The following is a 72,089-nucleotide window of genomic DNA, read 5'->3' as shown; positions in this document are numbered from 1 at the left end:
TTCCGGATGGGGATTGGACATTTTAGTTAGGGTCCTCTTTCTTGCTTAGTTTCTTTAGATGCACAGGTTTTAGTGGGTTTGTCCTATGTTGTATGTCTATATGAGTGAGTATATACCATGTGTGTCTTTTTGTTTCTGGGACAACGTACTCAGGATGATCCTTTCCAGATCCCACCATTTACCTGCAAATTTCATGATTGCATTATTTTTCATTGCTGAGTAATATTCCATTGTGTAGATGTACCACAATTTCTGCATCCATTCTTCAGTTGAGGGGCATCTGGGTTGTTTCCAGCTTCTGGCTATTACAAACAAAGCTGCTACCAACATGGTTGAGCAAATGTCCTTTTTGTGTACTTGAGCCTCTTTTGGATATATGCCTAGGAGTGGTATGGCTGGATCTTGGGGAAGCACTATTCCTAGTTGTCTGAGAAAATGCCAGATTGATTTCCAGAGTGGTTGTACAAGTTTACATTCCCACCAGCAGTGGAGAAGGGTTCCCCTTTCTACACAACCTCTCCAGCATGTGTTGTCACTTGAGTTTTTGATCTTGGTCATTCTCATGGGTGTAAGGTGAAATCTCAGGGTTGTTTTGATTTGCATTTCCCTAATGGCTAGGGAGGTTGAACATTTCTTTAAGTGCTTCTCTGCCGTTTGGTATTCCTCTACCAAATACCAAATTAAAATCAATTTAGTAAAACTGATTTTTTAAAAATAATTTTGTTTCTGCTCACCAAACGCTTTTATGATATCAATCCACTATGACTTCTGAGTCATTGGAGGTTGGCAATTTTTTCCTGTTTCCTTGTATTGCTTTTTTTTTCAACTCTGCTTTATTTGGGGGCGTTTAGTCCTCAGCCTCCCTATTGGGGAAATAGGAGGAGCAGACTGCTTTACTTCTCTGGGCTGTTGGGGTTTGAGGGGCCTTTTAGGGGTCTCTACACCAATCCCCATCAACTGCAGACACAGCCACCTTCTCTCTTCCCTAGGATGCACTCAGAGGCCTAGGTCACACCACTCTTGGTACATGAGGCAGGCCTGTTATCAGCTGGCAAGAAGCCACGCCCCTTGAGACGTGTGTGGCTGAACAGGTGTGGATGAACTATGTGCAAACCAAAATCCGACACGCGGGATTAAGACGGAAACAAATTTACACAACATCCCCACGAATTCCCTTCTGTCTCCTCACTGTGGCCTCCAGCTGTCGGGAACCCATTTGACTCCAATTAGGCTTGTTACCCCGAATAAAAGGAGGAGGCCCCTGCCCAGGTTCTAGTTATGCAAAAGCCAAAATAGACAGAGACACTGGACACATATAGAAGAAGGACCAACTTCCAGTGGCAACTCACCCAAAACCACCGTTATTCCCAAAGGAATTAAATCAGTGTGTCCTTAAAGGACTGGAGAGACATCTCAGGTATGTCTACGTGCTGCCAAGCTGGCTCTTGTATAGTTTTACTGGATGAATGGATTGTTAAATCGGGTCACTGGGAAACATTTTTGTTTCCATTCAAGAGAGTCCTTGCACAACCAAGCTTTCACCGAGTGACTTAATATCTTTCCTGCAAAAATCAGACTGGTATGCACACCCCGTTTCCTTCCCATATAGTCAGTCCTGCATCTTCCCCAAACAAATGTCCATTTCCAAGGGAAACTGTCTCTTTAAGGGCCTCCTCTGAGGCCAGAATACGCATTGTTCCCTTTTGGGTACATTGCAGTTAGAACTGTTTTTCAGATTACAGGCCTCGACTTCCCCTCCAGAGTTCAATATAATCTTGTTCTTTCTAAGCGGGGACTGTGTTTTCAGAACAGCCCCTGGTAAGGACTTCTGGAAGGTTTGTACTTTGGGAGCCAAGGTGGCCCTGGCCTGGCTGTGGATAGGCCTGTCTTTTAAGTGGTTCACAAGCATACTGACTCCCTTCAAATTCTTTGGATCTGCACCAAACAGAGCATATGTTTTGAGCTTTAAGATACAATCTTAGACAGATCCAATTTTAGACAGTTGTGGGTCACCATGTGGGGTTCTGGGAATTTAACTCATGACTATCTGGAAGGGCAGCCAATGCTCCTCACCACTGAGCCATCTATCCAGCACCCACCCATGGGTTTTTAAATCAGATAAGGCCATTCAGGTCTTCGGCCATTAAGCTCTGGTTTCTCACAGCTCCCCATCAAAGCACCCTCACCAAATAAAGAAAAGTGTCTGGCTTTTTCCGTGCATAATTTTTATCTGCAGGGAAAACCTCCCCAAGACCCGCACATGCACACACACACACACACACACACAAAACCTCTCTCATTGGTCCTTGTGTGCACACGGTTTTTCACAGGTACCAGGTGAAACTTAGGTGTAGTTATCTGAGCCCAGCATGAAGCCACAAAACAAAAATCTTGTTTCTTGAAATTTCTCTGATAGGGGAGGTCCTCCTCCCCTTTCATCTGACCCTAGCCTATCAGGTCTCATCAGGACTGGCTGCATTGTATTCCTCTGTGGCCTGGTCAGGCTGCTCCTCCCCCCCCCCCCGTAGGAGGAGGTGATTAAAGAGCCAACTACTGATTTCATGTCAGAAACAGTCCCTGTTCCCCTTACTAGAGTTCCCACATGGATACTGAGCTGCCATGGGCTAAATCTGAGCAGGAGTTCTAGGTTATCTCCATGCATGGTCCTTGGTTGGAGAATCAGTCTCAGAAAAGATGGAGTGGGGCATGGATAGAAATGAGGGAGCAAGGGTGAGATCAGGAGAGATTGAAGGAGGGGGCTATAGATGGGATAGAGAGTGAATAAACTTTGAGTATTATAAAAATAAAATTTAAAAAAAATCATTTATATTCAGAAATGAAATGTATAAGGAACTCAGTCTCAACCCAAATTCTGTTAGCAGCTTTTACACTTTTTGCCAAGAGTGCATTTTGCACTTATTACAAAACACAATCCATATTGTTCTCTGAAAAGACTATATGACTCCTGTGGGAGTCATTTATAAAATCTAATAAACTCCTCTGTAGTACTTGTAAATCACTGTAAACTCGACATTTCACCAAAGATGAATATAATGTAGCATAACTTAAGAATCCTGCAATCATTTTTTTTGTCAGCATTGTTTGATTGTACTAAGTATGTTCTCTAGACATATTAATCACCTCACAAGAATGGGCTTCTTGGAGTATGTGATTCCTACATTTTATATTTTATTATATATATATATATATATATATATATGTATGTATATTACTGCAAAAGCATTTAAACACCAAGGTAGTTTAATAAAGAAGTCACCTTAATTTGTATTTTGTTCTTTAATTATAACATGTATAAATAATTAACAAAATTCTCTTGTTAATATTCTAGGACCCCTTCCATTTGTTGGACAGATTGGTAACTCCACTGCAGTTGAGTAATGGGCTATGGAAGCCTGATCCACCAGGAAGAAGAAAGAGAACTGCTTACTGAATGCTGTGGGGGGCCTCCGGCATGCCCTGAGATCTTGAGTTGGGAGCTTAGAGTCCCCTCCCACAGAGGGGAGCAGCAGGTGGCTGAGCAGCCAAGGTGGGAAGGCTGGGTTGTCCCGAGGCTGGGTGTGCAGACAGGCATAGGCTATCAGAGGACAGGCACAAGCGCTGCTGAAATGCGAATCTCTGCAGATCTGGAGAAGGCACGGTCCTGGACTGGAAGCCAGGGTCAGGGACTAAAGGGCTGAGTCCCTTCCGCACACTCTAACCCTAAGGGAGACAACCTAACCCTAAGGGAGGGGATCCTGTCACTCAAGACACTGGCCAATCAGGGCTCTGCCAGGACCCACCAGTCAAGGAAGGGGGCGTGTTCTTCCAGATGCCTTTCTGCTCCTTCAGCTCCCGCTGCTGAGCAGGCTCGCGTGGTTCCGGGTGGTGTGCTCTGAGCGCCAGGGCCGGTGTTTGGGTGCTGCGAGGGGAACTGAGGCAAGCTCCGAAGTTGCAACATGGTGAATGCGGGGAGGAGATGGCGGCTGAGCAGCTGGAGCTGCTGTGCGGGGTCTCTTCCAGGACTGGCTGGTCAGCGGCGGCCACTGGGGAAGGACCTTGTGGTCCTGATGCTCGCGTACCCAGTGATGGTAACTGAGTCACTCCAGTGCGGGAGCTGCATCCACGCAGAGCTTTTGCAGCAGGGGTTTGTGGGCAGAATCATCCTCGTGGCAGGATGCCAAACTCGGAGTACTTTAGTTTGTCTTTGTGTTCCAGTTTCTACCGCGTCTTGTACAAGTTCTGCTGTTAATATTTAACCTTTAGGTGTGAGATCCATTCGGAGGTGGTTTTGCGGGGGTTGTAAACAGCATCTTGTGTGTTGGGTAGCACTCCAATATTAAGCTGTGATGAGGAAGAGAAGAATTGATGATGTAAAGGATAGCCAATACTTGGGAAATAATAGGTGACACTAAATAGCATTTAGCCAGGGGAAGGACTGCCTCTAAATCACCCTACAGGTAAACAGTATGCTAACCAGGCCTATTAGAGATTAGCATGCTAACATACACATGTTCACCGGGCTTCTCCAGAAATTAGGCTCCAACCCTAGCAAAGGAGAGAGACAATTCTGATTTACAACCAGCTTCCAGACCAATCCTCATATCAAATAACAGGCCTCTACCAAGCTGCTCAAGGTGATTTTACAGGGTCACAACGAACATTATAGCCTGCGATGACATAAAGGTGTTAAAGTAACTTATTCTCCTGATGTAATTGTCCTCCAGAAGCTTAGTGCCTTCATCTGCTAACCTAGGCCTACTCCTGCAAGCTTCTAGCCTCCATACCATCCAGTCTAGGCCTAGAATGTTTTCAGCCTCTGAGACTTAATGCTGAAAAAGCTCATCCTTTCTAGTTCTTTCTGAACTCTTGGTGGCCTGTTCAACTCAGCTGTTCTGGCTCAGACTCCCTTCCAAGGTGACTGAATCAATCTGCCTTTTCCTAGTTTATGACTAAATTGCTCCACTTGGCCTCATACTCACTTTGGCAATATGTTATAATCTTCTGGATGGTTCTCATTCTCTGGCTCTGTCTGTGTTCACCTGTGCCTAGTTTCTCTGTTCAACTTGTGTCTGTAAAAGTCTCCCAGTAAAACTTTTGAATTTTGCCAACTCAACTTGACTGCATTGCCTCTCAACTCACTGACTCAGCTGAACAGCCTGAGCAGAAATGGCTAGAACTCAAACATCTGCATACCACTGTTTCCTGAGGGCTAGGGTTAAAGTTTTGTACCACCACACCCAAACCTAAGCTTTCCTTTACCTGAAGCTTTCTCTACTGGCTGGCCTTGACCACAAAGACTGCTTATCTCTTTCTCCTGGGAGTAAAGGTCTGTCTATATTCCAACCAGATCATATAGACCTAGAAAGTCTTTGGATGTGATCTCTTGCCAGAACAGCCATGATTTAAATTAAAATTCATTTACCTAAAGGTCCAGGTTTCTTTTTGAGAAAAGAATAGTTTTGCCACAGGGGCAAGCCTATACTGGTTTACAACTGTTTGAAAAGGAAAAAAAAAAAAAAGACAAAAACAAAACAAAACAAAACAAATGTGTTTGTGTTCACAGCTGTCCTGATTAATGAAGGCATTCCATGAGGCCTTCATATAAGGGGAATGGCATAGTTCTTTCTCAGTCCCATTAACATTTTTGGCATAGCCAGTAACAGACTGGGACCTAGGCCTTGGGAGCTTTCACTAAGTTCTCCATGTATTGAGAATAAAATGGAGTTCCTTCTCAAAAGCCAGGAATATGTTTGAGAGAGCCTGTAATGGTCTGAGTCTCAGGCCTTTGGGGAGGCATTGCTTCAGATCATGAGATCCCAGCTCTTCCCACCACATTGGGCTGTGGATGTCAACTCCAAGGCCACTGTAGGCTTTGTTAGTAATGTTCTTGAGAGACCCTGTGTTCCTCTTAATGCAGCTCTGTTTCATTAGACTCCTTGTGAATTTGTTTCTACTTATGATATTTTCTGCTGACATCACAGAAGTTAACCATTTCCTTCCATTTCCCCTGAAAGTAGTATACCAGATGCTATTCTTGAGAAGCTAACTTGGCCATAGACCTCTCAGAGGCTGAACCACCAACTAAATAGTATTCATGGGCTGGATATAGAACCCCTCCACATATGTAGCAGATGTGCAGCTTGGTCATCAGGTAGCTCCCCTAACAGTGGGAGTCCTGACTGTTTCTGACTCTGTGCTTGGGTTTGGATCACCTTTCCTTCCACCTGGACTGACTTGCCTAGCTTCAGTGGGAAAGGGAACAATTGGTTCCATTTAGGCTTGATGCATCAGGGTATGTTGGTACTTAGGTGGGGAAGGGGATCTGCTTCTATGAGGATAGAGGTAGGGAGGAGTGGGCTGTGGGGGTGAGACAGGGAGGAAAGGAGGGTGGATTTTTCCATCTGGCTGTTCAGTGATTAAATAAATGAACTGAAGGACAAAAATGCTTACTCGGCTTAACACATACCTTGCATAAGACCTCCCCGCCCCAGCTTTTATTTTTCCAATGTTGCCTTTTCCTGTCTTTTCCTCTTCTGGCATACTCACTTCAGGACCCTGTCACTGAATAGTGACCTGCTGTTTGAGGGCACTAGTCTACTTCTGGCAATATTTTTGCTGTGTAAATCTTTCTAAGTGGCTAGACTTACAAGTCCCCAGTCCACATTTTAATTGTTGAAAACCTGGGACTGAACCTGAAAGTGACTTAAGGGTTACAAGATATGTGTAATTCAAAAGGTTGTCCTCCACTGCCTCCTTTAAGCATTGGCCAGAGCTGAATGTATGCTGTCATTAAATGTACTCTGTCTTAATTACTCTTTTAATTGTGTTTGCAGTGATTTCTCCTTGGGAGGGGATATTAGTTCTAGAACAGTTGCATCTTCACCCTTGTAGATAAATGTTTTCAAGGCAAGCTATTTGGACTGAGGTCACCTTCATCCCAGTCTGTTTCTCCCTAGGGCAATGACCTTGCTTTCCTCTTGATTAAAATTTCTAAATTCTTTAGTTAAATGGCTGTGCCACAAAAGAGCTCTATAATTTGAGTTAGTAATAAACTGTCCATTGCAGTTACAGTGAAAGGATTTGCATGTGGAGCATGGTTTGTGCCTTCTGTTCAGAACAGGAAGAACAATCTATTATATACAATTGCTGTGTGAATCAGGGTAGGCAATAGCTAGATCAAAGACTAAGGCAGTCAGCTGCAGGGACAGCTCACAACTGTCTGTAATGCCAATGCCAAGCAATCTGACACCTTCACAGTAATGCACAGAAAAGAAAATTAAATATTTTTTAAAAAGAATTTCATTCCTAATTAAAAATGGATTCCTCATTAGTTTCTGTTTAGAGAAATGTCTCCAAAAACTCAGCGTTTCTTCATGCTATGTAGTTAAGACTAGCTTTGAACTACCTAATCTTGCCTTTGTGGCCCAGTGTCTTGCAACTCATTTCAGGCTGGACCTTAACCTGGTCAGTGAAATAGAAAAGGAACCAGTGAATGAGGTCCTTCAAACATCCCTGGCTTTCATAGAGTGGGTAATTACAAATAAAGAGGGACCTGTGTATGAATTGAGTTCAATGACCTACTTTGAAGCTGGTGTCATCATAGCACAGAAAGGGATGGAGAAAAAGGATGGTGAGAGCTTTCCTGCTTGGACAGAAGTGTCAGTTATTCAGTTTAAATTGTTAGGAAAAGTCCAAACTGGCACTACTTGGAGTTCACAGACCAAGGCAATCAAGATTCTGGAAGAGGAACTAAACTTATTTCTAGAAACCAAATTTCTATAGTTACACTGGTTCAACAAACACAGAAGACCTGGGCAAACTGGTGTGGCCGAGCCTAACAGGAATATTATTACTCTAACAATAATGTGCATCCCAAGAGAAAAGGAGTGCATAATACTTGGTGTGCTCTTCTATGCATGTCTAGTCCCAGAAAAATCTTGGGGCATGAATCCAGTTTCAACTTTTTTTTATACATTTTCTTTTTTTTAATATTTTATTAATTACACTTTATTCATTTTGTATCCCCCCATAAGCCCCTTCCTCCTCCCATCCCAATCCCCCAATCCCTCCCCTTTCTTCATGCATGCCACTCCCCAAGTCCATTGGTAGTGGAAGTTCTCTCCTTTCTGATCTTAGTCTATCAGTTCTCATCAAAAGTGGCTGCATTGTCCTCTACTGTGGCCTGGTAAGGCTGCTCCCCTCTCAGGGGGAGGTGATCAAAGAGCAGGCCAATCAGATTATGTCAGAGGCAGTCCCTCTTCCCATTACTATGTAACCCACTTGGACACTGACCTTCCATGGGCTACATCTGTGCAGGGGTTCTAGGTTATCTCCATGAATAGTCCTTGGTTGGAGTATGAGTCTCTGGGACGTTCCATGTTCAAATTTTCTTGTTCTGTTGCTCTCCAGTTTCAAGTTTTTAAAACAAGTTTTGAGATTATAGTGAAATCATTTCAACCTCCTCATTCTTTCCTACTGTTAAGTCTCAAATCCTGGGACAAATGGCTGAGGTACCTATTTAACAAATAAAAGCAGGCTCAGCTGCTGGTTCTCCAAGCATCCCTGTTTCTACCTGCCATAGGGTAATGGTTGGCATACCCAGCCTTCTAGACCAGGGTCTGAGGTCCCCCTTCCCTGGGTGGTCTTCCTTATGTAATCCAACCATTTTGGTTACCTGGGCTTTTTCATCTATTATTTACTATCCAGGCATCTTGGTCTAGCTTTCCCCTCTCCCCTCCTACTTTTTCTCATAATTCTCACAGTCATGTCCCCTGTGGACTCTCCCAGATGTCCCTGCATCTGGCTATTCTGTCCCTTTTCTCTATAATAAACTTTCTACGCCACCATACCTAGAATCATCCATGACCTTTCCTTTTTATTTCTTTGTTTTTTTTTTTTTTTTTCATTCATTTCCCATTTACCACTCCTTTCAAATTCTTTGTCAATTTTTGTTTTAATTGTTACTGTTTGACTTTGACTTGTTTGGCTTCAGGGTTTCTCAGCTATAAGGTAGAGATAGCGACACTGAAAAATGATTGTGTGTTGGAATGTGCACACAAAGGACCCTGTGAGGTAGAAGAGGAACTGTCTCCTTGTGTCTTGGAAATGAAAAAGTCATACTAAAATACAGATTTCTTAGAGTAGGGCTCTGTGTGTGCCTAAGGTGTGGGCCCAGCTGGGAAGGTCTCAGCTGCCTGAGCTATTTGATCTCATCCCCTAGTAGAGTAGCTGTTAGTGTCCTTAAGCCCAGCTGGGTAGTCAAAGGAAACGAGGGACTCTATGCAGACCTATCAATCAGTAGCACCAGTGGGAGGTAGCTCATAGTTTGTTTCCAGGATTCTTTTCTGATGCAGCTGAAGAGAACTGTGAGGGGGACTTCAAACCATGCAATGGTGAGTGTGTGGGCCACTGTACCAAAACCAGGAGGAACAGATCTGCTAAGCTCTCAGAGTCTGATATTGTGATGCTGAGACTGTGGGTCAACTGTCATTCTGTTGATCTATGTGGTGACTTGGGGATTGGTCCTTGGTCTCTGAATCTTCCTTGAGTGTGGATTCCTTGGGGGCAATGGGTGGGGCTGGGAGAATTCCTCTGCATCCCTAGCAGCTTAAAGCTGTGATACTTAAAATATCACTGTCCAGTGCACACGTGCACACACACACACACACACACACACACACACACACACATTGCTTTTGGTGTGTGGTAAGAAGAGAAATTGGAAAACTTATGGTCTGCTCTCTAGAAGTTCTGAACCTTGCATTCCACATTCAGGTTTGTGTGGCAAATTTTATAAATAGTTTTGAAGCTGGTAGAAAGTGGGCAATGTGCATTCTTCAGCAATTTTTGTTTGGAATATTTTTATCTTTTCGCTACTTTCAACCACAGTAGTGTGATTCAGGAAAATTTAATTTCGGGACACAAAAGGAATTTCTGTGATGCAGAGGTTTCTAAGGTGTGCCTGGTGTTGGGTAGGTAGATAAGGCAGATTCCATATCTTGTGGCACAATCCATGTGGGAGTAAGCAAACATGAAAACACTCACTACATTGGTTTGTGTGTGGCTTTCAGTGGGGTTGGATTTGCCTGAAACCACAAGAAGGCATGAGGGGCTGTAGAATCCCTTTTTTTTCTACAAAGAACTTCAGAGAATAGAGCATGTTGTCTCTCCTTTTGGAAGAGTGATCTACTATAGTTGGTGGGTCAGAAATATAGTACTTTAGAGGTTAGTTTGAGTTGCTTTTGTAAGAGTTTTGAAGTCTGTTTATTTAATTTCTATACACATATAAACAAATGTAACCTTGGTCAAGTACGCATTTTTTCCTGGCCGAGTTTCCTTCAGTCTTTTGAGGAAAAATTGAAAATATTTTTAGGTTTATGATTTTGGCTTTTTCTCTTCCTCTCCTAATTTTGTCACAACTGTTGTACACATTCTTGATAGTTGGAGCTTTGATGATACATTCAGAGGTCACAGTTGCCCATGTGCTTACTCTTACTACATAATCCTATTTGGAATTTGTGTCATTTTATATGGCATATAGCTTTGGAATATGCTTTCCTCTAGGAAATTTATAGAAATTTTCTTTGGATTCTGTTCAATTCATGATGAAATAGAAAATAGCCAACGCCTTTGTTTTTTTAGAATACATCATTCCATTGGTGTATGGAGAATAACTTAACTTCTTCTCACACTCCTCAAATATGCTTGGCAGACCCAGTACAACCTGTTGCCTAGGCTTTGGGAGATTTCCCCAAGATTCTTAGGCATTTAAAATAAAGCAGTGTTCCTTTTCTAAAACCAGCAATAGGGTCATCTGCAGGGTCAGGGCATTTGAGGAGGGCTTCCTTCACATTCTGAGAAACCAACTGTATGCAACACATGGAATTACCCTCATCAGTTCCAAAGTCACTGTGGTCTTGTTAAATAATTTTCTTGATATCCTGTGTTCCCTTTGTGCAATGTTGTAATATTAGTCTCCTCATGGTTTTATACCATTGTATGAGTATTTCTGATCAATTCATAGATGTCTCCTGTTTTCTTCCATTTGTCACCAAGAAGTAGTGTACAATATTATATTATTTTTAAGAAGTTTACTTAGTATAAGACACACCTTGTGCAAAACCTTCCTATCCTAGCTTTTACATTTTCTACCTTCTACTTTTCCTAACATTTGATACCTCTGAGACTTCTCAATTATACCATGTCACTGAATAATGAACTGCTGTATTAGGGCAGTGGAGCATATAAATCATTCTAGGAATATCTTTGCTGTGTAAATTTCCCAAGTTGCTCAGTAGCTAGACTTGAACTCTCTAGTCCATACTGAAATTGTTTAATATATAACCTGGAGCCTAAAATAGACTTAGGGAAGATTGCACATATATGGAGCACAAAATGAGTTTTAGACTGTCTTCTCTTATAGCATTAACTAGAACTAGATACATGCTAGCTACTATTAAAGAGAACTTTTTTCATTAAGCATTTAATTGTGTGTGGCATACTTTCTTCCTGGTGGTTGATATTAATTCTAGAATAGCTGCATCCTCATCCTTTTGGAAAAATATTATTGAGACAAGTGTTGTTGGCTTAGGTTACATTGATCCCAGTCTATTGCCCCCCAGATACATGACTTTGCTTTCTTTTTACATTGATCCCAGTCTATTGCCCCCCAGATACATGACTTTGCTTTCTTTTTTGTTAAAATACCTAAATTCTCAACTTAAAGTCTATACACAGCAGAGTTTTAAAAAGTTACTCATTTGAGACATATAATGAGCTATCTGTTGTGTGTGAAGTAGGAAGACAGCTTGGAAAAAATGAAGGTCATATTTCTGGACATTTTAAACATTGTTTCCTAATTCAGTTGTTTTGTGATAAATGTTACAATTTTACAAATAGGTAAGAAATTGATGTCAAGGAAGAAATGTGGATTAGACTTCAGCAGTATTTAATTAGCATCCTTTTACCTTTCCACTAAGAGCAGTCACAATGATATAACTTAAGGAACTCAATTCCAGGGTTTAAAGGAGTTTCTGAGTTGCAGGGTTGTCTCAAGTGTACATGGTGATACATGCAGTTACATAGGACCGATTTCACATCTTGTGCTGGAATAGATGTGGCAAGAACTAAACATAAAATTGCTATTTAACATTGTTTTGTTTATGGGAATCAGTAGGACTGGGTTTACCTGAAATCTCTAGGATGGCATGAGCTACAGCCCCATAGCCCTCCTTTTTGGTGACCTCCATTTACAGAGAGAGGTCGAGAGCATGGGGAGTTTGTTTGAAAAAAAATCAGTTGTATCTAGAAGGTAATTTGAACAGTGTAAGGGTCACTTTAATTTATTTTCATTGGAATGCTGACATTTGTATTTATTTAATTTCTATATGTATACAATCATATGTAACATTGGTCTTCTTCACATTTTCTTGGTTGAGTTTCCTTAGGTATCTTGAGGAAATCTTGACTATAGTTTTAGGTTTATGTTCTTGGCAATTTTGCTTTATTCTTTCACAAAAATTGTGAACAATTTTCATTGTTGTGGTTGTAAAGTAAGTGCAGAAGTCATATTTGGTCTCTATGTGTAATTCATCTTCATAATCCTGCTGATAATGCTGACTTGTTTTTTTTCACATGGTAAATTCAGTTGTTGGCATTCTATCATAACATGGCTGGTTGCCACATTCCAAAGAACATGCATAGGCTGGACTCACGTACCCTACACATATCCAGCTGATGGGAAGCTTTGTTTTCATGCCAATCACCTAGCATTTGAAAAGGGGGTTGTCTGTGACATGGACACTGTTGCCTGTTTATGAATCACTTTACCCTAGCTTGGCTGCCTTCTCTAGTCTCAGAGGTAGAAAATGCACTTAGTTTGTATGCAACTTGTTCTGCAGAGATTTGGTATGGGGAGGCTCCCTTTGCCTGAGAAGAATGGAAGGAGGAATGGGGAAGATGGTTGGAGGATGATACCAGGAGGAGAGGAAGTATGGAGCTGCAAGCAGGATTTAAAGTGAAAAAAAGAAATAAAATAGTGAGAAAAATGGCTGGTTTCTATGTAAGTGAGAGATTGTTTTGATTGATGATTTCTATGGAAGGCTATTGTATTGAGGGTGGAAATATCCTTAAGCAGGTAGCCCTGGGCTCTATAAGAGAGTTAGATGAATAAAAAATGATGAATAATAGAGCAAGGCAGGAAACAATATTTGCCATGGTTTTTGTCTTAGTTTTCTTGATACTTGAGTTTCTATTCTTGGCCTCCAAAAATATGTACTGTGATTTGTCAGGACCAAACAAGTAAGCCCATGCATGACCTGAGATGTTTTTGGTTACAGGATTCAGTCACAGAAGCACAGTAGCAAGTTGTACAGAAAGGGGCATGCCAAGTGACTTTGCTCCTGGACAGACTTGAAAATGCTCTCTTTTTCTGAGGAATTTGGAAGATATCAGGACTTGAGCTGGCAAAAGTCCAGAGCTGAACTGGCTCTTCTTGTAAGACCTGGAATTTCATGTTGAGTGTAGTGCATACAGGGGACTTGGAGGTCATAAGATTTCAGTGGAAAATAGACTCCATGAAAAATTAAGCTGAAGTCATTTTTGTGGTAATTTGTCCCCAGATTAGTCTGATTCTGCTCATGTCCTAAGAAATTAAGTAAGGTAGAATTAAAAATCAGGGACTGATTTCTTAGTTGTAAATGTGTGTATTCAAACCTGGAGTGGATGTAAGTAATTAGTCAAGGCTACAATTGAATTCTTGATTTGCACGTGTCAGCCTTCTGAGTACATGTCTAAGAATGGAAGATGTACCTCCATGTGTTCTGTTTTGTCAACATATATTACCAAGATTATTATTAAAATTCTTAATAGAATATATGAATGTATGTATATATTGTTTGAAGTTCCATGCTTCTTCATGTTCTCATTAGTTACTATATGGCACATCATGTTGAAGTTCTGCCTTGTCATAGAATTATCTAGAGGTGCTAACAAAAATGAGATTTATTTCAAAAAAGTATGTTTTGTGTGTGTAATGTGACTATATTTAATGACAGATATGTGAAGACTTGACACTTTTGGGATTTATTTTGATCATTCTTATGTGATGGTCAAGGTCATGTTACTTAACTACATCTGGAAAGTGTCTTTAGACATAGATGCTATCAACCACATTTGATAGATGGGCTTTGACACCTGATAACTCTCCACTCCCTTCAAATATAGGATAATTCAGTACTGTGTTCTTGTTCATATGATAAGAGTGTGCTGTTTAAGGCAAATCAAGCAACCTTGAAGTGCCTAGTTTTAAACAATTATGTACACCTATCCTTGGATCATCCCAGGTACTCAGCAATGGCTATATAGCCCTTTTTTTCTGTAATCAGCATTGAATTATCTGTCTGCAGTAGTTCACAGAATGTTTGATTTCTGTCATGCTTTCTAGTCTTCCAAGCTTACACCTCCTCTTCTGCCCCTCCTGTCTTCCCAATCAACCAGTGCCTTGTGGGTGGGACTCTGTTAAATGAGTTACACCTAATGTTTATTTCACAGTGAAGTTTCAGGTAAGCTTCAAAGTATGGAATCTTCTGAGCCAAACACAATGGCCTGTGGAGAAGAAATAAGTGCAAAAATTTGAGTCCAGCCTGGGTAACTGCCCTCCCTCACAGAAAACAAAGAAGGTAGAAAGAAAGAAAAGACAAAGTAGAATCTTCGTCTTTGCCACCTTTCTTCTTTGTGGGCTCATTTAATAATCATTTCCCAATGGAGACCATGCTACTCTCGTGTATTTCCATAGATGTAGGTTTCAAACCTGGGACAAATGGCAGAGGTACCTATTTAGCATATCAAAACACACCTGCCAATTTTTCCAACAGCCCCTCAGTCCTCCCATTATATGGTCCTCCAGGCTGCCATAGCCCACCCCACATCTTGAATTCTATGGCCCAGGGCCTGTGCTAACATTCCTTCTCAGCTATTCTTCCATATATAGTCAAACTATTTTGGTTACCTTGTCTTGTTGAGAGCCATGCAGGAGCAACACCAAAACATCACTAAAAGTTCCTTCCTCTGTATTCTGAGTGATGAGATTGAAGCAATACACTACTAGGACCATCTTCAACAATAAGTTTTATGGTACAAGTTCTCCTCTCTCTTTTTTGAAAACTAGTCATTATTTTACATGTCTGACTGTTTTGACTGTGTGTGTCTTTGTTCTCCTTTCATTTTTCTTGAACACAAGGTCAGAATTTGTCAGAATCCCTGGAATCTGAATTTCAAATAGTAGTGACCTGTCTACTATGAAACCTATGTGCTCTGGAAGGAACTTCACTGCTCCTAGCTTCTGAGGTATTTTCCACCCCGTGTTTTCTGTTCCTGATTATGCTTCCTCTTCAAGGCATTCTAGTTCACTTGGGGTCAAACTTCTGTTGAGGTGGTCCTTTTAGGTGTCAGATAGGAAAACAAACAATGGTGAGAGATGACAATGAAAATCTCATGCAGCTTTATTTGTCAACCTGGATCAGACATAGGGAGTGTGATCCTAAGCTGTTAATTCCGTGCATATTTAAACAGAGTAGAATTTGGGAAAATATTTCCAGGCAACAATCAGTCCAGTTCCATATTCATAACAAAGATATAGGTGTGCCTATATAGAAACTCCTTATGAAGTCCATGTAATCATAAAGGTGGGTTCTATAGCTTAAAGGCTTATAATGTACTGTCTCTGACCAGTAGCATAGAGGTCAGCCTGCAAAAAAATTACATGTGACATCTGCCCTAAGAATGAGTAACAGTCTGGAGAAGAAAATGTCTATAATAATTATCCTGGGAAACTTGGGTAATGTCTGCCTCTATAACAAGTGGTAAGTGAGATCTACTTCCACAGGTAGCAAAGTGGTCATCAGGTCATTATCAAACTTTGCTCCTAGTCTTTTGGATTGAATGTAGTACTTTAGCTCCTTTATTAGGAAAAGACATCTTTGTGATTGCCATTACATTTATCCCTAGTGATCTATGGGTAAAAGAACCTTTGTGTCCCCAGCATCCAGTTGCTGTTTAAAGAGTGGAAGTCTCCTGAAATTGGGAGAATTATCTTTTAGCAAGGATGAGCACCGTAGGTGATTCTCCCATGCAATGTGGTCAGTTCTGAAACCATATACACACAACCAAGAGAAATGGACTCACCAAATTATATCCACTTATTTGAGCATATATATTCATGCTTACTTAGCAACAAAGAAATTGGAAAGAATTTGGGAAGGAAGGGAGAGAGGCCAAGAAGGAGAGAATCATAGTTAATTAAAACATATAAAATAAATTTGAACAAAAGAACAGCAATTATGAGCAATGCTAGTTGTGACAGAGGACACAGGTCTCATCTGCAGAAAACACATCATAGCTAACCATTTGCTGTAACTTCAGTGCTTCCTTCTGGCTTCTTATGGTACTATACACAGACACATGCAAACAAAACACCCAGATGCAAAAATAATAATAAAGTTGAAACTATGGTATTCTCTTTAGTGATGTTACAGCCCTGAGAGAGACCATAGTCATGGTAATTAAAATGAACTTTTATTGGATCATCATGGAAGCAGCTGTGGCCTTTCTCTGAGCTAGTGTTGTAGAAGGAATTTTATTGAGACATTAAAATGGCTCGGCAAAGGTGTTCCTAAAGGATAGTGTCCTTTAGATGCTGATAGGTGTATTTTCCTTGAAGTTTTCTGAATTGGTGCTCACTTTTTTTGTATGAATGAAAAATGTAACATTGAAGCATCCACCTGATAGATCAGACATCATGATTACCAGATGGCAATGCCTCCTGAGCAATCTATTTTCATGGCGTCATTTACTTCATTTTCAGCTAAGAACGTGTGGTCCAAGATAATCATTCCAGAGGCATTTCTGTCTATGATTTTTAAAGATTTACATGTATTTCTGCATGACTTTGAGCTAAGAGTTCCCTTATATCTCCTGTTTTGCAGTGTGACCACATTCAGAATTTTATTTAGTATGCCTTGGGAGAGGTGAAACGACATTTGAACATATCCATATTTTCTAAGTGAAAGCACAATGCTTGCTTTGTTGAAGAAAAAAATGCTTTGGAAAGGATTGTCATGTTCTTCTGGCCTGCCCCAGGAAAAAGCATCTTTTTCAGTTCTTCTGTCTTGGATGTTGTGGTTTCTCTTCTGCATAGTTAGTTTGACCATATCTGGATTTAACTAAAACCAAAAGAGTTGGGTACTGTGGCAAATTTTTCTCAATCATACCTTTTTATGTGGAAAAACCCATCTTTATTCTGAGCGTATTGAGGTGATAAGATTCACCTATAATCTAGGTTGCAGCTTTTGGTTGCATCCTACATGTATAAAAGGCAAGGAAGAGCATAGCTCTTTCTCTCTTTCTGCTTGCCCTACCTCTGACTATCAAGGTTATATTTTCTGACATTAGAACCTACTTCGTTGGAATTTTGGTATATACTGATGATCATCTGAGACATTCAGCCTCATGGACTGAACAACTACTAGCTTTCTATTGTTAGTCAGCCATTGTTTTGAACTTGTTGAGCCACAGCCTGTGAGTCATTCAAATAAATCATTCATTCCTTGAGTTAATTTATCTAGGAAACCTTGAAAAATATAGCTGTGTGTTTCTTTTTCCCTTTCTCACTGAAGAAGATGTGCAGGCTAACAACAGTGCTCCACACTGTCATAACTTTCTTGCTTTTCTGTTAGGACTGTTTCATCATACCTACCAGGTGAAAAGTAGCTGCACTTTACCTGAACCAAACATGAAGACAAAAAAAAAACAAAACAGAAATCATGTTTCCCAAATTCTCTCTCTTTAATTTTGGGACAGATTTATAACTCCACTGCAAGTTGAGTATACAAGTTATCCACCTTGATTCCAGGAAGAAGAAGAAGGGAAAGTGCCTAGTGGGTGCTGTGACTTGCTGAGGTCAGGATCACTGCTCACACAAGGAGCAGTGGAACAGGCAGATATTCAGAGAAAACTCAAGTGGCGGGTCCTCCCTTGGCTGGATGGGAAGACAGGCAGGAAGGCTACTGGAGGAGAGACACACTAGATATTGAAACACTAATCTCTGCATTCCTGGAAAAGTTTTGTCCCTGGATAGGAAATCTGAACCAGGAACCAGCATACTCTGTACCTTCAGCACATTCTAACCCTAACAGGTGTTTATGTCACTCAAGATGGACTGGCCAGTCAGAGCCTCCAGACAGACTTGCCTTTCAGGTGAGAAGGCAGGTTCTTCAGGCACTCATGCTGGATGTTTTGCTCTGTAGCTGATCAAGCTTGAATGATTGGGTCTGAGATAACTGAGAACTGCTCCTAGGTGTCATGAGGGAAGCTAGAGCAAGTTCCAAATTCCTGACATGGTGAGTGAAGGGTCACTACCCATAAATGGGAAGAGCAGGCTGGTGAGCACAGCTAGCTTCCTGAGGCTGCATGGGAAAACAGATGGGTAAGCAACTGAAGGACAGGAACAAGGGCTTCTGAAATGCAAATGTATGTAGATCTGGAAAAGGCATGGCTGTAGACCGAGAGCCTAGGACTGGTAGTGTTATGCTCTTTCCCTTCAGCACACTCTCAGTCTAAGTGAGGTCCTCATATCACTCAAGACTCACTGGCAAATCAGTACCTGCAGGATAAAAGGAGGCACTTTCTTCTAGCAGCCAACCTGTAGGTTCTGCTCTGTTTCTGGGCAGGCTTGTATTCTCTGAGCACCACTGGGTAACAGTTTGAGGGGAAGTCTGGCAAAATCTGAAGTTGCAACATGGTGAGCTCAGGTTCCCTGCCCACAATGGGGAGGAGCAAGAAGCTGAGCTCCAGGAACTGGTGGGATGGATTCTGGCCAAAATTGGGTAGTATGCAGCAGCCATATGCAGCCAACTCTGTGGCCTCTTGTGGTCCTAGTCATTTCCTTGACCCGGATCTGGCCTCTAATAACTTCACTATGGGGACTTCATTTGGGCAAATCTTTTGGAGCATGGCTTGTGTGTAGAAGCATCCTTGGCAAGATGCCAAACCCAGAGAGCATTAAATTCTCTAAAATCTTCTACAAAGTCTTCCCTTAGCATTTAACATTCAAGTGTAAGATCCATTTAAAGTTAATTTTATGGAGGTTGTAAAGGCATCGGCTGTGTTGAGTAGCACTCTAATATTAATTCGTGATGTAGGAAGTAGAATCAATGGTATAAAGAATATGCCAATGCTTACAAAATAGTAAAAGGCACCAAATAGAATTTTGCTGAGGGAAAACTACCTCCAAACACCCTACAGATGAGTATTATGCTAACCAGCTTGTTAGAGGTTAGGATGCTAAAGATACACGTGTGTTCACTAGGATTGTCCAGACATTTGACTGCAAACAATGACAAAGGAGACACACCTTGTTTCACCCAGGCACTAGGCCCATCCTCATATAAAAAAAACAGACCTTTACCAAGGTGCTCAAAGAGGCATTACAGGTTCTTAACCAACATTAAGGCCTGGTGTGCCATAAAGGTGCAGTTTTCTTCTTGAGAAAAGCATGGTTCTGCTACATGTTTTGAGAGCTGGACTGGTCAAGCAAAGGATTCTCTTTGAGGCCCTCCTGTATGGAGAATGGCATAGTTCTTTCTCAAACTATGAACATGCTTGGCAGAACCAGAAACAGCCTGCAGTCTAGCTTTGGCAGCTTTTTCTAATGCCCTGATGCATTGATAATTAAATAGAATCACTGTTCTAAAGCAAGGGATACTGCTTGGGAGAGTGGGTAAAGTCTCAGGTCAGGGCCTTTGGGGGTGGGTTGCTTCAGATCCTGAGATGCAAATTTGTCCTACCACATAGAGCTTTGTTTGCCACTCACAAGGCAACTCTGGACTTGGTCAGTAATGTTCTTGGGATGCCTTGTTTTTCCCTTGTGCAGCAATGTTTCATTAGACTGCTCTTGATTTTTTCTCATTGAATGATAGTTTCTCTTGGCTTCCTAGATGTCTCCCATTTTTTCCCTTGACTCTGTGTCCCTGATATGAGGGCCACTTTTTCTTTGTGGGCCATATTATTGATCTGCTTTTGGATTTGGTTTGTGAGTATTATATTGAGCATTTTTGCATCCCTGTTCATAAGGAAGTTTAGTCTGAAATTTTCTTTTTTTTTGTTGAGTCTTTGTGATTTATTTATCAAGGTGAATGTGGTCTCATGGAAGAAGTTTAGCAATTTTCCTTCTATTTCTATTTAATGGAATAGTTTGAGGAGTATTTGTACTAGCTGTTCTCTGAATGTCTAGTAAAATTCTGTTCCAAAACCATCTGGCTCAGAGCTTTTTTGTTGTTGTTGTTTTAGGAGAGACTTCAAAAGACTGCTTCCATTTTCTTATTTTAAAATTTGGTATTTTTCATTTTGAAGTCAAAATTGCTTTTTGTAGTCCTGGCTGTCCTGTAAGTTGGTATGTAGTCAGAGCAGGCCTCAAACTTAGAGATCCACCTTGAAGTGGCTCTAAAGTGTTGGGATTAAGTGTAGGCTCACATGCCTTTTGTTTTGTTTTTATATTATTACCTGATAGCCCTGATATATAAGTTTTCCACTTGTCAAATATATGATCTTGCATTAATCTTTATCATGATATTAATACTACTTGAACCTTCTGAGTCATATGATTGCAACTGTGTGATAGTCTTCCTATTTTTGTGCTTGTTTTAAAAATTTTTGAATTAATATTACTATTTTGACTCTATATGGGAATAAGTACCTCATATGTGTCTGGTCTTCACAGTAGTTAGAAGATTGGCTCAGAATTCTTGAATTTGGTATAATGGATAGATGTGAGCTTCTATTTGTGGGGTATGTCGAGGTTAATCATTTGTAGGACCATATGGAATGGTAAGTAAAGCTTCAGAGACTCCTATGACTGCTTGAATGGTCCAGATCCATTGCACACAGTGTTAATCTACTAGGGACTCCTAGCATACTAATGAAGTCTCAAAATTGATCAGAGGCTAGGGCAGTGACTGCTTCCCTCTTCTTTCTGGAATTCTCCTAAGGTGACCTTGCCCCCCAGCAACTTCCACATTTCCTCATAGTACCAACCTGATTGCTTGTTACTGGTACTTGACCCTAGCACATGATGGTCTGATTAGGCTTTCAGATATTTAAATGCTGTTACACTGGATAATAAAGTTAGATCTGCACCTGTGAGTCTTGTCTCTGGAGTATGTTTCCCAGGATTCTGTGTAGGCTGTGTCACCATTCATCTCCCTTCCCTATGGTTCCTGATCCAAATATTTATGCAAGTTCTGGCAATCAGGCCCAATGACTTTCAAGACCAGCAAGAAATTTTCACTGCCAAGCCATCTCTCATTCCCTATGTTGCTTATCCATGATTAACATTTACATTGTAGATATTTTAATCTATTTTTTTTGTAACTGTTTAAACATACATCTCATTTTAGCAATATCGTATAAATGTTACAATCTAAAGTAAGGCAGTTTAGGTTTCTAGAAGATGTATACAGCACTGGATGGAACATATAACTCTGTAGAAACTTGCGTCAAGATCTGTCAGTTCTATCTTTTTCATTTGTTTGAGTAATTTTTGCAGAGTATTCAGGTTCTTATTATGTACCCGTGACTATTGCATACACCAAGCTATCATCCATCTCTATGAAAAACACCTGCCTCTGTCTCCTGAGGTTTATTGGAATTAAAGGCATGAGTAAATACACCCAGCTTGCCCATTGTTTTATAGTTTGGAATTGTTCATTCAATTTCTGTATTGTGGGCTTGTGTGAGAGCCTACTGGCAGGGTGGAACAGTACCTGAGTGGGGAGTGAGGATTGAAATAATTAAAACAAATCACACTACAAATGGGATAGCGTGAGAGGGCTGTCAGTAATACTGCAGCATTCCATAACTCATTTTTTTATAGGCGAAGCAAAAACAAGTCACACCAATATAAAAAGAAGTTCCTGAAACTACCAAACGTCTTTCCTAAAACTACTTCCTTAAAGCAGATATGGTCTAATGTCACACAAAAAAGTTTAAAGGGACTTGGAACAAGTGCTAAGGAACTTGGCGAAATTTCCTCTTTTCTCTATCTCCAGGTGAAGGCCAAGGTGAAAACTTTTTTTGATAAATAACAAAACAGCTTGAGCAACAAGCAGCTCTCCACAGGCTCATTACTGTTGATCTGTTTACTTTTCTCTCTCTTGATTTCTGTTAACTGGCATTTCTCTTGCAAGGTTATATCCTCCTGAAAGGATGCAGAAACTAGAGAGGTAAACCTCACTATTCAGTTTCTTTCTAAAAGGAGTTGGTGGTTACATTAGAACTTACGTGTCAGAAAATAAGTAGAACACTGGAATTATGGGAACATATAGTATATACTTCCAGTGTTGCAAGTATCATGCTTTCTGATATACACTTGTGTGGATATTTTAGAATGCATTGACCTACAATGATGTACATGTGAACTTTACTCGAGAAGAGTGGGAGTTGCTGGATTCTTCCCAGAAGAACCTTTACAAAGATGTGATGCTGGAGATTTACAAGAACCTCACTGCTATAGGTACAAGAATGAATCTTCCTTACTTTTTAAAATAAGGGGAAAATTTTTCTTTATTGATGCTCTTCTGTAATATCAGTTGAGGGTGAGAAAGAATGAGGTGAATGATTCTATGTTTGACCATAAATCATGACCTAAATTTTGCCTAATTTCCAATAATAAATCATACATTTTGTGGTACTATGTTTCAGGCTACAATTGGGAAGATCATAATACTGAACAGAATTGTCAAAGTTCTAAAAATCATGGAAGGTAATTTCCACATGCATGCTGATACGAATATTCCGTTGAATTTTTTTTAATATGTCCTGGGAGGTTTAAAGAAAAGTAACAGCGTAAAAGGACTGATTTACATATATTTATTGATGAGTAATAACTTGTTACCAAAACATGTACTTTAATGTCAGGTATTTAATTTGTGTTTTCAAGGAATTCCTCTAAGAAAGAAGGCAAGGAAACAATATTTTACCAAAGATCACATTTAAATCATAACCCCATTAGAGCTGTGCTATAGAACTGCCATCTGTTTACTCTTTTACAACTCAGATTTTACAAAAGGTATTCACATTAACTAGATAATCAAAGTATGCTCCAAACATTAAACTAATCAATTAGTCCATAGTAAAGCTGGCATTACTCATTGACTTGTATTAATGTTGCTAAGTTTCATGAGAGGGGCAGTTTTCTGGAGTCAAGAATATTGTGAGAAAAACATAATCCCTATACCATATATCGATCATGAAAAAAAATCAAACTGTGTGAATGCGACGTGAAACCATGTCAAATATTTTTCTTCTTCTAATAGGTGTATCATATGTCACAATAAATAAAAGCCATGTTAGTATAGGGATATTGAAAGAAGCAATGTACCTCCCAGAACAATGAAAAGATATATAGTAGTTCCCATTTTTAGTAGTTTTTTTAAAAATGTGATACATGTTAATGATTTATATGGGATTTTCAGACATAAGTAATGACACATAGGCTTTTTAATATTTTAAAGCTTAGGCAATTTAGCTGGACAGATTTTGAGCCAACTTTCTACTTTAATACAAATGACCTCGCCTACTGTCCCACTGCATGGCCAGCTGTACCTCGTGATTCCTGTTCATGTCTGTCTGTTAATCTAAGTGTCCTGCTGGTGAATCTCCTGTTTTTTCTTTCTTCTTTCCAGCCATCCTCTCACTCAGAAGTTCTGCCCTCCATTTTGTACATTGCTATCAGTTGTTAGCTCTATATTATTTCTAATAGACAAGAAAGGAAGGACAAATGTTTACAAAATATATGACAGGTGATGGGCTGTAGAACTAACAATACTAAGATCTGGCCAGCACTTAGATCTTTGCTGGTTCAGCACTCAAAACTCACATGTGAGGTCACACTTTCACACAATATACCCCAATAGCAATTAATTGTTTATTCAACTTCATTTATGAATACTCCCAAACCATAGTGCAGAAAATATACATTTTAGGAATGTGGAAATTCTTCTGCATGTCCCAGTTATCTTTGTAAATGTATCATGGCTCGGTATAGAAAAAAAATATTAATCTAATTAGTGTGCTTAAGCTCTGCAGTCTTGCAGTTCTCTACAAATATGTGGGAAAAGATAGAAAAAATAACATGCTATAAATGTAAGCCAGGTTATAAATGTTCTTACCACCACAGGTATTTTATAAAATACAGAAGGAAAACACCATGAATGTAAAGAGTTATGAAAACTCAAGGTTTAATTTCTCTTTACCTTTAAACCAAATTATAAAATAATTCACATGGGTAAAATAGTTATTGGTGTAATTACTGTCATGACTGTGGTAAAGATTTCACATGTGCCAATTATCTTTGCAGGTACGAAAACAGTCATACTGGAAAGAAAACCTATGAATACACTGTATGGGATAAAGCCTTTGTATATCATGGTCTTCCTCAAAGGCATAAAAGAACCCACACTGGAAAGAAACATTATAAATGTAACCAATGTGGTAATACCTTTGCATGCAACAGTCATCTCCTCAGACATAAAAGAGCACACACTGGAGAGAAACCTTTTGAATGTAACCTATGTGGTAAAGCCTTTGCATATAACAGTCATCTCCTAATACATAAAAGAACACACACTGGAGAGAAACCTTATGAATGTAACCAATGTGGTAAAGCCTTTGCACGAAACAGTCATCTGGTAGTACATAAAAGAACACACACTAGAGAGAAACCTTATGAATGTAAACAGTGTGGTAAAGCCTTTTCATATAACAGTGTTCTCCTAAGACATAAAAGAACACATGATGGAGAAAAACCTTATGAATGTAACCAATGCGGTAAAGCTTTTGCATCTAACAGTGATCTCCTAAAACATAAAAGAACACATATTAAAGAGAATTCTTATGAATGTAAGCAATGTGGTAAAGCCTTTGCATATAATAGTCATATGCTAATACATAAAAGAATACACACTGGAGAGAAACCTTATGAATGTAACCAATGCGGTAAAGCTTTTGCACGAAAAGGTCATCTTGTAGTACATAAAAGAACACACACTGGAGAGAAGCCTTATGAATGTAACCAATGTGGCAAAGCCTTTGCATATAACAGTGTTCTCCTAAGACATAAAAGAACACATACTGAAGAGAAATCTTATGCATTCAACCAGTGTGTTAAAGCCTTTGCATGACAGAATAGTCTTCAAACACATGAAAGAACACACACTGGAGAGAAACCTAATGAATATACACAATATGGTAAATCCTATGCATTTCACAATAGTCTCCAAAAACAAAGAAGAACACACTGGAGAGAGACCATATGAATGTAACTAATGTGGTAATGTCTTACCCAATACAATCCTCTAATACACAAAATAACTCATTTGAATAAACCTGTGAATGTAACCCATGTGGCAAAACCTTTGCATACCATAATAATCTACAAATACACAATGGAGTGAAACTCTATGAATGTAACCATTGTGGGAAAGACTTTGTGCTCAACAGTCATCTAATACGTTAAAGAAGACATACTGGAGAGAAGCGCTATGAATGTAACCAGTTTGATGAAATTTTTGCACTTCAGAATCATCTTCAAACTCATGAAATAAATCATACTGGACAGAATGCCTATGAGTGTATTTAACATGATGAAGCCATTCCGCCTTTCTATAATCATCATCATCATGAAAGAATTCATGCTGGAGAGAAACCTTATGAGTGTGTTAAAATGTGTGGCCTTTGCACATATCTGTAGTCTTCATTATCAAGTAAGTTACACACTGGAGAGAAATTGTATTAATATAAGCAATGTTGTAAGGCCTTGTGTTCTTTAGGCCACTGAGATCCAACACAACCCAAACATTCCACCAATGCAAATGACAAAAATTAATGTCATCCAATGTTATGTGTTATGTGTTGAAGGCCACATTACATTCTTGGAGCACTTACCCAATCAGGGAACCAGAAAGTTGCAGAGGTTCTAAGCTTGAAAACTGTAAACATCTGTGCCATCTTACAGCTGTATTTTTCAATCAGTCAGGTTTTAGTGATATGGGATTTCTTTATGTCATTGATATATGTCAACTGATGCAAAATAAAGGTTTTACAGTCCAAACAATGATATCCATTTGTTCTTTTGTCATTAGGAAAAAGCATTATTTTTTATGGAAGGGAAGCTTTGGTTTGGGAGAGTCATGTTTTGGGGAACAGAAGTCATGGTACGGAGCAGTCCTGTTTTGGAATAAAAGATGAATAACGAAAGCTGATCAGCTATTGTGAAGTCTGTGGCTTTCCTATGAACTGTGAATGTAAACTTAGCTTCACCCTACAATTCAATGGAGGATGATATACAAAAGGAAATCTTAGGACAAATTTCTTTTGAATGTTCCCACATTTGCATGACACAGTCATCTTCAAATATATAAAATAACAGATAGTGGAGAGAAACCCTCCACATGTAATCAATGTGATAACACAGTTATCTCCAAATACATAAAAGGGCACTTACTGACATGAAACCCTATGAATAATCAGTGTGGAAAAGCCTTTTCATATAACCGTAGTCTTTGAAATCTTGAGAAAAAGTCATGGTGCAGAGAAACCCCATAAATGTAGTGAGTAAGATAAAGTTTTGCACTTCATGGTACAATTATAAAAGAGTAAAACCTTCAGTGTGTTAACAATCTATTAAAGCTTTTTCAAATCACAGTAGTGTTTGAATATTTGAAAGAACTCATACTAAAGGAAGTCTCTTAGAATAAAGGATTTGGTAAAATTTAAGTAGCAAACTTGCCTTCAGTTACACAAGATTATTCTGGAGGAAAAAAAATCTAGCAAGAGTTAACAATGTATTCAAGCATTATGACATCCACTCTTTTGTTTTCATTTGCTAACTAGTATGGACAAAAGTCCTATGAATTTAAACAATAAGGTAATCCTTTTTTATTTCACAATTCACTTCGATTTCAAGAAATAAATCATCCACTTGTAAAATTTATGTGTTTGTAATAGTGCCTTTTTTGTGACAAAACACAATGTCTAAGGCAACTTATAAATGTGTTTACTTTGCCTTATTGTTCCAGAGGAATATGGGGTCACTATGAAATGGCCATAATAAGTGTCACACGTGGCAGCTAAAGTAGGGAGCTTGGAGCCCACATCCTTAACCTGCAGCATGAAGCAGAGTGGCTACTACAAATTGTATATGCAGTTGTAAACTATCAATCCTACCCCAAGTAACATACTTCCTACAGCAAGTCAGCTTTTCCTAAGCATTCCAAAATGATACCACCAACTGAGAAGGATTTGTTTTTCTGACTTCAAACTTACATGTTTGATTTCTGTTACATGAAGGAATTCATGATTAAGAAAAACTCTGTAGATAACCTTGTAGTTGCCTTAACACCTACCTGAGTTATAGGAATGAATGCTTACACAAGAAAAACATTCATGAGTAAAAATTTATTGGATTAACAATTTCTTTTAATTTCCATTGTGTAATGTCACTGTGTCTTTGTGTGTTTGTGTACTTGTGCATTCTTGTCTCCAAGAAGAACAGATCCTTTGATATTCTCATACCAGGAATTACAGGAAGTTTTCAAAAAGCCTAGCCAAGGTCCTGGGAATGAACATATCTTAACTGCACAACCATGTCTCTAGAACTTTAAATATCTTAAATCCTTTATATATCATATTGATGTCAAGAAACAGAAAAGAATTCTTAGAAGAGAACAATCCTATTAATATAAAGATTTGAGGATTTTAGACATCATAGATGATGTATTCATACATTTTCCAGGAAGAAAAGTTTTTTTAAATCTTTTTTTAACAAAGTCTTGAAGGCAGTAAATTATTGACAATGTTTACTTAAATGTAAAGTTGGAGATCGCCAATTGTGGTTGTGGCCTGTATTTTGAAACACTGGAAAAAGGTATCAAAGTTTGCTATATATGTAACAAATCTATTCACATTACTTCTGTGGCTACTGTTTATCTTCTATTGGATTTCCACTTGGTGATAGTTATTTTTCTGCCACAATGTATAGAATGGGATACTCATCATCTAGGTCACAGTGTGTGATCATACTTTTCAAGGAGGGGTCTCTAAGAAAGCATGGTGCATTTGTTTTTCATATTGTTTACAAATCCCATTGAGATGTTTGTTTAAATCTGGCATGTAAGTTAGTAACTAGTTAAGGCTGCATTTGAAGTCTTGATTCTCATGTGTCACCCTTCTCAGTACAAGTCCAAGGGTGGAAGATATTCTCCCAATGTGTTCTGTTTTGTCAACGTATTTTACCAATGTTAATTTTAAAATGCTTATTAGCATATATGTATGTGTGTACTGTTTGAAGTTCCTTGCTTCCTCATGTTCCTATTAATTACTATGTGGAACATCATCTTAACGCACTGCCTTCTAAGAGAATTATCTAGAGGTGTTAGATAGTGTAACAGCAATGAGATTTATTTAAAAAAAACATTTTGTGTGTGCAAGTGTAATGTGAATATGGGTTCTTAGGCCATGACAAAGATGTGAATAATTGATGACAGCTTTTTGGCATTTATTTTCACGTTGCCAGTTCATATACCACAAACATTCTCCACTGACATCACTGATACTCAAATAAACTTAGTTGAAATATTATATCAGTAAAATACTGTCTTCTATTCAGATTAAAACATATTGTCAGGACAAGTTGGCAGCACCAGGAGAACACTGTGTCTGAGGAGCAGGACAGCATTTTCCATACAGTGACCAAGAGACTCAACTCTGAGCCCTAAAACAACAGTGATTGTGTTTCTCAGGTGAAAGGAAACTCCACAGTCTGGGAAACAGTTGGGTCTACACTCAGGTCACCCAGACATAACCCAGAAGAGATCCCAGGTCACACAGGCACTAGCTGGAAACAACCCAGATGCCCCTCAACTGAAGAATGGATACAGAAATTGTGGTACATCTACACAATGGAATATTACTCAGCAATGAAAAACAAGGAAATCATGAAATTTGCAGATAAATGGTAGGAACTGGAAAGGATCATCCTGAGTGAGCTATCCCAGAAGCAGAAGGACACACACGGTATATACTTACTCATATAGACATATGATATAGGATAAACCTACTAAAATATGTACACCTAAAGAAACTAATCAAGAGGGAGGACTCTGGTTAAAATGCTCAATCCCCATCCAAAAAGGCAAAGAGGATGGACATCGGAAGAAGAAGAAGAAAACAGGAAACAAGTTAGGAACCTGCCACAGAGGGCTCTGAAAGGCTCTGCCCTGCAGACTATCAAAGCAGATGCTGAGACTTATGGCCAAATGTTGGGCAGAGTACATGGAATCTTATGTAAGAAGTGGGAAAAAAGTAAGATCTGGAGAGGACAGGAGCTCCACAAGGAGAGCAACAGAACCAAAAATTCTGAGCACCGGGGTCTTTCCTGAGACTCATACGCCAACCAAGTCCCATGCATGGAGATAACCTAGAACCCCTGCACAGATGTAGCCCATGGCAGTTCATTGTCCAAGTGGGTTACATAGTAATGGGAATAGGGACTATCTCTGACATGAACTGATGACCTGCTCTTTGATCACCTCCCCCTGAGGAAGGAGCAGCCTTACCAAGCCACAGAATATGACAATGAAACCACTTCTGATGTGATCTGATAGATTAGGATCAGAAGGAAGGAGAGGAAGACCTCCCCTATGTAGCAGACTTGGGGAAGGGCATGTGTGGAGAAGGGAGAGGGAAGGTGGGATTAGGAGGGGAGGAGGTTTGTGGGGGGGATACAAAGTAAATAAATTGTAATTAATAAAAATTAAAAAAACATCATCTGAGGTTGGAAGAAAATGAAATTATTTGAATAATAAATGTGATCTGCAATTGAAAATGATATACTGCTGTCAAGTTTTGGAATGTGTTAGCTCATTCGTAGGAGTAAAGTCTTGTTTATAACACTTTCTCATAACTACAAGTTAATGTCAGAAAATTGTCTCATTGTGTAAGGTAGGTGCTAAGCCTGATGATTTGAGTTCAATATTTGAGTAGTCATATTACTCTTACAAATTTTTCTAATATTTCTATACTTGGGCTGTTGTATGTGCAAACTCACACACTAGCACATACATAAATAATTTTTAAACCTAAAAAGGGCCAGTGTGGTCACTGGCCAAAAGACTGTGTTTTATGTTGAGACTCACATAGGGGATGTTGATAATAAACATCAATAAGTGGTCCTCTCACTGGCATGTACACCCTGTGGCATAAGTCTATACAGATAAACGCAATCAAACATTTTAAATGGATGAAGTTAACATAGCAAGGGAAAGAAGCCACGTATTGACAACATCAGAAATTATTTGCAAGTGTAAATATAGAATTTGAAGCATTTTTACTATTCATTAAAAGAATAATGGTTCCTTTGTACATATTATTTTATCATTTCTTTCCTTGATTCAAATATAGGCTATTTTAAAAACATATCCAAGCTTGGTTCAGAAGTGCATTCCTGTCATCTTAGACTTGGGAGTCAGTGGAAAGCTAATTTCTCTGAGGTTGAAGCCCACTTGGTCCACAGAGTGAGTTCTTTGTATGTTTGTTTGTTTGTTTGTTTTTGAGACAGAATTTCCTGGCATAGCCTCGGCTGTTATAGGCTCACTTTGTAGACCTGGATGGCTCCAAATTCAAAGAGAGATCTGCCTGCTTCTTCTTCCCTGAGTGCTGAGATTACAAGTGTGTGCCACCATGCAGTTCTCCAAAGACTGGGTTCTAAAACAGCCCTGGCTATGTTAAAATATCCTATCTCAAAATGATTCAAAAAGGTAGACTATATCTCAAATTATAGATTTTTTCTAATTTAATCTGTCTGATTTGTTATATTTACTTTTGTTATATCTACTCACATCAAGAGAACTGTGGTAATAATGAAAGTAAGAAGCAATGTGGAAAGTCCATTTACAAAGGAGCAGAAAACCATTGAAATATTCACCAGCCATTTATCAGGGATTTTATAACATTCAAGTGCTAGGAGACAGAAGGGTTAATACAGCATCTTCATCCTCTGCATTATAATAACATCACTGGGAGCTAGATAGTGGTACTGCTCCTCTTGTGAACCCAGTTTAATTCCTAGCACTCAAATCGAATGGCTCAGAACTACCTGTATTTCCAGATCCCTGACAGCAGATGTAGTCTTCTGTCCTCCTGGAGGACAAGGCAATGAAAATTCTGAAAAGACTTACACACATGTGATTCACTAATGTAAAACTTATTTTATTCACATGTATATAATCTTTTTCTTTAACAATTCAAATTGATTTAATTTAGGTGCCTAAGTTTTGCCAGTGTATCTACCAAGTAAATGCTCAATATCAGTGGAGGCCAGAAGAGAATGTCTGTTCCCCATGATTGAAGTTACAGAGTTGTGAGCTGTCTCTTGGGTACTGTGTTGTGCAACCTAGGAAGCCCAGGCTTGCCTAACTACTGGGGCTCACCCTAACCCACCTGGTCTGGCCACCACACAAGGTGGTGAACTCCCACCCAGGATACATGCTTTGTGTATCCAGATGGACAACAGAGCTCATGACTGATAAGGCCTTGCACAGAGATGTTGGCTTGCACCCACACTGCAGTTCAGTCTTCCCAAAACAAGAAGCAAACCCCAGCACTCCTAAGCAAACCCAAACCAAGTCCACCCCTTCATAGATTCATGAACTGAGAATGAATCAGCATTGACACAGTTTATTGGTTTGTTTTTTCCCAGATCATATATTTTAAGTAAATAGATTATAAGAGACATAATATATTTTCTTCTTCACAGGTGGTAATCAGGAGCTCTTAACCACACACACACACACACACACACACAGAGAGAGAGAGAGAGAGAGAGAGAGAGAGAGAGAGAGAGAGAGAGCCAAACAACCTTAAACCTCACTGAGACATTCATGTCTTAAAATAAAGGATGGTGACAATATAATTTGCTTTAACATGCCCTTAATACAATATATAATGTACAAAAATGTATGTATGTATTTGAAGTTACAAAAAAAACCCACCAACAGCAACAAACATAAATATGATAGTTACCTTTGGTTGTACAACAAGAATTGCACTTTTCCTCACTGCGTTTTGGGAAGTTCAAGTAGTAATGAAGCTTATTAAGCCCTTTGAGAAACCAGTTTGTGATCGGGCAAGGTAGTGACTCAGACCCCTGTCCAAAAAGTAGTCTGTGCTTCTCAGTCTGTGTAGTGAGCCTGCCTTGATCTTGGGTTCCTCTGCCTCCCCTAGGAGCAGCCAGGCAGATCTCTGCAGGTTTATTTGTGTCAATCTGCCCCTTGTGAAGCAGACACCAATGGGACACTCGCTGGACTGTTCAATGATGCCACCTGTCCCCGGAAGGTGCCGTTGCCTGTGTCTGCTCTTGGGAGGACACCACAGTCTGGGCCTGGAGGACTTCTGTCAGGGAACGCCAGCGCCGACGACCATAGCCTTGAGGGCTGATCTTGTTTTGGGTGGCAACAGCGTCCTTACTTTTGTCTGTCAACTGGTAGATTCGTTGGGCCAATTTCTGCAGTATGCAGGTCCCTAAGCAGCATGGAGAGCTAGGAGAGCTGGGTTCATTATTGGGTGGTAGCGTTTGAATGCAATATGGGCTATGCTGGAAGTGCTGTGGAGAAAAGACTCTTGAAACTTAACCAACCAGGGCTTTGGTCCTAACCACCTGGGACCAAGGTCATACAGAACCTGAGGGATCTGTGACCTGCTCCCTCACTAGAGCTGCAGTTCTGCCTGGACAATCCTCTTGGGGCCAGAGTAGTAGAGGGAGCACATCCTCTGAAGAGGACATAGTTACCTGGCTTGTGGGGATTTAGATGTGCTCTCCTTGACCTGGACCAGAACAAGAGTTGAGGTAGAAACTTTCTCCTCACCAGCGAGTCCCGAGGAATTGGTGCTGGATGCCTGCAGTTCCATCTCTCCATTGCTTAGCGCCCGCTTATCCCACCTAGAAAACACAAGCAGATGCGTTTGCTTGAGTTCAAGGGATGTCCCGGCCAGCTCCCATCTCCACTTCCTTCTAACCCCTCCAGACCATCCCTCATTGTTCCATGACCGCCATGTATTAGGACTGAAGAAAGCACTGCCCCAAACTCACTGCAAGGACACATCCTATGGCTGTGCAGCATCCACGCCTAGAAAGGCGAGTGAACCCAGAAACATCAGGATGATGGAAACCAGCTTCATTCTGTGCAGATGCTCAGATACCCTGGAAAGGAGCAAGAAGCTGAGGGTTTTCAAACGAGCCAGCTGCACAGCCCTGGAGCAGAAGGAAGGGCAGTGACAGGAGGGGGAGCATCTTGGCGGCACTCTGCCTGGTTCTGCTAATTTTCTCTTCTTGGAGCAGAGAGGCACCCAGAGGCTTTTGGGCTGGTCAGGTTGGTGACAAGCAAAGCAAAGGAAGCCGGAGTGCCAGGCTTCCAGAGGTCTCCAACTCAAGTCCTAGGACCCTGGCCCACAGATTTCAGGTGAGATGCAGCAGGGTACATGAGTTAGACCTGGGACATGAGGTATGCTCTACAGTGGATCCCCGTGGGGATCCACTTGTCCAGGTCTCCAAGCTTTGGGGATTTGGCAAAACCACACCCCACTCCCCAACACGCTGGAGACCAGCGGTCCCTATCTGCTGAAAGAGTGAGTTGTCAAGCAATAGAAGAAACCTTGAGATGTCTGGCTGACCCTGGCAAAACCCCCAAGTCCAAGACTTACTGCGATGAGAAGCCAGGAACGTTAACGCTGGAGCTCTCCTGCCTAGTGTCACCAAGAAACCACTGAACAGCAAAAGCCAGCTCCAGCATTTTATACACTCAGAGGATGGCGGGGCTTGCTCTGCCCTGGAGCCTTCTCTTTACTCCAGCGTGCTGGCTTCTAAGATCAGACCTGTCCAGAAGCTTGCTTGTGGGTATAGGGGTAAGGGTAGAGGTCCCTTGTGGCCAGGCATCTCGGAGATCGGTTTTGAGAGATTAGACTGCTGCAGGACTTCCGCTGCCTTATTTCCTGGCTTAGGGTTCAGGCAGTGAGAAGGAAAAGAAAGCCAGAACAACTTGGGTTAGAGGAATCCTTTTCCTTGAAAGACTACACCCCAGGGTGCTGGTCTGAGCTTTCAGGATAGAGCTGCAAGAACATGGGGACAGGCAGGACATGTGGCTAACCTAGACCTTAGACTTGGGGAGCTGTGGCCTCAAATGGGCCTTGCCCCCTGCCAGCTTAACACCTGGCTGAGCCTTCATCCCTACCTCTTCATGCAGAGTACACCTGGAAGGGTTAGGTCCTGGCCAGCAAGATTTCATAATAAGGGCAAAGCTGGAAACAGCTGAATTGAAAATTAGGGTTTGGAGAGGGTAGTTATCTGAAGATTGAGAACTCACATTCCTATTTGGAAATACAGGAATAGCCAAAATTAGGAAGAGAGATAGTTCTGGTTTCCTCATAATACTTTTAGCCTTATAAGGCTGTGACCTAAGAATTGGCCTGACTACCTTTTTTCACCCATTGCAAACGTAAGGACTGACTGACAGGGAGAACACTAGTATTGCAGGTGTGCTACTTGTTGTCTCTTTTGATCTTATACATGCTTCCGAACTGGGCTTCTCATGTATCAAAGTGAAGTTTGAAGATTGGAAGTATACTGCCCAGTCATACTAAAGTTGGGAAGCCCAAACTTGAAAGACAGCGAGCGGTGTGGGTGAGAGGTCTCAAATTTTTCTGGCTGGGATCATCATTCTCATCAAGGGAGAGGAAGAAAATTCTTGCCCCCACCCAGAGGTATGTGCTAATTCATGATGAATCAGTTCAAACACTTTTGCCTCTGATTTGTGATCTTCATGGATCCTTGAGTTCACTTTCTTCCCTTCTAGGGCCAAATAGGGAAACAAGGTATAGCCTTGTCTGGCATAACTCTAGTCAAGTTTCCTAGAAGGTCCCTGAAGTTAAAGATATGATCTACCCAGTTGCTAGCCTCAAGTCCTAGTGATCTGGACACAGATAAGCTCTGTCTGATTCATATCCTGGCCGGCAGATCTCCAGCATTCCTACCAGATCTGAGACCACACACAAAGCCAGCAGGGCACTGTGTCCCATGGACCTTGCTCAAATCAAGGCCTGGGTTGAGCACTGCTGGCTCAGCCCAGTTATCACTCTCCAGAATAAACCATGGACATTGAACCTCGGGGGGGAAATGGCTGCACTGAGGTTACTTATTCAAGGAATCTTCCTAGAAGAGGAGATCTGAGTTCCACCTGGAACAGAGGACAGATTCCAGGTTCTGCTTCTGGTAGAGGCTTGATATATGGATATAGAAAGGGCTGTAGCTTGATGAACTGGCCCTCATTAGGGCCTTCTGGGTTCCATGACAGTCAATGCAGCAGCCCCAATAAGGTGGTGGTTTGTCTGCACCATCTTCACTATAGTTTTTCTGGCTTTTGTCCCTTTCTTCGCCCTTCCTTTCACTTCATCCCTGGATAAACTGTCAATACACCTACTGTCAGTCTCTCTGAGGATGTGACCTACCTGTCATGAACTTCCAGCTGGGCTTGAGCCACATCAGGTCTTACTTTCATTTCCCTGGCCCAGTCTACCCAAATCAAGGACAGCCGGATGTTGGCTCACAGCCAGGGTATGTCTCATAAGCTGAACTCCTCTCTCTATCCTCTACCAATCTTGAGGGTTCTGTGTGCAGAAAATCCTGCTAGGCTGGACCTCGTTGCCTCCTTGCTGCCTCTCTGAGGAAAGTCAGTGACTTGAGGTTAGCTCTGGCTTTAAACAATGATCGCCAAATATGCTCTTAGATGAAATGTATTGTAGTTATCAATATTATTATTATTTGGTTAGGGAACCCTGTATCCTAGTCTGGCCTGAAACTAAACAGCTATAAGATGACCTTGAATTTCTGATCCTTCTGCTCCATCTCTTATCAACTGAGCTACACCTCCAATCCTTCAAACTTTTTTTTGAGCCTTAGGTGGCTTCAATAAGGAAGTGAACCAAACCCAAATGGGGAAGGCTTGACTCCACCGGGCTCCTGGTTCTGTGCCAGTTTCCTGGCAATGTGCCAAGAATACCCATCTGAGTGCTTTGGCACTTACTTGCCTTATTAGCCTGGCTGCACTTAAGAGATTGTCACCTGAGAACCAAGCTGATTATTTTTTAGGCGAGGTCTCAGACTGGCAACTCGAAAAAAAATTGTTAGAAAATCTTAGAAAGCACATGTATGATTGTGGTTTGCATGGTTGAGGAACCTCTGTCAATGTGCTCCCCAAAGTGCTAAAGGACATAAGCATGGGGAAAGGGGAGGGGTAGATGAGGAATTAACCATGTCTGGGTATCTACCCCCCCAGAAAATGAGTTTCATTACTTAATCATCAGTGCAAGAAAAAAAAATAGCTAGAATGCATTTGGGGTTCAAGGTTTAGAAGTGAGGCTTCAGGGGTCCTTTTAGCAATGCTTTCACAGAATCAGAATTGCATCCATTCAAGTGCAATGTTTGTAAATTCACACTGAGCAAGGAAGGCAGGAATGGGAGGGGACAGGAACAAAAAAGAGGAGAGGGGAGAAACATATTTAAACTTTTCCTGGCAAGAAAACAAAAAGGACAACTCACTCAGGATGATCCTTTCCAGATCCCACCATTTACCTGCAAATTTCATGATTTCCTTATTTTTCATTGCTGAGTAATATTCCATTGTGTAGATGTACCACAATTTCTGCATCCATTCGTCAGTTGAGGGGCATCTGGGTTGTTTCCAGCTTCTGGCTATTACAAATAAAGCTGCTACAAACATGGTTGAGCAAATGTCCTTTTTGTGTACTTGAGCCTCTTTTGGATATATGCCCAGGAGTGGTATGGCTGGATCTTGAGGAAGCACTATTCCTAGTTGTCTGAGAAAGTGCCAGATTGATTTCCAGAGTGGTTGTACAAGTTTACATTCCCACCAGCAGTGGAGAAGGGTTCCCCTTTGTCCACAACCTCTCCAGCATGTGTTGTCACTTGAGTTTTTGATCTTGGCCATTCTCATGGGTGTAAGGTGAAATCTCAGGGTTGTTTTGATTTGCATTTCCCTAATGGCTAGTGATATATACTCACTCATATAGACATACAACATAGGACAAACCCACTAAAACCTGTACATCTAAAGAAACTAAGCAAGAGAGAGGACCCTAACTAAAATGTCCAATCCCCATCCGGAAAGGCAAAGAGGAGGGACATCAGAAGAAGAAGAAAACAGGAAACAACCTAGGAACCTACCACAGAGGGCCTCTGAAAGCCTCTGCCCTACAGACTATCAAAGCAGATGCTGAGCCTGATGGGCAACTGTTGGGCAGAGTGATTGGAATTTTATGTAAGAACTGGGAAATAGTAAAAGCTGGAGAGGACAGGGTCTCCACAAGGAGAGCAACAGAACAAGAAAATTTGAACACAGGGAACTTCCCAGAGACTCATACTCCAACCAAAGACTATTCATAGAGATAACCCAGAACCCCTGCACAGATGTAGCCCAGGGCAGTTCAGAGTCCAATTGGGTTACATAGTAATGTGAAGAGGGACTGCCTCTGACATAATGTGATTGGCCTGCTCTTTGATTACCTCCCCCAGTAGGGGAGCAGCCTTACCAGGCCATACTAGAGGACAATGCAGCCACTTTTGATGTGAACTGATAGACTAAGATTAGAAAGGAGAGGAGAACCTGCCCTATCAGTGGACTTGGGAAGTGGCATGCATGCAGAGGGAGGAGGGAGGGTGGGATCGGGAGATGGGTGGGGCTTATGGGGGGATGCAGAATGAATAAAGTGTAATTGATGAAAAATTAAAAAAATAAAAATTAAAGAAAAGAAAACAAAAAGGAAAAATATATCCTGCTTAATGAAATTCCACCTTTTGTGTGTGTGCCCAAGATTTTTTTATTATTTTTTTGTGTTTTAAATATTTTTTATTTTTTTTAACTTTTATTAACTACACTTTATTCATTTTGTATCTTCCCATAAACCCTCTCCCCTCCTAATCCCACCTTCCTTTCTCCTTCTTCACTCATGCTCCTTCCCAAATCCATTGATAGGGGACGTTTCCCTCTCTTTCCTTCTGATCTTAGTCTATCATATCTCATCAGGAGTGGCTGTATTGTCTTCTTCTGTGGCCTGGTAAGGCTGCTCCTCCCTCAGGGGGAGGTGATCAAAGTGCAGGCCAATAAGTTTATGTCAGAGGCAGTCCCTCTTCCCATTACTATGTAACCCACTTGGACTAAACTGTCATGGGCTACATCTGTGCAGGGGTTCTAGGTTATCTCCATGCATGGTACTTGTTTGGAGTATGAGTCTCTGGAAAGAAACCTGTGTTCAAATTTTCTGGTTCTGTTGCTCTCCTTGTGGAGTTCCTGTCCTCTCCAGATCTTACTATTTCCCACTTCTTACATAAGATTCCATGCACTCTGCCCAGCATTTGGCCATAAGTCTCAGCATCTGCTTTGATAGTTTGCAGGGCAGAGCCTTTTAGAGGCCCTCTGTGGCAGGTTCCTAACTTGTTTCCTGTTTTCTTCTTCTTCTAATGTCCATCCTCTTTGCCTTTTGGGATAGGGATTGAGCATTTTAGTCAGGGTCCTCCCTCTTGATTAGTTTCTTTAGATGTACAGCTTTTAGTAGGTTTATCCTATATTATATTCTTAGGTTGTGTTTATGTGTACATCCTTTCATCATATTTACATATATACTCTAAACGCTTGCTGAATAATGGTCTTTCAATGTCTTTCCCACATTTCAACTGAATTATTTTTGGGCACTAAATCTAAACCTAATTCTTATCAATATTTGGAGGTTTTACTTGTTTTGAATGTCTGGTTTTATTTTTTTAGTTAACAGTGTGTACACAGTCTCTTACACCAGAGTCATCATATTTGGGTCTCTAACAAAATAATGAAAAACAGTAAATAGTACTAATAATGTTAATGACTAAAATGAAAGTAACAGAGTGCATTTTACAATATTCTCAGATGTTCTTTTCAGACAGGACATTTTATGATGAAAATTTTTTCATGAGGCACAAATGCCTGTTAAGCTTAAGACTTGTTTATAACATTCTCTTGAAAACAAGGTTCAAGATGCATCCTGAAGTCATAACATCAAATGATGTACAGAGAGGACATAATCACCTTTGCAGATATGGTCTCCTAGGGATAAATATGGTGGGATTAAAAGCTCAGGACACTTTCTGAGGATATGACTTCTCATAAAACCTAATGAAAAAAATGATTCTTACCAGAAAATGAGCATGTACATAAAACCAACTACATATAGAGCAGTTACAGAGTAAATGTCAGGAGAAGGACCAGGTTAAAAACTAACACCAAATAAGTATCACTGTTGCTGTATCTGGAATTTCTACCTTATTTGGAATGCAGAGACAAGAAGACTGTTAACCCCTGTATTGAAGGAAGTGCATCTGCATAAAGAAAAGCAATGTTTCGCTTCTCCTGCTCCTTTTTTTCTCCTTTTTCTCCTCCTTCCTTACCTATTATATGTGAAGCAAATGTTCTGCCTCTGAGTTGTATTCCTGCCTTCTGTACAAAACAGGCAGAAACAGATAGTCTTTAGATATAATAAAGCCAGATGCTAAAGCTCACTAAAGCTTAAAGGAAGTATCTTGTTATGGGATAAATTAAAGAGAACACAGAGAAGGCAACAGGCAGAGAAGAGGCTGTCCTAGTAAAAGCAATAACAGAACAAGATTAAAAGAATTCAGGAAACGTTTTTTATAGGTGGCACAATGGCTGGCATTAACAAATAAAATGCTACATGCTCCCATCCTTTAGGTGGGAATTCTGTATTATTATCAGATTATGAAGATTTTATTAAAGGAATTTACTGTTTAAAAGGTTATTTGTCCTTCCACAGATAGTTATTGTGAATTAGGTACCAAATACTGTGCTAAATCCTGAACACACAGAAAATGATTCATGAAAACACCATTCTTTCTCTATAAGCTTACAGCCTTGTGGGGTAATCCACCATAAACAAACTTATAGACCATGCAAAGAAATGTATACATCACTATAAATTCCACTATGAAACCTAACGGAAAGCAAGAGGTACCTAACACCCCAGAAAAGATAAAGAACTTACATATTCAAAGGCTGAGAGATGAAAGCATTTTAGTTCAGTAGGGGAAATGAAAGAAGGTGAATTTGTTTGCAGTATACTAGGGAAGAAGAAAGGAATGATGATGATGATGATGATGATGATAATAATAATAATAATAATAATAATAATAATAATAATAAAAGATTAAAGAGGGATGGTAGCCATCCCTCTCTGCTGCAGCTGTTCTTTTCATCCTTGCACCCTCTCATGTGCCTCTATGCCCTCTAGTGGTGACGGGAGGCAACTTCTCCATCATTTCTCTCTGAAACTGTTGATGATTTAATCAGCAGAGCTTGCAGGGCTGGTGGCCCCCCCGGGAGAGCCCAGGATGGGGAGGTTCTGTCAGGGTGACTCCAGGAAGTTACCATGCTTCCTCAGCCCGGTTCCGGATGGTACGCGGAACCCCGGTTGCCAGGTAACGGGAGGCCAACAGCATCAACAGCAGCCTGGACAGACAAGCCAGTCCAGAGGAGCTGGAGAGATGAGTCTGTTCTGCTTCCAGACCTCAGGTCTCAGAGAAGACAGCAGTGGTTGCCTGTGCTGCTGCTGGAGACATGTGGTGCGCTCCCTGACACATTTCTGGCCTGTTCCTCACTGGGAGACCAAGGTAACCAGGGCTGTCCTGCAGCAAGGTAGCTTTCTGGTCCACCCCAACCCCCATCCACCGCGGTCGCAGCCTGGAAGAGTGTTCCTGTTGGGGCACTGAGGAACGCTTTTCATGCCTGCTTCCCGCTTAGGTGTAGGGAAAGGGGCCATTGGTGCCCCTCAGGGTTTGCACACTTAAAGCCTCCCTCCTGCCCTGGTCCTTCCTCATAGTGAAAGGTAGTGAGCCTTCCTGCATGGCATCCTCATGCTCAGCAATGTTGGCATGGACTATGTGGAGCAGATGATTCCCTATTTGCCCACCTTCTGGCCCTTTATCCAAAGATTGCCACCATCTGGTTGTTTCTGGACCTGATGCTGAAAAGGCAGGAGAGTGGTTCCACCAGGGATCTAGCCAGCTCTCAGATCTTCTCCTGCTGTTTCCCAGGGCCAGTGCCCTGTGACCTCACAGAACCGGATGTTTGAGTCCCAGCAGCCTGAGTCCCAGTGCTGACCCCTTAAAGTGACATGGCCAAGCATGGGCCATTGGGGCAGGGGTGGGGCTCTAACAGATGCCATTCACCTTCCCTAGGGAATGTCACACACCACCCTTTCTCATGCACTGCGCGACCTTTCCCCGTTTGTGTAAAGGATTCTGGACCCCATTTGCAGTGTTTGTTATGGATGGAGCCCCTAGCACCCCCAAACCCATCCCTGGGAAGATTCTAATAGTTCCTTCTAGATGTCTGGGTGGCTTGGGGACACGGGGCCTTAGGGGTAACACCCCCGTGGACTGTCACAGGTATAGATCCTTCAGGAGGACCAGCAGACAAAGACATGAGTAGGCTTGGGGTGGAGGGGGAGGTGAGGAGGAAGGGACGTTTGGGGCCAGGGTGGAGGGCCAATTTTGGCCAGGAGCCTCACCTTTGGGGTTCTCTCCCTGGGGACTGTCCCCGAGACCTCACCTGCTGGTAGAGGACAGAGGTTTCCCACTGGGCTCCTGGGTTTTGAGCAGCAGAGGGAGGGACAAAAAAGGAAAGGCCCTGGGGGATACCAATGCCCCCCCCCGCAGTTCCAAAGAGAGGCCAGGCTCCCAACACCGTGTCCCTCTGCCCTGCTCTCACCCACAGTACCATCTTCTTGTTCTTGTCCCAGTGGCTGCAGAAATTCCCCCAAGATTTCTCTGGGGCCCCCGGACCTGGCCATCGTGAGGCGGCTGCTGGACTATGCCAGGATCCAGGTGCCTACTGCAGAGTCTGCCAATCTGGGGAGATCCTCCGGGCAATGGATAAGCCCTAGATAAGCTGAAGCCCAAGAAGGAAGAGGATTAGGAGGAGGAGGAGGACCCTGGGGAGGCACCTGGTGAGGCAGCAGATGATTCCAGCCCCTTGTCCCCCAGGGTAAGTGTCCTGAAGCTCTGGCCAAGGAAGCAGAGGAGGAAGACTGTCAAATCGACTGTCCTGCGGGTAAGAAAGGGGACTGTGCCTTCCCTGGCATGGAGAGGCCATCTTGGGTTAGCTCATCCCATTCTGCGTGCCTTCAGGCTGCTCCCTTATCCCAGATGACGGCTAACCCCTTTCTTTGCTCAGATCCGGGGCTACTTGGGGCCTCAACTGCAGAGCTGCCCATGCAAGACACCTTGGTGGCCCAGGAGAAATAGAGCCTGGCTTTGGGGGCAGATGCTAAGCCCCAAGAGGATGCTGAGCTCCTGGATCCCATGGCTGCAGGATCCCCAGTCTTACCAGAAGCTGGACCAGTGCAACCTCTGGCTTCAGCATCAGAGGACACACAGGCCCTTGTAGACTTGGAGGATGAGCTACTGTTTCTCTCCACTGTAGTGCACTTGGGGGCACCCAATCCCCTGTCCTCGCTGCCCGAGGTAGACATATAGTTGGTACAATTGCCGGCTGAGCTGCACCCAGCGCCTGCTCCCCTTAGAGAAAAGATTCCCTTAATTTTGTATATTTTTAAATTGCTGTTTTTCACTCTTGTGTGATTGTTGTTGTTTCATACTATTATTATTGAAAAGGTGTTGCTTACTCAACTTAAGTGATGTATTCAGAGATAGGGCCTCCCCATTGGCCCACAGTGGGTAGTTTAGCCAAGGGTTATGGAGCCTGTTTTTGTCGAGAGTTTCCTGCGAGTTGGGCACGTGCATCCATCTATAGAAGATGCTGCCAGGTGTGTAGTTGGTGCGCAGGGGGTCTACTGGGATAGATTGAGCCCCAGAAAAAAAAAGCCCAACAGGGCCAGTGCTTGACAGCAGAATTTTGGGGCCACAGCTGGGCCAAGAGCTAGGCTCTGAGGACCAGGACCAGGACCAGGACCAGAACCAGGAAAAGTACCAGGACCCAGGTCTGTGGACACTATCCCTGAGGGGAAAAAACCCTATAATTTGAGATACAGAGTACATTTTGGTGGAATCATTTAAATACATGATATTTCTACATAGCCATGCCTGTTTTAGAACTCAGTCTTTGGAGCTGGGCATGGTGGCACACACCTGTAATCCCAGCACTCAGGGAAGAAGAGACTTGTATTTGAGGCAAGCCAGGTCTACAAAGTAAGTCTAGGACAGCCAAGACTACACAAGGAAATTCTGTCTAAACAACAAAAAAATAAATGAATGAACAAACACAAAAGAGAAATCACTCTGTGGACCAAGCTGACCATAATCTCAGAAAGATTAGGTTGCCATGGACTTCCAGGTCTAGGATGACAGAGATGCACCTCTGAGCAAAGCTAAGATATTTTTTAATTACTTATTCTTGAATCAAGGAATGAAAGGATAAAATAAGATGTACAAAGGTAACATTTTTTCTTTTAATGAACAGTAATAAGTCTTCAAATTATATATTTATTTACAATTGCAAAATCATTTCTGATGTTGTCAGTAAGTGGGTTTTCTCCTTTGCTTTAATTTCGTCCATTGAAAAATGTTTGAGTATGTATGTGCCAGTGAGAGGACAACTTATTGCTATTTACTATCTGTTTACATCCCATATATGAGTTTTTGACATGAAACCCAAAGAGTGTTTTTAAACCTAAATAAGGGCCAGTATTTTCACTGGCCAAAAGGTTTAAAAATTATTTCTGTATGTACTGGTGTGTGAATTTGTATATACAAAGGCCCGAGTATAGAAATATTAGAAAACTTCTATAGGAGTAATATTGGCTACTTAGAATTTGAGCTCAAATCATCGGGCTTAGAAACAACCAACTATTCCCACTGAGACAATTCTCTAACATTCACTTGTAGATCTGAGAGTGTTATGAACAAATCTTTACTCCTAAGAATGAACTAACACATTCCAAAAATAAAGACAGCATTATATAATTTTAAATTTGTACATAGTAATTATTATTATTATTATTATTATTTCATGTTCTTCCATCCTTATATGAGAACAGGTTTATAATCTGGATAGAAGACAATATTTTACTGATGTAATATTTCAATTAAGTTTATTTGAGTATCAATGAACTTAGTGGGGAATGTCTGTGGTAAGCAAAACTGGCAACATGACTTTGAACATCATATAACAATGACCAAAATAAACCCCACAAAGCTGTCACCAAGTCTTCACACATCTGTCATGGCCTAAGAACCCATACTAACATTACACACCCACGACATGCTTTTTTGAAATAAATATCATTTCTGTTACATTATTTAGCACCCCTAGATAATTCTCTCAGAAGGCAGTACTTCAACAATAGGTGCCGTATAGTAACTAATGGGAATATAGGAAGAATGGAACTTCAAACAATATATAAATTGTTCAATATATATATATTGAAGTTACATACATACATACACACATATACACTATTAAGCATTTTAACATTAACGTTGGTAAAAACAGAACACATTGGGGGAACATCTTCCACTCTTGGATGTGTACTCAGAAGGCTGACACATGAGAATCAATACTTCAAATGCAGCTTTGCATAATTACTGACATCCAAATCAGGCTTGAAAACAAACATTTTATAGGAATTTGTGAAAATGAAAAAAAAAATTTCACACTTTCTCAGAGACCCTTCATTGAAAATCACATTGAAGATCACACACTGCCTGATATAAATAAACAATGGAACGAACATATTGATGATGGGTATCTCATTCTATACTTTTCAGCAGAAAAATACCTATCACCGAGTGGAAATGCATTAGATCAACAGCAGCCACAGAAAGAATATCAGAATGACCTAATAAACTTCTGTGTTTGGATTTGATACACATACAGCTACAATATTTACTGGAATGTGTACAAATATAGAACACAACCATAACTGCTGATCTCCTCCATTACATTATAAGTGAACATGTAAATAATTTATTTCCTCAAATGTTATGATGAAAAACAGATTAAAAATGTTTCTTTTCATGATTAGCTTTCTGGGTGTACAGATTTTAGTATGTTTATCCTATATTATATGTCTAATACCCACTTATCATTGAGTTTATACTCTGTGTGTCTTTCTGATTCTAGGATACCTCATTCAGGATGATCTTTTCTAGATCCCCCCATTGGCCGGCCAATTTCATGATTTCCTTATTTTTAAATGCTGAGTAGTATTCCTTTGTGCAAATGTACCACAATTTCTGTATTCATTACTCAACTGAGTGGCACCTGGGTTGTTTCCAGCTTCTGGTTATTACAAATAAAGCAGCTACAAACATGGTTGAGCAAATGTCCTTGTTGTATACTTGATCATATTTTGGACATATGCCTAGGAGTGGTATAGCTGGATCTTGAGGTAGCACTATTCCTAATTTTCTGAGAAAGGGCCCTATTGATTTCCAGAGTGGTTGTACAAGTTTACATTACCATCAGCAGTGGAGGAGGGTTCCCCTTTCTCCACATCCTCTCTAGCATGTGTTGTCACTTGAGTTTTTGATCTTAGCCATTTTGGTGGGTGTAAGGTGAAATCTCAGGGTCATTTTGATTTGCATTTCCCTGATGACTAAAGAAGACTTGGAAGGGATAGGAGTTCCACAAGGAGAGCAACAGATAAAAAATACTGGGCACAGAGGTCTTTTCTGAGACTGATACTCCAACCAAGGAACATGCATGGAGATATCCTAGAATTCCTACAACCCCTGCCAGATGTAGTCCACGGCAGTTCAGTCTCCAAGTGAGTTCCCTAGTAATCAGAACAGGAACTGTCTCTGACATTAACTCAATGGCTGACTCTTTGATCACCTCCCCCTGAGGGGGCAGCAGGATACCTAGGAAGATAATGCAGCCAGTCCTGAGGAGACCTGATAGGCTCTGGGAAGATAGAAGTGGAGGAGGACCTCCCTATCAGTGGACTTGCAGAGGGAAATGAGAGGAAGTTTAGAGGGGGGGTAAAGGAGGGGATGAAGGATGGGACTATAGCATGGATACAATGTGAATAAACTGTAATTTATAAAAACATAAATGATTTTTTTAAGTGAAAAAGGGGAAATGATCTTCTGTTATTAGAAGGTTTTTGTTTACATCCCAGGGCGTTATTTTTTGAAAAAGAGATTCTCTGTATGGCCTTGACTGACCTGTTGTGCTTTTAAGGTAAGCCTTGAACTAACACAGATACATCTCCCTCTGCCAGTCATAGTGCTGTTATTAGAGGCATTTGCCAACAGTGCACTTTTTGATTTTTTAATTTAATATTTAACTTAATTTAATGTGTTTGGGTTTTTGAGACATGGTGTCTCAGTGCATCATTGCAGTCCGGGACTCTCTTTGTAACCAGGCTGACCTTGAATTTACAGAGACCCACCTTCATCTGCCTCCCAAGTGCTGGGACTAAGGATGTGTGCCACCGTGCCTGGCAAGACTTTCTTATTGTCTAGTTTAAGTCACACTATGTGATTTCAGACATATCTTGTCATGTGGGTGTGAAGGAGCCTGTTTTTTTAGACGAGGTTTCTCTCTGTTGCCCTGTATGTCCAGGACTTGCTTTGTGCCACCATGTCTGGCTCAGATTTTCTATTTTAATTACATATATATGATCAAAACATATCTATAATATATGTGATTAAAATATATTTCATTTAAATAATATGATATATATGATTATATATTATATGAAGTATAATATATAATTATAATATGTAATATTATATTATAATATATAATTATATTGTATGTAATATTTATGTATAATATATAATATATAATCATATATATCAAAAGATTATATATATCATATAATCATATATTATATATATCTGATTAAAACAAAATCATATGTATATCAAAATGATATATAATATGATTATATATGACTAAAACAAAATGTATATAATATATTAAACATATATTAATATAATGTATATTTATTAATATATGAGTTAATATTACTATATTAATAAGTATATATATATATATATATATATATATATATATATATACAGGGTTTCTCCTTTTAGCCCTGGCTATCTTAGACTAGATGTGTAAACCAACCTGACCTTGAATTCACAGAGAATGGCTATGCTTTTTTCCTGGCAGAGTGCTAGGATTAAAGGCCTGTTCCACCAAACCTGGCTTACATTTTTTTGTTTTAATTATATTTTTTTTAAATCTGGTTTCATTGTGTATACCTGTCTATCCTGGACTCTCTTTGTCAACCAGGCACACACTGAACTCACTGACACTGGCCTGTGCCTGCCTCTTATGTGCCTGGATTAAAGGCTTGTGCAAGCACACCTGGCAGGACCTTAGACTTTTAAGGATTTGTTTAAGGGAGGGATCTTTTTATAAGGTTTCTGAGTAGGTGGATGAGGGGACCTCTGATTATTATCAGTGTGTGTGTGTCTGCGGGTGAATAGATGTTAAATCAGTCATTGCTTCCTTTCTCACAGTCCTTCTCAGAGCAGAGCTTTTATTCTCATGACTAAGAAATTTTATTTTATATCTTTAGAAAAATATCTCTTCGCTTTCCTGTGTGTGTGAGGGTGTGAAATAACCTGGATCTGGATTCACAGATAGTGGTAGGTGTTGGGAATTGCACCTAGGTCCATCTGGAAGAGTAGACACTGCTTTAACCACTGTTCGTTATGTAATTTTAAAAATATAGTATTAATCACTGTCAAACAAAATGGTACAGTTCATCAGATAGTGAAATTTTTGTGGTGAATAAAACTCAAGAGATGCCACTCCCACTGCCTATAGGAATGTTGGGACGACAGGCATGTTTTTGACTCATCCATCTTTTTTTAATATTTGAAAGAGAATTATTATCTGTGTCTGACTGCCAATAATGTAATTAAAGGAGACCCAAGGACTCCTCCATCCACCAGGAACTGGGCCTTTTTTACTGTAGTAGCAGGAGCAGCAGAAGCAAAAACAGCAGCTATGTGTGTTAACTTCCAGGACAGAGGGCAGGGTGGTGACATCACAAAGCTTCTGACCCATCGTGATGCCAAGGTCAGTATGGTTTGGCAGGTAGATTTACATACACCCTGACCAGGGTAAAGGCTGTGTGGGCTCTGAGGACGACGTTGTGCCACAGTGGCCATGAGCACGGTGAAGAGGCTTACTGGGCCTACTGCCAGGCTACTGGCCTAACAACCAGAGAGTTAAGCCCAGGAACGCCAACATGTGCTGGTGGGTACAGCACGCGGGGTGTTCTGGGATTTGTAGGTGGTACCCTGGCAAGGTGTATGCGGGAGAAGAGAGAGGCCAATGCTTGACTGCAAGATATCCCGGTAGGCATCTCGCGGACCAGATGCCATTTTTTTAGTTCTCAGATGCAATCCCAGAAGTCCTTGCTCCGAAGCCATGTATGTAGTTCCCAGGCAGGTGGGCCTCTGACACAGTGCATCTTGGGACTGTTGTTACTTCACTGACCAGCAAGCACTCCCAAGCAGGAAACCAACGATAATGATCGGTCTGTGACTAGAAACTTTGTGTTTACATGTATGGCCTCGGACATACATGTCCGAGGCCAGGGAGATGGTGGGAAGTGGAAAGGGAAGTGGGGGAGGAGAGCCTCAGAGGCTCCAAGTCCTTAAGTCCCTGCTTTCTGCAGGGCAGATTCGGAATCAAAGCCGGAAGGGACAGGACTTCCGCAATAGGAGCACCAGTACCTTTGCGGGTTTTTCCAGGTCAGCATTCTTCCTATTCAAGCTCTTCGCCAGAATTCCGCATTATGATCATCCGAGGGGAGGTTGCGGGCGTTTCCCCGTCCACTGCTCGTCTGCCTGCCCAGCGGCTTGTGCGTGGGGCCGACCACAGGCAGGGGGATGGCAGGAAGAGAGAGGCATAGGCCTCCTCTCCCACTCCGCCTGCGTGCATCCTGGAGAAATGGGTTAACCCTTCCCATGACTGAGGTTGTGCACGACCTTGTACTGGGCGCCCTCTGCTGGCCGACAGATGCACGAGCAGACAGGTCAGTATAAATAACGGTTAGAGGGTAAGGCACTGAACAGGTAAGTTGTACTGTGCTTAGTGGTTAGGGTGCTGGGGACACAGTACTTAAGGATCCTGCCACCTCTACTGACCTCAAGGCATACACACATGGGCAAACAGAAAAAGGAGGAGGTGGAGGAGGAAGGAAGGAACATGAATCAATCTGTCATTTCTTTCAGAAAAAATTTTTGAAACTTGGGTATTATTTGGTGTTGATTTGCTGAACTCGAACCAGACACAGGCAAATGTGCACATACTCTCTAATTGTATAAATAAATGATGTTTTTCAGCGTGGCAAATAAAATATTTTCAACTAGAAGGAAGGTGTGGAACATGGCAATGCAGCACATTATATTTAGAGTCTATCAAATAAGAATGACTTGATGAACTTTTTCAGAGAAAGCTTCTCATATTCAAAGATAAGAACCATCCCTTGCTTAAAGCATTTTTCTCAAGGCACCTACACTCACCCAGTACCCAGGATATTCTTACTTCCATAAATTCTGAATTGACAATTTTAATTCCTTGCATCCTGCTTTGCTGTGTAGAAATTGTAAGCCATACCTAGCACGTATTTCTATGAAGACTAATCCAGAAGAAATTGCTGTAATGACCAATTCTGAGCCCAGCTATTCTATCTGGAATGTAGTGTATGCAGTGGCATATACTATCTGTAAAATGCTGTTGAAGAAACCTGAAATAGGATCTAAACAAGACAAAAATCAAAGGTAGATTTCTACCATGGCAGGTAAGCCTCACTCAGAAGCAAGGGAAGCACTAGGATCTTACATTATTGGTAAGTTATTTACTGTGGTCAAGCCAATAAAACATTTTCATGTTATAATTAAAAGTATAAGTTAAAATGGAAAAGGAAACTATTACAATGTATGCATATATGTCTATAATTATCTTACATGATTTTGAGACTGAAAGCACCAATTTGAAGACATTAAATTTGAATATATTTCAAAAAGTGTTTTCCCAATGTGAGATAAAATTCTGTAAGTTGTAAGTGTAATCATTGCAAAAATATAGCAAGTTCAGTAACATTTTTTTTATAATTCATGGAATATGTCCAACACCATCAGATATAAACAAGAGGATCATATCCAAAGTAGCCATTTCACCAAAAGTACAATCTATATTTATGACACAAGACCATAAGAAGATCCCTTTGTGGACAATAAATACCCTGTCCTAGAGTCAACAGTAACTGAAAAGTAATTTGCTTTCAATTTTTAATTTAGTATTTAGTATTATTTAGTATTAGTAAAGTAAGATGAAGGTAAAACCAAAACTGCTTCCATTATGAAATTTTAGAATACAGAAAATGCTCTTGAGCCTGGGACATATCTCAATGTATTGGTTTTTAAATGTAATGTGAGGGTTTTAAACAAACAATATCTAAACTTAGGACTCATTTACACTTAACAAGCCTTGGAGATCACCTTCAAATAGGGTATCATCAAGAATATTGTTGAGCAAGTCTCTTCAAGATCTCTTCATTCAGTCAATGATAGGTAAATGCAAGATGAACTCTGAATCTTTATTGTACTATGTAAGTTAGTGTTATGGGAATAAGTAATATTTGACAAAGATATTGACATAGACTATAATCATGTCTTCTAGTCATAATATGTTCACTAAGTTAGTATGTCTCTTGTTCAGATAACTGTATACCTATACAGAAGTTCTTTAATAACATGAGTTATTAATTAGTTATCACAGTATTAGGTTGAGTTATTAATTTTCAGGAGTTGACTTTTTGTTATCAAGATAATACTGGTGTCTTAACAAAATATAGAAGTGTTTCTTCCTTTTCCCTTCTGTGGAATACTTTAAGGAGTATTGCAGTGAGTTCTTTGAGACTTTTGTAGAATTCATGCTGAATCTAAACCTATGCTTGCTTTCTTTTATTTTTTTTTTAATTGAAAGATTACTTTTTCTATTTTGGTTGTTATGTTTCTGTTTAAATAATCTACTTCATCTTGATTTAATCTTGTTAGATTTTATACATGTAGAAGTCTACCAATTTATATTTTACATTTGAATGTTTAGTTGAATGAAGAGTTAAAATATGGACCTATGTTTTCCTCAATGCATGCTGTATTGTCTGTTATATCAAAATTGATGCAGTTGACATGGAATTAATAGAGAGAAGGCAGGCATTTCCAGGAGCAGGATTTTTCTCACAGTCAGAACACTGATGTGCTAGTCTTTTGAGAGAAGAAGTGGAGAATCTGTGCTGTAGTACTAGGGGCTGGAGATTTTAAGTGGCTTGATATGCTGGAGGACATATTGTGGGGTTTCAGTGTATAAATTTCTGGGCTTAGTTCTGCCTCTGAGGATTCATTTAGGAATTGTGAGTGCTGGCAGTTATTCTTGAGGGTGGGGTAGTTTTTAAGCAAGCATTTTCCAGCTTGATTTTTTTCTTTGTTATTGTTTCTAATGCTATGCTCAAAAACTGTGTGTGTTTGTTTGTGTGTGTGTGTGCCTGTGTAATAACAATGAAAAATGACACCACAACTTTGCGAAAGAAAAATGAGGAGTGTATGAGAGTGTTTCAAAGGAGGAATGAGGGGGGTAATGATGAAAGTACATTATGCTTGAAATAACATTGTAATTGAAAAAATTAAAAAATAATAAAAACAACAAATAAATTCACTGTCATTGATGTATTAAACTTCTTTGAATGCAGCAAAAATTCTAATTGTTTTGTCTAAATATTTTGTCTAACAATCTTTGCCACTTTGTTGTAGGATTGGGTCTCTTACTACTGAGGTTTTACTGAAAGATGTTTATAAATTCCCATTATTTTGTTCATTCTGGTGTTTCCTTAGTTTTTTAAAATTGATTATCATTGGTTACGTTCATTCGTCTATTTAACTATAATTTAAATACAATCATTTAGAACATTTAGTTTTCTTATAAAAAGAAATGTTGTTCATCCTTGAAAACATACTTATAGTTAGCATTGTAAAAAATAAGCAGTTTATGTTTCAAAATACATGTATATATCACACATGAAGTAACCTTTGATTTGAAGGTGAGTATGTGTGTGTGTGGGAGGGGTATGTGGGAAGGCCTGGAGGGAGAAAAAAAGGAAGGAAGAAATTTTGTGATGAAACTATAGACTCAAAATAATTGATAAATTTTAATATCCAGAAGTGAATACTGAGGGTGAAAAGACTGTGGCACATGAATTCAGGGTCAGAGACTAATATTTGTATCTTTCTGTATACCTAAACTTAGTTTGAGCATCTTGATGAGGAAGTCAAAAGTAGTTTTATTTAGGTATTAACCCCCAGTCTCCTTACTTAGAGCCTGGTGCTTTACCATTTGAGCCACTTAAGGCTTTTTGCTCTCCCACCAAAATTACTCTTTTCCTAATGTTGTTATTACTTAACAACAGGTGGTCTTAATTAGACTGACAAAGTGCTCCAGGCTTGTTTACTCAGACACTTTCTTCAGGCCACTATGGGCTGACTGGCCATCCTCTGTCCTCTTTCTGAGGCAGGCTCCCAGGGCTGGTAGACATTTTTGGTCCCATTGCCCTCTGTGAATGAATGAGAAATGGAGAGAAAAGAGGTCTCAGGCATACACACTCACTGAAACAAATTTTTCAAACAAATTCCCGTAAGCTTACATATGATGATGATGATGATGTTGGTTTTAGCTAGCATTCCCTCTGCATAAACTGCAGCAAATTCAGGCTGCCTTTGGGAAAACATCTTCCCTGTCCACCAGTTATGGCTGGTTCCCACATACAATCACATAGACAAATGATCAGATATATAAACCTGTACATATTTATATACATATTCCATGGATGATGCAAAAGGAGCACCTTACAGGCAGCAACTGACATGCACTCATGTAACGTGTACAAAAACAGACATATTTCATGCAAACACATCAATACACATATTTACATAATTACAACTCATGGATGAAGTAACTTCCAGTGGGCTTCAGTCCTGCTTATGGTCTGGTCTTAGCTTTTTTATTTCTGAGAAAAAGGAGTAAATTCATAGTCAAAAAGGTAAATGATTACAGATAAAAAGGAATTAAAAAATGTAACAGGTTACATGTATTTTCATTAAAACTAAACATTTTGTATTTGTGTATCCATTATAGTTCATGCGAGTTCAGAATGACAAAGGTTGACAGGGGTTGAAGGTTAACAGGATCCAAGAGATTACAAGAAGATATATGTCTGCTCAATTAGGACTGACCTGGCTACACATTCTCCAGCTATCTCTTAGTTTGTAGTGAGATCAGGACCAAAATTTTATCTGTCTTTCATTCCAAGATACAAAGTGAATTTAGACTGACAGTATTTTATGCCATAAGCTGACAAGGCATAAGGAATTACAGTGAAACAATTTGTATATATTGACGTCAAGTTTTGTATTTAATTTAGTCATTTCTTGGTTGCCCCATTATAATTTGCATTTTTGGAAGAGTAAACTTGCCTATATTTTAACTGTATACAAGAGTGAATGGAGCTATTCCTAGACTGAGATTATCTATCTCAAGCCCTTCTATTAGTGAGGCTTATGGAGAACCACAGAAGTATTTATTGCAGCTGTAAAAGTGTAAAATTGTTTTAGAAGTTCTAAGCAAGTTAACTTCTAAATTTGTTTGAATCAAATCAGGAATTATATAATCAGGAATTAATTCATCTGAATAGCAGTGCATCTTCCTAAAGATCCCATGAGAATTTTATTCAATCAGAATGGGTAAAAACACAGAAAGTGAGTGTTCATGCCAAGCCTGAATTTTTTTAATTAAATTTTATTTAATTACACTTTATTCACTTTGTATCCTCCAATAAGTCCCTCCCTCCTCCCCTCCCAGTCCCACCCTCCCTCCTTCTTCACCCATACCCCTCCCCAAGTCCACTGATAGGGGAGGTCCTCCTCTCCTTCCTTCTGATCTTAGTCTATCAGATCACATCAGGAGTGGCTGCATTGTCAACTTCTGTGGCCTGGTAAGGATGCTTCCCCCTCAAGGGGAGGTGATCAAAGTGCAAGCCAATCATATTATGTCAGAGGCAGTCCCTCTTCACATTACTATGTAACCCACTTGGACACTAAACTGCCCTGGGCTACATCTGTGCAGGGGTTGTAGGTTATCTCCATGCCTGGTACTTGGTTGGAGTATGAGTCTCTGGGGAGACCCCTGTGTTCAAATTTTATGGTTCTGTTGCTCTCCTTGTGGGGTTCCTGTCCTCTCCAGGTCTTACTATTTCCCACTTCTTACATAAGATTCCATGCACTCTTCCCAACAGTTGGCCATAAGTCTCAGCGTCTGCTTTGATAGTCTGCAGGGCAGAGCCTTTCAGAGGCCCTCTGTGGCAGGTTTGTAGGTTGTTTCATGTTTTCTTCTTCTTCTGATGTCCATCTGTTTGCCTTTTGGGATGGGGATTGGGCATTTTAGTCAGGATCCTCTCTCAATTAGTTTCTTTAGTTGTACAGATTTTAGTAGGTTTATCCTATGTTATAAGTCTATATGAGTGAGTATATACCATGTGTGTCTTTCTACTTCCGGGAAAGCGCACTCAGGATGATCCTTTCCAAGTTCCACCATTTACCTGCAAATTTCAAGATTTCCTTATTTTTCATTTCAGAGTAATACTCCACTGTGTGCATGTACCATAATTTCTGCATCCATTCTTCAGTTGAGGGGCAGCTGGGCTGTTTCCAGCTTCTAGCTATTACAAATAAAGTTGTTACAAACATGGTTGAGCAAATGTTCTTATTGTGTACGTGAGCCTCTTTTGGATATATGCCTAGTAGTGGTATGGCTGGATCTTGAGGAAGCACTATTCCTACTTGTCTCAGAAAGTGCCAGCTGGATTTCCAGAGTGGTTGTACAAGTTTACATTCCTACCAGCAGTGGAGGAGGGTTCCCCTTTCTCCACAACCTCTCCAGCATGTGTTGTCACTTTAGTTTTTCATCTTTGACCTTCTGATGGGCGTAAGGTGAAATCTCTGTCGTTTTGATTTGCATTTCCTTAATGGCTAATGATGTTGAACGTTTCTTTAAGTGTTTTTCTGCCAATCAGTATTCCTCTAAAGAGAATTCTTTGTTTAGCTCTGTTCCCCATTTTTTTAATTGGATTACTTGGTTTGCTACTTTTCAGCTTCTTTAGTTCTTTATACATACTGGATGTTAGCCCTCTGTCAGATAAAGGGTTGGTGAAGATTCTTTCCCAATGTGTCTCCTAACATGACCTTGCCTCTCCACTCAACTCCCACTTTTCTTTATAGGTGAACCAACTGCATTGATTCTTCCTGGTACTTGAGGATAGCATGGGAGGTTCTGATTGGGATTTCAGTCATTTACCGGCTGTTACAATGGATAATAAAGTTAGATCTGCCCCTTTTAGTCTTGTCTCTGGTGTTTGATTCTCAGGATTCTGCGTGGGCTCTGTTGCCACTCATTCCAGTTCCCCATGGTTCTGGATTCCCATATTTATGTAAATACTAGCAATCAGGACTAGTTATTTACAAGACCAGCAAAACCTCTTCACTGCTGAGCCAACTCTCACGCCCTATGTTGCCTATTTTTGATCAACATTTACATTGCTGATGCTTTCATCTGTTATTTGTAACTATTTAAATATAGATTTAATTTTAGGAAGATCATATCAATGTTAGTTTAAAGTGAGGCACTTCAAGTTTCTAGAAGATATGTATGTTACTAGAGGGAATGAATAGCTTGTGTAGAAAATTGAGCAAAGAGCTGTCAATTCTTTCTATCTATTGTTTGTTTGATTAATTTTGGCAGAGTATTCTGTGCCCCTGACTATTCTGGAACTCATTGCATAGACCAGGCTACCGTCCAACTCTAAGAGATATACCTGCCTCTGCCTCCTGAGGGTTGTTGGAATTAAAGGCATGACAAAATACACCCAGCTTACCCATTGTTTTTATACTTAGGAACTGTTCATACAATTTCTCTGAGGTGGGCTAAGCACAGTTGATCTGTTTAATTGTCTCCCCTTCTTTATGTCTATTAATTAGCATTTCTCTTACAAGGCTACATCATGTTTTTGAATTTTTAAATTTATTTTTATTAATTACAGTTTATTCATTTTGTATCCCCTTGTAGTTCCCTCCCACCTACCCTCCTAATCCCACCCTCCCTCCATCTCTCCAGCAGTGCCCATTCCCCAGTCCACTGATAAGGGAGGTCTACCTCCCCTTCCCTCTGAATCTAATCTATAAGGACTAGTCAGGAGTAGCTGCAGTGTATTCCTCTGCGGCCTGGTAAGGCTAGGTGTGGGGAACACCCCTGCAAGGTGAGCACTCAGGAGGCAGAGGCAGGAGGATCACATTTCCAAAACTTTTTAAAGATTTATTTACTATTTATACAACATCTGCCTGCACACTTGATCTCTGTATAGATGCTTGTGAGCCACCATGTGGTTGCTTGGAATTGAACTCATGGCCTTTGGAAGAATATCGAGTAGTGCTCTTAACCTCTGAGCCACCTCTCCAGCATCATCCAAAAACATTAAGAAGGAATTTAAGGTATTAATTTGTTCATGGTGCATTCTTTCTTTCCTACTTTCTTTCTTCTGATTTATTAGTTTATTTATTTATTTATTTATTTATTTATTTATTTATCTATTTACTTATTTTACAGTGTTCTGCCTGCATGTACCACTGCAAGCCATAAGAGGGCATGAGATCTCACTATAGATGGTTGTGAGCCACCATGTAGTTGCTGGGAATTGAAGTCAGGACCTTTACAAGAGCAGCCAATACTCTTAACATCTGAGCTACCTCTCTAGCCCTGGTCTCACTTTACTTCATGTTACTTAAATTTTTAAAACATAAATGATGTGTTACGAACATATGTAGAAGGAGGCATTTTTTTTTCGAGGAAGAAAATGAAAAGATGATTAACAAATGTCTTAATGATTCTTTACTATGGTCACACATAAGTTTGAATACTGTCGAGTATATCTCAACAGTTTATGTCACCATGTGGTGAATCAAATTTATCATTGTGTTTTCAGGATGGTGTTTTTACTCCTGACCACTAGGAGGCTGTATGCTGCCTTAGCTGACCTAATAAATTGCGCCTTTTCATCAGGAAGTGGGGAGGCCAACCTTGAACTTGTGATCCTCCTGTCTCAGCCTTCTGAATGCTGGGGTTCAAAGCTTGGGCCGCTAAAGTAAGAATACTGAAGCAGATGGTATATTTATCTGTTTGCGATGATTATCACCTTTTAAGATTTCCAAACTTGATATGTTTAATATATCTCACACATTTAATAAGATATTAAAATGTATCACTCTGCCATGTCAGGCAACCCCTAACCAACTGAAATTCCAATTCCAGGGAATCCACTGTCCTCTTCTATCCTCCAGGGACACACACACACACACATGAACCAATGTGTCTTTTTAAAAGTAAATGTGTAATCGGCATCGCAACCAGAAAAGCACATTTTGAAGAGATGCAGCTGAGAAGCACCGTGATAATGTGACCTTGATGTGCAGAATATTTCCTCAAGTTGTTTCATACCATTCTTCTTCAGTAGAAGGTGTTCACATGTTCTCTATACAAAATAAAAATAGAACCCTGTGTCTCCCCCTAGCCCTTGCCCCATGGGTCTTCTGTAGTTTCTCCTGCCATCTTTGACTTCTTTTGTTTTCAACCCATTAAGAATTTCTTATAATGGAGATTTAAATATTGAAATAAAATCAAGATTTAAATCTTTCTTCCATCCGCCATTAACTCTACTGTGTGCCTTCCTTGTGAAAGGAACCCTGCAAACTGCCTGCAGGCATGGCTCTGATGTTTGGTTTAATATTATTATTATTATTGTTGTTATTATTATTATTAATATTTTGAATTTTTTGGACAGGATTTCTCTGTGTATCCCTGGCTGTCTTGGACTTGCTCTGTAGGCCAGGCTGGCCTCAAACTCAGAGACATCTTCTTGCCTCTGCCTCTCCAGTGCTGGGATTAAAGTTCTGTGCCACCATGCTTGGTAGCATGCTCTTATAGCCTGGTTAAAGTCATACTATGTAACTTAGAACATGTCTAGATATGTGAGTGTGATGAGCTGGCAGGGGATCCAAGCCCTCGTTTTTGGAGACAGGGTTTCTCTGTGTGGTCTTTCATGTCCTGGACTTGCTTTACAAACATGGATGTCCTGAAACTGACACCTGCCTCTGCTTGCCCCACTGATGGTCACAGGTGTGTGACACCACACCTGGCTTCTTGTTATAATCATTAAAAATGATTTATAATCTCTGTGTATGTGTCTGCCTTCTTGAGACCAGCCCTGTTTTGACTAGGAGAGTTGGCACTCAGTAACAGAAAGGAGTCAAGTCTGCCTACCCTAAGCACAAGGTACTCTACTCTCAACCGCTGAGTCAGTGAGGGTGTGGGCCCTATAGCTTGCAATAAAAAGATCCTCATGTGTTCTGCAATGGATTCAACTCCTGGTGGTCTTTTGTGGTCTTGTGAACTGAGCACATTTGAGGTAGTCACACGAAGTATTTCTACTATAAGAACAGCCACAAATTCTCTCAGTTATACCTTACAAAAGTGGGTTATGGCAGAGCATAGAAAACTCAGCTATGGGCCTCCAGTGCCATCAGGTAAAATTCTTAACACCGGGTCTGGTAGAAGTTTGTGTTACAGTTAGCACAACCGTACAGGTATTCCTCAGTCCTAATAGAGTAGGTCCACCAAAGAGGCTGGCAAAGAATGGCCAATAAGGGCTAAAGATGGCCCAACACAAATCGTTATTAGGCTCTGGACATACCAACATCATCATATCACTGCAGATGAAGCAGCAGCAGCACCAGATAATCAAGATATGTCTTAGAATTCTGGGATCCTCAACAAAGGGTCAAGGCTTAGTAATCTACACAATGACCAGAACCCACAGCAGTGATAACAAAGACCGACAGAGCTGTGCAAAAGCGATAACCAGAGGACCCTAAAAGGTGGGGCAGATCACTTGTTTGGGGAAGTGGCTTTATCTCATGGACACACACTTTCCTATTTCATGAAGAGGAAATTGTTAGGCTCCAGTTTTCCAGAAATCATTAAAATGATTTACATGTCTATTGTAATTAATAAAATAGCAAAGAAAGAATATGTGGGATACATATGGGTGCAGTGATACAGATGTCCATTCACAAAGAAATACCATAAAAGCATGAAACCAGAAGCCATAATGTACACAAAGGAACAGTATATAAATATATATGTGTGTGTGTGTGTGTGTGTGTGTGTGTGTGTCTGTGTGTATGTAGGCAGAAGTGTGTGTATATATATATATATGTTTATATATGTGTGTGTGTTTATATACATATAAAGCATTGACAAACCACAAGTATACCCTTGAGCTTTTCTGTTGCCATCTGTTGCTGCTCATGGGACCTAGATGTTAGTCTGGTTTGTTGCCCCAATGAGAGTCCCTTGGAGAAAACTAAGTTTTTCATTTATTATTATTATTAGTAGTAGTAGTATTTAAAGAGGTAGAGAGTGTTCTTTTTGGAGTGAAACTTTATTTATGATTCGTGGTGTAGTTCTTTTTATTATAGAAGATTTGTTTATTATTTGTACAGTATTCTGTCTGCATGCCAGAGGAAGTCGCCAAGTCTTACTATAGATGATTATGAGCTGCCACGTGGATGCTGGGAATCGAACTCAAAACCTTTGAAAGAACAGCTGGTGCTCTTAAGCTTTGTGCCATCACTCCAGCTCCCTTAATTTTTATTTGTATTTATTCATTTTACGTCCCTGTCATAGACCCCTTCCTCCTCTCTTCCCAGGCCTACCCTCCCTGTTTCCCCTATCACCCCTCACCTGGCTCCTCAGAGAACGGCATCTGCCAACCCCATGTCCACCCATGTCAGCATATCAAGTCATATCAGGACTGAGAGCATCCTCTCCCCCTGTGGCCTGGTGAGGTAGCCCTGAAAGGGTAAAGTGATAGAAAAGATAGCTTGTGGGTCAGGGTTCATTCTTATGTGTGTTGGTCCTGAAGTGTTTACAAGGCATTGTTACCCTCCTGTCCTTCATCCCCTCTGGCACTTACACTCTGCACACAGAGTACCTTGAGCCCTTAGTGGTGAGAGTTTGCTGGAGACATCTCATTTAGGGTGGAATGGTCCAAGGCCTTTCTCTCTCTCTGCAGGTCGACTGGACATGGGCCTCTTTATTTGTTCCCATCTGATGCAGGAGGAAGTTTACAATGATGTCCAAGCAAGGCACAGATCTGTGACCATGGCTGTTCTCCTTTAGAGTAACTGTAGCATTTAGATTTCTCTTATATTCCTGGCGTGTGTAGACTCAGGCTCCTGGGTACCCAAGCAGTGTTGGATCAAGGTTCCTTCTCATGGAGTGGGCCTCCTGAAACCCAACCATATATTAGTTGGTTACTTCCATGATGTTTGTGCCACAAACCCACCAGCAAATTTTGTACGCATGCCACCATTAGAGAGCAAAGGATGTATGGCTGGGTTGGTGTATGCCTTTCTCTTCTGATGACATGCAGCATATGTTCCAGTATCATGAACAGTAGTCCATAGGGGGTGAAGGTTCTAAATAGGCACCAGCTGGGATTCTCTGTGTCCAATGACTTGTGGAATTGTTGTTCTCAGCAATAGAATTTTACCATCAGGTTGGTGAGAGCCCAAGAGGGTGGACACAAGTTAGTTGGTCCCAGGCCCTGCTTTGATCTAGCACAGAGTCTTCCAGAGTTCCAACCCCACAGGATTCGAGGAGGAGGCTGGCTCTCGAGACACTCCTTGCTCTATTCTTATTAAATTGAAATAAATACATAGTATTAAATTAAGTACAGCATCTATGTAAAGCATTATTAAGTGACACATGCTTGCCACGAGAGGACACCACATACCTTGACAGATGACCCTGTGGTTGGTGGGGATGGAACCAGGCACCTCGGGAAGAGAGAGGGATTCTCTGCTTCACAGAGCCCCCTGGCTGTTGGGATGACAGGCGTGAGACACTGAGTCCGGCATTTGTTTCTTTATTTTTTAAAATCCATTCATTCATTCATTCGTTCGTTCATTCATTCTACAGCATTATGCCTGTGCACTATAAAAGGGCATCAGATCTCATTATAGATGGTGAGCCACCATGTGGTTGCTGGGAATTAAACTCAGGACCTTTGGAAGAGCAGCCAGCATTGTTAACCTTTGAGCCATCTCTCCAGCCTCCAGCTTTTTTTATAAATCTTTAAAACAGAGTTATTATCTGTGTTAGTGCATTTTTGCCTTCCAGAGACCAGCTCTGCTTTGACTGGGAGAGTCAAAATGACTAAAAAAGGGGGGCAGATACCCAAGAATCCCTTCTCCAGGGACCAGGGATCAGCCGGACTATGTCAGATCAGGAGAAATCAAAGGGCACATTTTTCCTTCGCACAAATGAGACTTCCAGCATCCGGGCGTCTTTATTTACATCCGGAAGCAGATAGGCGGGGCGATGGCATCAGGAATCCCGAATCCCTGAAAGCTCTGGATCCTGAAGACAGCCAGTGATGAAGGATGGGGACATTTACATGACACCAGGAACCAGGGGAAACTCTGTGTGCAATGTGGCAACTGGAAAGGGTTTGCAGGATATTTCTGGGTCACGTGTATGTTTTCAGGGTTGATTGTTTGGTGTTGAATAACTAACTGATTTTATGCTCTTTCCTGGAAAGACTTTTTTTCTTACATTCTCAGCTGTTACTAGTTCCCTACATATTTTTTACATAGGATTAAAGACAACGGTTGCTTCCTGGACCACTTTTGCATGCCTATTGGCGTTTTTCATTTTTCACTTCATGTTTGTGCAGGTATATTGGTAAGCCTTTTTTTCTTTTTTTTTTTCTTTTAATATTGGTTCATCTTATGGGTGTAGCTTCTGGTATTATTAGGAGACACACTACCAGAACATACTCTGATCCTCTGCCTTATATAATTTTTCATCATCTGTTCTGCATGATCTCTGAGCCTTAGATCTGGGAATTGTTTTGTAGATTTATCAAGTGTGAGTGTTCTCCAGAATTCTGCCTTGTGATTGGTTGTGTTTTTCAGTCATGATTGCTATTGCAAAGAAAAGCTTCTTCTGACAGTTGTGAACTATACTTATCTGTGTTCATTATTAAAAATATTTAGATTGTAACATGTAACATATTCATGCATAGACTTACATGTATTATAGGGATTTTATGTAGATTAATTCCCAGTATGATTGCTTAAAACCCCTTCACAAATATTTACTGTTATTTGTTCTGTTTCCTTCTTTCATATTTATCCACCTTGATAATTAGGGGACCTTGCCCACATTATCCCAATCAGATCAATTGTACCTGCCTTTTTATTGCTTGCCCAACATTTTTTTCATGTTTCTACAGTTGTTCCATGGTGATACTCACATCTGAAACATGGGATCTAGATGCCCCAGTGTAGAGAATGAGAGATATTTGTCTTCTGAATATGGGTTACCTAAATTATAATTTTTCTACTCACAACTAATTATATGTATGATATTTATCATGTTAAACATATTTATGGTTTTCCATTTCCTACCTATTGTGAACACAATAGCAATGAAGGTGACTGAGCAAGTATTTCTAGAGTGGGGTGCTGAGTCACTTTTATGTATGTCTAGGAAAGGAGAGCAGGGCCAGGTAGTAGATTTATTTTTTTTTCTTTTAGAAAATTCTCTACTGATTTTTGGAATGGCTGAACTATTTAAAAGACTGTCCCCCTTTCCAGAGATCTATTTTCATGCCTGTTCTATAGAAGAATCTCAAATACCACCAAAAGCCCTGTTATACTCCCCAAAATAAGAAATAAAACAAGTATTTAGTTCATGCACTGTTTATCTAAATTACTATCATGTAATTACATTTTGAATATTGTCCACAAATTAATAAGTAACATGAATATTTTACTAAAATTATTTCAGCAGCAGCTTCTATTCTGAAATAGAATGTCTGTGATTGTGAGACAATGTGAGGAGCTCTTATTTTTGTTTAAATATACATTTAAGAAAAAAGGTTACTTAAAAGTATGTAAATAATTTAATTTTAGTATACTAATGGGTTTTATTAGAAAACTAATACATCAAAAGGATCGATTTTTATTTGCAATTTTTTGTTTTTAATACATCTCAAAGAGTTCTTATCAGGTCTTAAGAGAATAATGTAGCACTTAGGGAAAAAGATGCATCCCAGAAGTCCTGCACTGGAGGCCAAGATGGAGAAGACTTCCACAGCCACCATGGCTTTGCCCTTGGTGCTCTAGTAGACAGGGATGAAGGTGACCCAGACACTGCAAAACACCAGCATGCTGAATGTCAGGAAATTGGCCTCATTGAATGTATCAGGCAGGTTCCTCACCAGAAAAGCCACAGTGAAACTGCCTAGGGCCAGGGACCCTAAGTAGGCCAGCACACAGTAGAAAACAGTTACTGAGCCCTTGTTGCATAAAATGATGACTTGAGCATTTTCAGAGTGTGCATCTGTGTCAATATAGGGAGGTGAGGTTCCCAGCCAGACTCCACAGAGAATAAGTTGGATCAGGACACAGATGGGAATAACAGCATTGTAGACACCTGAGACAAAGAATCTTCTCATTGTTCTCCCTGGTTTCATGACTCTAAAGGCCAGAATTACAGTTATAGTTTTTGCCAAAATGGTGGAAATAGCCAAGGTGAACACAAGTGCAAATGTTATTTGTTGCAGTATGCAGGAGGTTGTGGTTGGACGGCCAATGAAGAAAAAAGAGCAGAGGAAACAAAGGAGGATGGAGATGAGCAGGATGTAGCTGAGAGTCCGGTTATTGGCCTTAACAATGGCTGATTCTCAGTGTTTAAGAAAGATCCCCAAAACTGCAGTTGTGCTGACAGATAAGCACAGAGCTGTGCAGGCCAGAGCCATGACCAGAGGATCTTCAAAGGACAAGAAAGTCACTGTCTTGGGCAGGCAATAGTTCTCTCAGGGTTTGGGTACTCTTGACTTGGGCAAGGGATGCACACCTGCTGATCTGTGGGGAGGAAGTGAATCAACATTTCAGCTTTTACAATTATTTAGTCATTGCACATTTAATTCATGAGAGTGCTTTCCATTGATGTGTGTAGCCTAGCATATTCTTCTTCCTGATACTTCCAAAGAAGGAACTGTTTATAATTCTCATTTCTACTGTTTATCTTGTTTAATTCACAATAAGCTTTCTAGTGAAGGATTTATCAATTTCTTTATGGCAGTGAAATATATATTACTCATATTCAGATGAAGTAATACTGTCAAGCAATCCTTCGAATGTTTTTTATATACTGTGAGTTTCTAAATATGTACACAAAATACTTTGATCACATCCGTGTATAAAAATATACTTCCTTGAGTCCACCATTATGGGTTCTTCTCATTTTTCTCATTACTCACAGTTTCAGTGGATATTTGTTACCCCCCTTCTATTTTTTTTCTAAGGTAACATGGGAATAAGTTAGGTCTGACCTCTATGGACTATGGAAAAATTCTGATTTGGTAGTAAATATACAACACTTGCATCGACAAACAGCAGCTATCTGCTCAGCTCAACCAGTACCTATTTTATCTCTGGAAGTTGCAAATAAATTTCTATAGTTTTTTACATGCTTTGACTCAGGACAGGACTCTTAATCTTTCATTATTAATTCCAGAATAGTCCTGGGAATTGTTCTACTTTTCACGCTTGTTCTTTCAGTAATATTCTGAAGACTAAAAAATGACCTACATGTCATATAATAGTATGATAAATCTATAAACTATTAAATCAGAAAGGGAGAATGTCAGAGCCATATTCACTGAAATTGTTGAGAGTCATGAAGCCAGCACAGTTGTTTGTCACAATTCCAGATTGTTATGATCACTGTTATTCTATATCTAACTTATTTTTCTGTGTGTTGCATTACAGGGGACTTTATGCACTATGATTCAATTTCTTTTTTTTTCTACAGAAAAGTTATGAGTTTTTTTTATTCTTTATTAATTATACTTTATTCACTTTGTACCCCCTGTGGTTCCCTTTCTCCTCCTGTCCAAATCCCTCCCTTCCTCCACCCTCTGCATGCATGCCCCTCCTCAAGTCCACTGATAAGGGAGGTCTTCTTTTCCTTCCTTCTGATCCTAGAGGTTTTTTTTAATGAAAATCCTAAACTTAACTTTATCTGTCCACTGTTTGGAAATCTTCTATAGGCCCTGGAGATCATTAAGCACAGACAAGTAGATAGCAAAATGAGGCCATTATTTCAGGAGTTTTTTGGGGGCTATGTGTCCCTAAACAGTATATTGGTGCAGGGTAAACAAAGACAATATGCAAACCCTGAGAGACGAAGAGATTTGGGTAAAGATTTATGTTTCTTTTATTATAGGCTGAGAACTCCCTGTAAATGTTATTTAAAGATATGAGCCAATTGAGCATACATTCCTGATGAAATAAAATTCAATAAATAAGAAAAAATGACTAAAATAAAATTTTCTACTTTATAGCATAGATGATGATACATATAGTGAAGGGAGTAATTTATTAGTATTTTTCTATTCATAAAAATACAAGTTCATGTATTTTCTGTATCTCTGGACTGCAATCATTCTGCAAACACTGCCAACCTAAAAATAGGCTGTCATAGAGTAAATGTATTTTCTTTTAAGGAGACATCCTTTGGATTCCTTAAAGTAGAGTTATAGAGCTAATTATAATAATGTCTGTTCCTTTTGTATTTTTTAAATTGTAACTGAACTTGTAACCCTGGATATGTAATTGAAAAAAAATCAGACACCCACTCTGAATCACTTGTGTAATCATTAGTCTGTGTTTGTACTGTGAAGCTTGTATAAATAAAGAAGCACCTTGTTGATAATAACTAAGCACCACAGACTGACCATGCCTTTTAGAGAGTCAGAACCACAGAAAGTCCTAAATTTTAGAAGTCTGCTGTGAGATTCCCCTGACCACTGTACCTATCTCATTCCCTACCCTCTCTGACACTTCAACTGCTCTGTGGAGCACCTGTATGCAAAAACACTCTTACACTCCTTTCCATGATAAGGACAGCCCCACAGAAAGGCTCCGGGTACAGGCTCACAGAGAATGAATTGCCAATCTAGCTTCTCTGCACATGTGTAACAGTTGTACAGCTTGGTCTTTATGGGCAACACCTAACAGCAAGACCAAAGCTGTTTCTGACTCTTTTGCCTTCCATTGGATCCCTTTCCCATAATTAGACTGCCTTGTTTAGCGTCAATAGCAGTTTTGCATAATCTTATTGCAACTTTATATGCCAAGGCTGTTTGCTGTCCAAGGGTGGCTTTATTTTCTTGTGAAAAGGAAGGGAAAGGGGGCACATGCTTTGGGAGGTGAGGTGGGAGGGAGGGACTGTGAGGAGAAGTGTGAGCAGATTCTGCAATAGTACATGAACAAATTAATAACATATTTAAAAAGAAATAATAAGATTGTAATAGAAATCAATGAAATAGAAGCCAAGAAAACAATACATAGAATCAAACAAAGGAATAACTGGGCCTTTCTGAATATAAACAAAATTAACAGACTCTTGAATCAAAGAAAGAAATAAAGGGTTCAAATTAACAGACTCACAAATGACATTACCACAGAAAACATTACTACAGAAACCAAAAAAATCAGAATATTCTAAGGAAATATTTTAAAAAATACTATATTCCAGTAAGCTTAAAAGAACCCTGACAATGCAGCCACTTCTGATGAGAAACTGATAGACTAAGATCAAAAAGAAGAAGAGGAGGACCTTCCCTATCAGTGGACTTGGGGAGGGGCATGCATGCAGAAAGGGGGGAGGGTGGGACTGGGAGGGGAGGAGGAAGGGGCTTATGGGGGGATACAAAATGAATAAAGTGTAATTAATAAAAGTTAAATAAAAAATTTTAAAAATGTTCATGAGATATATAAGCTTTAGATTTGCCCAAGCAATGATGATTCAAACAGGAATTCAGAAATAATTCAACTACCTAAATACACCCAGACCCATGAGGAAATTTAAAAGGTCACAAAAGCATTCCACCAAAAAAGGAAGGAAGGATGAAAGATCAGAAAATGAAGAATCCAAGATGGTAGAGAGCAGTGTGCACTGTATCTGAGAGGCAGAGATTCAGAGACTCTGAGACCAGTAAGTGGGCAGGTGGCTAGATCCAGAACATGAACTTTGGTGCTTCCTATTCTGGCTGGGACATCCAGGAATTGGAGTCGATCTGATCCAGGTCCCCATTGATCAGCTCCCGGGTTTAGAGTCAAATGGATCTAATAGATGTCTATAGACCTTTTCACCCCAACACAAAAGAGTATACATTCTTCTTAACACCCCATGAAAACTTCTCCAAAATTGACCATATAGTTGGGCACAAAGCAAGTCTCCATGGATACAAGAATACTAAAATAATCCCTTGTATCCAATTACTCCACCACGTTCTAAACCTGGATCTCAACAATGACAAATAGCAGAAGACTATACACACAGAGAACCCGAACAACTCTCTAATCAATAAGAGGTGTCAGCGAAGAAATAAAGTAATCAAAGATTTCCTAGAATTCAATGAAAATGAAGACACAACATGCCCAAACTTATGGGACACAATAAAAGCAGTGCTTACAAGAAAGTTGATAGCACTCAGTCTATCAACTATCTAAGAAAATTTGAGACATCTTATACAAGCAATCTCACGACACACCTGAAAGAACTAAAAAATAAAAATAAAAAGATATAGACACAGCCAAGAGGAGTAGATGGCTGTAAATAATCAAACTCAGTGCTGAAATCAATATAGTAAAACCAAAATCATTCAAAGAGCCAACAAAACCATTTTTTTATTTCTTTGAGAAAATAAACAGCATAGACAAACCCTGAACCAAAGTAACAAAAGGCAGAAAGACACTATTGAAATGAACAAAGTAGAAAATGAAAATGAAAAGGACAGACACCAAGGAAATCAAAAAGAATCTTTAAGTGGTACTTCAAAAGCTTATACTTTACAAAAACTTTATATAGAATGGACAATTTTCTTGATAGATTCCACTTACCAAAGTGAAATCAAAATCAGGTAAATAAATTAAATAGGCCTATGTCCCCTAAGTAAATAGAAGTAATCATCAAAAGTACTCTTCCTAAAAAGCCCTGAGCCAGATGGTTTCTGCGAAGAATTCTACCAGAACTTCAAAGAAGTGCTAACTAAATCCAATACTCTTCAAACCATCACACAAAATAGAAACAGAAGAAACATATAACCCTCATTCTATGAGACCACAGTCACCTTGATACCTAAACTGCACAAAGAGCCAACCAAGAAAGAGAACTTCAGAACAATTTCCCTTATGAACATTGATGCAAAAATACTCAATAAAATACTTGCAAACAGAATCCAAGAACGCATTAAAGGTATCATCTGCTACCACTAAGTAGGCTTCATTCCAGGCATATACTGATAGTTCAATCTTCAGAAATCCACCAATGAAACGCATCATACAAACACAGTGAAAGAAAAGAAAAGAAAAGAAAAGAAAAGAAAACAAAACAAAACCATGATCATCTCCTTAGATGCCTAAAAAGTATTTGACAAAATCCAACACCCATTCATGTTTAAAGTCTTGGAGATATCAGGAATACAAGACACATACCTAAACATAGTAGGGATAGTATACAGCAAGTCTATAGCCACCATCAAACTAAATGGAGAAAAACTTAAACCAGTCCCACTGAAATCAGGACAAGGCAAGGATGCCCAGTGTCGCCATATCTCTTCAACATAGTACTTGAAGTCATATAGCACACTGCAAGAAATTTATCCCATGGTAGCATTATATTGTAGAATATAAAGAATTTTTAATTAATCTTTCAACATTTTATTGTTTTATTTTTTCCTTTCTTTTTTAATTTTATTTTTTCTTATCACTTACATTTTATTAACTCTGTATCCCAGCCGTGTCCCAATCCCTCATTCCCTCCCAGTCCCTCCCTCCCTCCCTCATCTCCACCGTGCCCCTTTCCAAGTCCACTGATAGGGGGGACCTCCTCCCCATTCATCTGATCCTGTTTTATCAGGAATCTTCAGGACTGGCTGCAAAGCCCTCCTCTGTGGCCTAACAGGACTGCTCCTCCCTTCGGGGATGGGGAGACCAAAGAGCCAGTCATTGAGTTCCTGTTAGAAATAGTCCCTGTTCCCCTCACTTTGGGAAACGAAATGGTTACTGAGCTACCACAGGCTACATCTGAGTGGAGGTTCTAGGTTATATCCATACATGGTCCTTGGTTGAATGTCAGTCTCAGAAAAGACCCTGTGCCCAGATATATTTGGTCCTTGTGGAGCTCCTATCCTTTCCCCATCAGACTAACTCCCCTTCTTTCTTATGATTCCCTGTACTCTGCCAAAGGTTTGGTCATGAGTCTTTGCTTTGAAAACACTGCTAGTTAGAGTCTTTCAGATGCACTCAGTAGACTCCTGTCATACGTTCAATGCACATCCCATCTGTCTTTCTAAAGGAGAATTGATCATCTTACCCCATGTCCTCTCAATTGATTATCTTTTTTAGGTGTATAGATTTCATTATGTTTATCATATCTTATAGGTCTATATAAGTGAGTATATCCCATGTTTGTCTTTCTTTTTCTGGGATATTTCACTCAGAATGATCTTTTCTAGATGCCACCATTTGCCTGCAAATTTCATGATTTCCTCCTTTTTGATTGCTGAGTAGTATTCCATTGTGTAAAAATACCACAATTTCTGTACCCATTCCTCCGTTGATGGCCATTTGGGTTGTTTCCAGGTTCTGGCTATTACAAATAAAGCTTCTATAAACATGGTTGAGCAAGTATCCCTTTTGTGCACTTGAACAAACTTTGGGTATATACCTAGCAGTGGTATAGCTGGGTCTTGAGGAAGCACTCTTCCTAATTGTCTTAGAAAGCGCCAGATAGCTTTCCAGAGTGGTTGTTTTAGGTATGTGCTTTGTGTAATGCAGCTATGGCTTTTGTTAACAATCATCTATTTTGTTTTGATGACTTGTTTCATTAGCATCATCATCATTGTTATTAATTACATTTTATTCACCTTGTAACCCAGATGTTGCCCCCTCCCTCTTCTCTCTGTCCCACCTTCTTTCTTTCTTCCCCCAATGTCCCTCTCTTAGTCCACTGATAGGGGAGGCTCTCTCCCCTACAACTTGACTCTAGCTTATCAGGTCTCATCAGGACTGTCTGGACCTTCTTTTACTGTGGCCTAGTAAATCCACCTCAACTGGGGGAAGTGGTCAAGGGATACACAATCAAGTTTATGCCAGTGACTTCCCCTGATCCCTTAGTAGGAGAAAACAGATGTTCAAACTACCTTTCACAATAGCAATCCCAACCAAACAAGTTGTTTTTTGATGACCTATAATTATGTCTCAGACTATGGTGCTCTCCAAAGTCACTGTGGACCATGATGAAATCATACAGGTTTGGAAAGAACGAAACAATCAAACATGTTTTTCACCCACATAGGGGAACCAGGTGCAGAGCCCCAGGACTATGGAATCCCCAGAGCACATGGATGAAAGGGAAATAGAACAATGAAAAGACAGAAAATTCTGAGCAAGTCTGGCTACAGTGACAGAAATATTTCAGCACTGTGACCCCCAGTTTTCTGGACTTTGCTGCATTGTGTGCACTGGCCTGTCATGAGAATCATTGGGTATGCACAGCCTGAGTGCCTGAAGCAACTGTAGGAAGCAGCTGTAGCATTCAAAGTCTTCCCTCACATGTGGAGGTCTGAGCCTGTTCCAGACCTCAGCCAATAATCTCCTTGGATCAACCTGGATGCAGGGGACTGTCTCTGTTTAGTGAATAGCCTGACATGTCCCTTCCTTTGCTTTGCCTCAGCCTCTTCCTGCAACCTGTGTATATGTCAATGGGGATGTCTCTGCTTAATTGTAATCATTATTGGAAGCCCAGCACTTACATGGAGGCAGACATTATTCTTGGTACATTTATCCCCATTCACATCCCACTTGTTCAGCACAGAGAGGTCCAGAACATTTTTGTCAAAGGATCAACTCCTTTATGGAACACCTTTCTGTGAGTACTTATTTGAAGTGTTATGGTTGTTCTGGCTACAAGATAGTACATGATCTGATAAACATGTGTAATTCCATTGAGAATGATGAACTAGTGACAGAACAATGTGAAAAATAGTTTCACATTTTCCAGCTTCATTGTGTAGCTACAGACATTTCCAGTTCTCTTTGTTGTATTTCCAGCCAGAAATAAATCAGGGAAAGAAACCACCAACTTTTGTGTCTGCTCCATGGTGTGATTCCATGGTCAGACTTATGAATTTTTACCACATTGATGCTAATATGTCAAGATAAGTTTCCATTCCTCTCAGATCTATTTGGCCATCTTAATGTCTTTTGCTTTAATATCTGTTTCTTTCCAGAGACTTGGAGAGTTTCTGCTAAAGTAACTTGAATATCCCTATGCCCTCAGTACAAATCTTAGAATCTCTGGTTTCATGTGTTCTGGCTTTAAATTAACTTTAAATTAACTTAATCTTTAAATTAACTCAGAGTTTAGACACTGTGGTCATACTTATAACTTGTTTATTTATCGTCGTTATTGTAATGTGGTGTTCTGAAATTCATGTCATTCGTGCCCATTTTCTGTCCTCTGCTTAGTTAGCTGTGCTGGAAACTCAGTGTTCTGTTATTAGACAGGAGATTTTATGATTATCATTTGAAGCCTTTCTATATATCTTTCTTCTCCCTCACAATCTCAGTTTTGTCTTTTATGGTACTCAGTCTTTCCTGTGTACAGCTGTTTGTTATATCCCCCCTCATC

Source organism: Meriones unguiculatus (genome assembly GCF_030254825.1).
Source record: "Meriones unguiculatus strain TT.TT164.6M chromosome 13 unlocalized genomic scaffold, Bangor_MerUng_6.1 Chr13_unordered_Scaffold_41, whole genome shotgun sequence".
Classification (NCBI taxonomy): domain Eukaryota; kingdom Metazoa; phylum Chordata; class Mammalia; order Rodentia; family Muridae; genus Meriones; species Meriones unguiculatus.
Note: the sequence above shows the minus strand (reverse complement) of the source record.